Source organism: Triticum urartu, chromosome 3, assembly GCF_003073215.2.
Source record: "Triticum urartu cultivar G1812 chromosome 3, Tu2.1, whole genome shotgun sequence".
Taxonomy (NCBI): domain Eukaryota; kingdom Viridiplantae; phylum Streptophyta; class Magnoliopsida; order Poales; family Poaceae; genus Triticum; species Triticum urartu.
In genome coordinates, this window is record NC_053024.1 from 134,961,393 (window position 1) to 135,032,661 (window position 71,269).

Consider the following 71,269-nt stretch of genomic DNA (forward strand, 5'->3'; position numbering starts at 1 on the left):
ATCTAAGTGGGAGTTCTTAAGTAATATGATTAATTGAACTTAAATTTATCATGAACTTAGTCCTGGTAGTATTAGCATATCTATGTTGTAGATCAATAGCTCGCGTTGTTGCTTCCCTATGTTTGTTTTGATATGTTCCTAGAGAAAAACTATGTTGAAAGATGTTAGTAGCAATGATGCGGATTGGATCCGTGATATGAGGTTTATCCTCATTGCTGCACACAAAAATTATGTCCTTGATGCACCGCTGGGTGACAGACCTATTGCAGGAGCAGATGCAGACGTTATGAACATTTGGCTAGCTCAATATGATGACTACTTGATAGTTTAGTGCACCATGCTTAACGGCTTAGAATCGGGACTTCAAAGACGTTTTGAACGTCATGGACCATATGAGATGTTCCAGGAGTTGAAGTCAATATTTCAAGCAAATACCCGAGTTGAGAGATATGAAGTCTCCAACAAGTTCTATAGCTACAAGATGGAGGAGAATCGCTCAAGCAGTGAGCATGTACTCAGATTGTCTGGGTACTACAATCGCTTGAATCAAGTGGGAGTTAATCTTCCAGATAAGATAGTGATTGACAGAATTCTCTAGTCACCATCACCAAGTTAGTAGAACTTCGTGATGAACTATAGTATGCAAGGGATAACAGAAACGATTCCCAAGCTCTTCGTGATGCTAAAATCGATGAAGGTAGAAATCAAGAAAAACATCAAGTGTTGATGGTAGACAAGACCACTAGTTTCAAGAAAAGGGCAAAAGGAAGAAGGGGGACTTCAAGAAGAATGGCAAGCAAGTTGCTGCTCAAGTGAAGAAACCCAAGTCTGGTCCTAAGCCTGAGACAAAGTGCTTCTACTGCAAAGGGATTGGTCACTGGAAGCGGAACTACCCCAAGTATTTGGTGGATAAGAAAGGATGGCATAGTAAACAAAGGTATAGTTGATATACATGTTATTGATGTGTACTTTACTAGTGTTCATAGCAACCCCTCAGTATTTGGTACTAGTTCAGTTGCTAAGATTAGTAACTCGAAACGGGAGTTGCAGAATAAACAGAGACTAGTTAAGGGTGAAGTGACGATGTGTATTGAAAGTGGTTCCAAGATTGATATGATCATCATCGCACACTCCCTATACTTTCGGGATTAATGTTGAACCTAAATAAGTGTTATTTGGTGTTTGCGTTGAGCATAAATATGATTTGATCATGTTTATTGCAATACGGTTATTCATTTAAGTTAGACAACAATTGTTGTTCTGTTTACATGAATAAAACCTTCTATGGTCGTACACACCAACGAAAATGGTTTGTTGTATCTCGATTGTAATGATACACATATTCATAATATTGAAGCCAAAAGATGCAAAGTTAATAATGATAGTGCAACTTGTTTGTGGCACTTCCGTTTAGGTCATATTGGTGTAAAGCGCATGAAGAAACTCCATGCTGATGGGATTTTGGAATCACTTGATTATGAATCACTTGATGCTTGCGAACCATGTCTCTTGGGCAAGATGACTAAAACGCCGTTCTCCGGAACAATGGAGCAAGCAACAGATTTGTTGGAAATCATACATACTGATGTATGTGGTCCGATGAATATCAAGGCTTGTAGCGGGTATCATTATTTTCTGACCTTCACAGATGATTTGAGAAGATATGGGTATATCTACTTGATGAAACATAAGTCTGAAACATTTGAAAAGTTCAAAGAATTTCAGAGTGAAGTGGAAAATCATCGTGACAAGAAAATAAGGTTTCTACGATCTGATCGTGGAGACAAATATTTGAGTTACAAGTTTGGTCTTCAATTAAAACAATGTGGAATAGTTTCACAAATTCGTGCCACCTGGAACACCACAGCATAATGGTGTGTCCGAACGTCATAGCCGTACTTTATTAGATATAGTGCAAATCTATGATGTTTCTTACCGATTTACCACTATCGTTTTTGAGGTTATGCATTAAAGACAGCTGCATTCACGTTAAAAAGGGGCACCATCTAAGTCCGTTGAGACGACACAATCTGAACTGTGGTTTGGCAAGAAACCAAAGTTGTCGTTTCTTAAAGTTTGGGGTTGTGATGCTTATATGAAAAGGTTTCATCCTGATAAGCACAAACCCAAATCGGATAAATATGTCTTCATAGGATACCCAAAGGAGACTGTTGGGTACACCTTCTATCACAGATCTGAAGGCAAGACATTCATTGCTGAGAATGGATACTTTCTAGAGAAGGAGTTTCTCTCGAAAGAAGTGAGTGGGAGGAAAGTAGAAAACTTGATAAGGTAATTGTACCATCTCCCTTATTGGAAAGTAGTTCATCACAGAAATCTGTTCTTGTGACTACTACACCAATTAGTGAGGAAGCTAATGATGATGATCATGTAACTTCAGATCAAGTTACTACCGAATCTCGTAGGTAAACCAGAGTGAGATCCGCACCAGAGTGGTACGGTAATCCTGTTCTGGAAGTCATGTTACTAGACCATGACGAACTTGCGAACTATGAGGAAGCGATGATGAACCCAGAATCCGCAAAATGGCTTGAGGCCATGAAATCTGAGATGGGATCCATGTATGAGAACAAAGTGTAGACTTTGGTTGACTTGCCCGATGATCGGCAAGCCATAGAAAATAAATGGATCTTCAAGAGGAACACGGACGCTGATAGTAGTGTTACTATATACAAAGCTAGAATTGTCGCAAAAAAAATTCGACAAGTTTAAAGGTGTTGACTACGATGAGAGTTTCTCACTCGTATCTATGCTTAAGTCTGTCCGAATCATGTTAGCAATTGCCGCGAAATCTGGCAAATGGATAAACTGAAGGAAATATGCCCTAGAGGCAATAATAAAGTTATTATTTATTTCCTTATTTCATGATAAATGTTTATTATTCATGCTAGAATTGTATTAACCGGAAACATAATACATGTGTGAATACATAAACAAACAGAGTGTCACTAGTATGCCTCTACTTGACTAGCTCGTTAATCAAAGATGGTTATGTTTCCTAACCATAGACAAAGGAGTTGTTATTTCATTAACGGGATCACATCATTAGTTGAATGATCTGATTGACATGACCCATTCCATTAGCTTAGCACCCGATCGTTTAGTATGTTGCTATTGCTTTCTTCATGACTTATACATGTTCCTATGACTATGAGATTATGCAACTCCCGTTTGCCGGAGGAACACTTTGGGTGCTACCAAACGTCACAACGTAACTGGGTGATTATAAAGGAGCATTACAGGTGTCTCCAAAGGTAGATGTTGGGTTGGCGTATTTCGAGATTAGGATTTGTCACTCCGATTGTCGGAGAGGTATCTCTGGGCCCTCTCGGTAATGCACATCACTTAAGCCTTGCAAGCATTGCAACTAATGAGTTAGTTGCGGGATGATGTATTACGGAACGAGTAAAGAGACTTGCCGGTAACGAGATTGAACTAGGTATTGGATACCGACGATCGAATCTCGGGCAAGTAACATACCGATGACAAAGGGAACGACGTATGTTGTTATGCGGTCTGACCGATAAAGATCTTCGTAGAATATGTAGGAGCCAATATGGGCATCCAGGTCCCGCTATTGGTTATTGACCGGAGACGTGTCTCGGTCATGTCTACATTGTTCTCGAACCGTAGGGTCCGCACGCTTAACGTTACGATGACAGTTATTATGAGTTTATGCATTTTGATGTACCGAAGGTTGTTCGGAGTCCCGGATGTGATCACGGACATGACGAGGAGTCTCTAAATGGTCGAGACATAAAGATTGATATATTGGAAGCCTATGTTTGGATATTGGAAGTGTTCCGGGTGAAATTGGGATTTTACCGGAGTACCGGGAGGTTACCGGAACCCCCCGGGAACCATATGGGCCTTAGTGGGCTTTAGTGGAAAGGTGAAAGGGGCAGCCCAAGGTGGGCTGCGCGCCTCCCCCCTCCCCTAGTCCTATTAGGACAAGGAGAGGTGGCCGGCCCCCCTTGTCTCTCCCCCCACTTGAGGATTCCTATTCCAACTAGGATTGGGGGGGGAGTCCTACTCCCGGTAGGAGTAGGACTCCTCCTGCGCCTCCATTGGGCTGGCCGCACCCCTCCCCCTTGGCTCCTTTATATACGGAGGCAGGGGCACCTCTAGACACACAATTGATCCCCGTGATCGTTCCATAGCCGTGTGCGGTGCCCCCTGCCACCATATTCCACCTCGATCATATTGTAGCGGTGCTTAGGCGAAGCCCTGCGACGGTAGAACATCAAGATCGTCATCACGCCGTCGTGCTGACATAACTCTTCCCCGACGCTTTGCTGGATCGGAGACCGGGGATCGTCATCGAGCTGTACGTGTGCTAAGAACTCGGAGGTGCCGGAGTAACAGTGCTTGGATCGGTCAGATCGGGAAGACGTACGACTACTTCCTCTACGTTGCGTCAATGCTTCCGCAGTCGGTCTGCGTGGGTACGTAGATCACACTCTCCCCCTCTCGTTGCTATGCATCACCATGATCTTGCGTGTGCGTAGGAAAATTTTTGAAATTACTACGTTCCCCAACATAAACAAAACTGCATTCCTTAATGGATTTATTAAAGAAGAGTTGTATATGATGCAACCAGAAGGTTTTGTCAATCCTAAAGGTGCTAACAAAATATGCAAGCCCCAACGATTCATCTATGGACCGGTGCAAGCATCTCAGAGTTGGAATACACGCTTTGATAAGTTCATCAAAGCATATAGTTTTATACAGACTTGCGGTGAAGCCTGTATTTACAAGAAAGTGAGTGGGAGCACTACAGCATTTCTGATAAGTATATGTGAATGACATATTGTTGATCGGAAATAATGTAGAATTATTCTGCAAAGCATAAAGGAGTATTTGAAAGGAGTTTTTCAAAGAAAGACCTCGGTGAAGCTACTTACATATTGAGCATCAAGATCTATAGAGATAGATCAAAACGCTTGATAAGTTTTTTTCAATGAGTACATACCTTGACAAGATTTTGAAGTAGTTCAAAATGGAACAGTCAAACAAAGAGTTCTTGCCTGTGTTACAAGGTGTGAAATTGAGTAAGACTCAAAACACGACCACGACAGAAGATAGAAAGAGAATGAAAGTCATTCCCTATGCCTTGGCCATAGGTTCTATAAAGTATGTCATGCTGTGTACCAGATCTATTGTATACCCTACACTGATTTTGGCAAGGGAGTACAATAGTGATCTAGGAGTAGATCACTGGACAGCGGTCAAAATTATCCTTAGTGGAATAAGGATATGTTTCTCAATTATGGACGTGACAAAAAGGGTTCGTCGTAAAGGGTTACGTCGATGCAAATTTTGACACTGATCTAAATGACTCTAAGTCTCAATCTGGATACATATTGAAAGTGGGAGCAATTAGCTAAGAGTAGCTCCGTGCAGAGCATTGTTGACATAGAAATTTGCAAAATACATACGGATCTGAATATGGCAGACCCGTTGACTAAACTTCTCTCACAAGCAAAAACATGATCACACCTTAGTACTCTTTGGGTGTTAATCACATAAGCGATGTGAACTAGATTACTGAATCTAGTAAACCCTTTGGGTGTTGGTCACATGGCGATGTGAACTATGGGTGTTAATCACATGATGATGTGAACTATCGATGTTAATCACATGGTGATGTGATCTAGATTATTGACTCTAGTGCAAGTGGGAGACTGAAGGAAATATGCCCTAGAGGCAATAATAAAGTTATTATTTATTTCCTTATTTCATGATAAATGTTTATTATCCATGCTATAATTGTATTAACCGGAAACATAATACATGTGTGAATACATAGACAAACAGAGTGTCACTAGCATGCCTCTACTTGACTAGCTCGTTAATCAAAGATGGTTATGTTTCCTAACCATAGACAAAGAGTTGTTATTTGATTAACGGGATCACTCATTAGGTGAATGATCTGATTGACATGACCCATTCCATTAGCTTAGCACCCGATCGTTTAGTATGTTGCTATTGCTTTCTTCATGACTTATACATGTTCCTATGACTATGAGATTATGCAACTCCCGTTTGCCGGAGGAACACTTTGTGTGCTACCAAATGTCACAACGTAACTGGGTGATTATAAAGGTGCTCTACAGGTGTCTCCAAAGGTACATGTTGGGTTGGCGTATTTCGAGATTAGGATTTGTCACTTCGATTGTCGGAGAGGTATCTCTGGGCCCTCTCGGTAATGCACATCACATAAGCCTTGCAAGCATTGCAACTAATGAGTTAGTTGCGAGATGATGTATTACGGAACGAGTAAAGAGACTTTCCGGTAACGAGATTGAACTAGGTATTGAGATACCGACGATCGAATCTCGGGCAAGTAACATACCGATGACAAAGGGAACAACGTATGTTGTTATGCGGTCTGACCGATAAAGATCTTCGTAGAATATGTGGGAGCCAATATGAGCATCCAGGTTCCGCTATTGGTTATTGACCGGAGACGTGTCTCGGTCATGTCTAGATTGTTCTCAAACCCGTAGGGTCCGCACGCTTAAGGTTTCGATGACAGTTATATTATGAGTTTATGAGTTTTGATGTACCGAAGGAGTTCGGAGTCTCGGATGAGATCGGGGACATGACGAGGAGTCTCGAAATGGTCGAGACGTAAAGATCGATATATTGGACGACTATATTCGGACATCGGAAAGGTTCCGAGTGGTTCGGGTATTTTTCGGAGTATCGGGGAGTTACAGGAATACGGGGGAAGAAGTATATGGGCCTTATTGGGCTTTAGGGGAGAGGGAGAGGCAGGCCGCGCCCCCCCCCCCAAGGCCTAGTCCGAATTGGACTAGGGGGAGGGGCTGCGCCCCCTCCTTCCTTCTCTTCCCTCTTCCCCTTCCTTGTCTCCTACTCCTAATACTTGGAAGGACTCCTAGTTGGACTAGGAAAGGGGGAATCCTACTCCCGGTGGGAGTAGAACTCCCCTAGGGCGCGCCATAGAGAGGGCCGGCCCTCCCCTCCTCCACTCCTTTATATACGGGGGCAGGGGGCACCCCATAGACACACAAGTTGATCTTCGTGATCGTTCTCTTAGCCGTGTGCGGTGCCCCCTTCCACCATAATCCTCGATAATATTGTAGCGGTGCTTAGGCAAAGCCCTGCGACGGTAGAACATCAAGATTGTCACCACGCCGTCGTGCTGACGGAACTCTTCCCCGACACTTTGCTGGATCGGAGTCCGGGGATCGTCATCGAGCTGAACGTGTGCTAGAACTCGGAGGTGCCGTAGTTTCGGTGCTTGGATCGGTCGGATCGTGAAGACATATGACTACATCAACCGCGTTGATATAACGCTTCCGCTTTCGGTCTACGAGGGTACGTGGACAACACTCTCCCCTCTCGTTGCTATGCATCACCATGATCTTGCGTGCGCGTAGGAAATTTTTGAAATTACTACGTTCCCCAACAGCCCTCCGCGCCCCTACCGATCGAATCCGATTGGGCGCCGATCATGGAGTTCACCGCCGCAGACATCTTTCAACACTCGCCCTTCGGCGACATTCTGAATTCATGCAGGTCTCTCTCTTTGTCAGGAGAACCCTGGCCGGACTATGACCGGCAGGATTGGGATGTGGACGACGAAGAAATTTGATGCCCACCCACCACCCACTTCGTAGCCACTGTCGATAATTTAAACGACGTGCTCGACTTCGACTCCAAAGACATCGACGGTATGGACGACGATGTAGGAGATGAACATGAACCAACGCCTATAAGGCACTGGACAGCCACCTCATCTCATGATGTATACATGGTGGACACACCCAAAGGAAGCGACAACGAGGAACACAGGGATGCAACGAGGGATCGTTCACTCGAAAAGCAATCAAAGCGGCGACGTAAGCGCCGCTCCAAGCCCCGCCTCGACAGAGACAGCAGCCATATAGACCCAGCCATAGAGCAGGACAAGCCGGCGGACGACGAACATGCCTTCGAGAAAGCGTCCAAACAGGGCAACTTGGATAAACAAACCGAACACCCCGTCCCCGGCGAAAACAACAGTCCGGACGACCTTACACCGGATAAACTCATGGAGCAGAAGAACCTCCACAAAAGGCTCGTCGCCACTGTGCATAGCCTGAAAAAGCAGAAGAGAAAGCTCAAAATTGCGGAAGATGCACTCAGAATCAAATGGAGCAAAGTACGCAACACCGCAGACAAATATGGCGGCAGTCGCCGCACAAAAAGCTATCCAAAGCGAAAGCTACTACCTGAATTTGACGAGGAGGCCTTAGAGCCCCCGCAGTGAAAAAATAGGAAAGCCATCCGGTTGGATGGACGACCGCATGGCCAGCATGGAGCGGCAAGCGGCGCCGCACACAAGCTGGCACGCGATCCACCAAAGGATCCGCATCAAAAAGACGGCCCAGCCAGATCTATATACGGGCCAAGAAAGTAAGCTCTAGTAAGCAATGCAACACAACAAATATCCGAACATCACGGCACACCCAAATACAGGGGTGCCGCACACCCCCTATGTTCCACCGATGAGGTGCTGGACCATGAATTTCCAGCGGGATTCAAGCCCCTAAACATAGAGGCGTACGACGGAACAACAGACCCTGGGGTCTGGATCGAGGATTATATCCTCCACATACACATGGCCAGAGGAGATGACCTCCACGCCATAAAATACTTACCCCTCAAGCTTAAAGGGCCAGCCCGGCATTGGCTCAAAAGCCTTCCCGAAAACACCATTGGAAGTTGGGAAGAGCTTGAGGATGCTTTCCGGGCAAATTTTCAAGGGACCTATGTCCGCCCTCCGGATGCAGACGATCTCAGTCACATAACTCAACAGCCCAAAGAGTCAGCCCAGAAATTCTGGAACAGATTTCTTACTAAAAAGAATCAGATAGTCGACTGTCCGGACGCCGAAGCCCTAGCAGCTTTTAAGCATAACGTTCGAGACAAATGGCTCGCCAGACACCTCGGCCAAGAAAAGCCAAGAACAATGGCCGCATTAACAAGCCTCATGACCCGCTTTTGCATAGGAGAGGACAGCTGGTTGGCCAGATGTAGCACCAGCAACCCAAGTACATCCGAAGTTAGGGATGGAAACGGAAAACCCCGACGCAGCAAGGACCAGCGCCGGAATAAGGGAAGCAGCCCAAAGAGCACGGCGGTCAACACCGGATTCAAAAGCTCACGGCAGAATCAGAGAAAGCCGCCCCTCAAGGATAACAGGGACGAGCTATCCAACTTAAACAAAATCTTGGACAAGATATGTCAAATACACAGTACTCCCGGGAAGCCTGCGAACCATACCCAGAGAGATTGTTGGGTTTTCAAGCAAGCCGGCAAACTCAACGCCGAACACAAGGGGCTCGACACACCAAGTGAGGACGATGACGAAACCCACAAGCAGAGCACCAGGAAACAAAAGGATTTCCCACAAGAAGTCAAAACAGTAAACTTACTTCACGTGACGAACAGAACGGCACCACCAGAGATATGCGCCATACGGCCTATCCCAAAGGAGTCTCGCCAATGGTTGTTAAAACCGATCACCTTCGACCATCAGGATTACTCTAGAAGTATTCGGAACGCAGGCTGGACTACCTTGGTATTAGATCCAATAATCAGCGGACTCCATTTTACATATGTCCTGATGGACGGTGGCAGTGGTCTAAACCTGTTATACCAGGACACAATCCGCAACATGGGGATAGACCCAACAAAAATTCACCATAGCAAAACCTCCTTTCAAGGGGTAACGCCAGGCTCGAATGCCCGTTGCATGGGTTCTCTCTGGCTAGAAGTTATGTTCGGCTCCCCAATAACTTCCGTCGCGAATAGCTAACTTTCCACATCGCCCCATTCTCAAGTAGCTATCAAGCACTACTGGGACGTGAAGCTTTCGCTCGCTTTAACGCAATACCGCATTATGCATCTCTTACGCTTAAGATGCCCGGTCCACGAGGCATCATCTCATTAAAGGGAAAACATTGAGTGTTCCTCCCGCGCGGAAAACAGTGCGGCTGCCTTGACAGCCCCACAATAAAGCGGCTTCACCAGCCAAAGCATCTAAACAGGTCGTCAAGACCACAGACATGGCTAGACGAGTCCGGCTTAAACATACAACTGATAAAGGCTTAATAGCCGTATACCCCTGTACTAGGGGCTCCGCGCATATAAAACAAGAGACAATAAAGCTCAATTTTACCCATTTCGATTTATACTTAGTTTATTTAGTATAACTCATGTTCGGCACGATCTTTCTTTAACTAAGTTCCTCTCTGTTGACACACGAACACATCACGTGTACCCTCGACGCCGGGGGTGATGCACCGCAGCTCACGTCAAAGGAGACCCGACTGACAGCGTGATACGCAAGACAGTCAGCGGGCGATTTTGCAGACCCGAAACCCCGCGCACCCGGGAGGGACCCCGTCAGGGATTGCGGCGGCTATGGGCTGCCCTAGGTCGATCCGCTTGCCCCTAGAGCCTCGGGATTCGTAGCTCTCAAACACGAAGAACGGCGAAGAACGAGATAGAAAAAACGGTGGAGAGATAAAACGTAGATGAAAAAGTAGTATATTGATTTGTTCGATTGTGTGTTGTTCAATCGGCCATCACCCCCAACATATATAAGAGGCGGCTGGACTTCCCGTACAAGCAAAGAATTTATCTAGGCTTTCCTTACAAGAAAATTACATCAATTCACGTCCAAAACCCTAGTCAAATTTGGACTGGTTTATCCGAACTTTCCAAAACTGTTCGGTTTAAACTGGCTGCACCTTGCGGGTCTTTTTTGCGGTGGTAAACGATCTCGGATGAAAACAAGCCCAAAAGAAATCTTAACCGTTTCGACGAGACGAACAACTTTCATGTTGAAGGTTTTTTTATCAGAGATCATCTTGAGGGTCAGATCGGTCTCGCAACATAGGCTATTTCCTCGCGCTACCCGTCGGACATGTGTCTGGTGGGGCGCGCCACATCTCGCTTCGTGACAGGGCCGCACTCCGATTGCTCTAAATTTTGCATACGAACTCGGATTTGAATGATTTTTATATCAAAATCGGTCATTTCGACGAGACAAAGACAACCCATGTAGATCATTTTTTCATTTGAGGTTGTCTTGGGGGCTTAATCGGCTAAAATGTACTTTGAATATAAGATCTTGGTACTTTGAGCATAGTTTCGGCCTTCGAGATGAAATCGGACGGCGATGACCCAAATTTCAAAGATGTTCATATCAATAATACGGAACTCTTTCATGTAGATCACTTCTCCATTTGAGTCCATCTAGATAATCATTTGAGCCCATCTTCAGCTTCTGGTCGGATTGGCCTTGACAGTTTCCACCCCAGCAAGCTTTTTCCCGGCAAGCTTTTTAGCCCCGGCAAGGTCTTCGCCTGGCAAGCTCTTCCCCCGGCAAGGTCTTCGCCCAGCAAGCTTTTCCTCCGGCAAGCTTTCCTCCCCAGCAAGGTCTTTCCCTCGGCAAGATTTCACACCGGCAAGCTTCTCCGCTGGCAAGCTTTCCACGCCGGCAAGCTTCTCCGCCGGCAAGGTTTTACCCCGGCAAGGTTTCATTCAGCGGGCAAAGGCCAAATACTTTCTCACTCAGGGCCGGCCCACGAAGTGTTGCCTCTAACTTTTGCATATGAATCCGGATTCGTGACCATGCCAAAATCTGGTGTCAACACATGCCCCCCTGTTTTTCGGCAAAGCTTGTGTGCCGAAAAATAACTTGTATTGTGTTTCTTCTAAGGACGATGTCAACACTCCATCGGCCATTTTCCTCAGGACGATAATCAGGTATCGGCCATGTTTGTGCTAAGGGCGATAGTCATATATCGGCCACTGCCCACTTAGGCTTCTTGCCACACACTTGGGTGGTATTTCTTCAAGTACTTGCCATTGAGAGCTCAAGGTAACAGTGCCCCTTGTACGGATTCCACCAAATAAGAGTTTCTGGGAACTATTCTTCCCAACTTGGAGACCACTTCTTGAATTTTCTGTCTCTTGAACCAATCGGGAGAATTACTTTCCAGACGAGATCGCCAACTTGAAAATTCTTCAACTTAACCTTCTTATTGTAAGCCCTTGCTACCCTCAACTTGTCCCTCTCTATGGCCTTCAAAGCAGCCAAACGTTTATCGGCAACCTCATCAATATTGTCCATCATCAAGTTATAAAAGTCTACTGCCAATAAAACATTTTGTTTGGCTATTCTCAAAGCATTCAAATTCACTTCCACCGGTAAAACAGCCTCTTGACCGTATACTAGCTCATATGGAGTCACCTTCGTAGCACCATGTCTTGAGATCCTATGTGCCCACAAAGCTTCAGACAACAACTCATGCCATCTCCTTGGATTATCCTCAATCTTCTTCTTGATGAGCTTGATTAAAATTTTATTGCTAGATTCAGCTTGTCCATTGGCTTGGGCATAATATGGAGAGGAATTGAGTAACTTTATGTTATAAGATTCGGCAAATTCTCTAACTTGGGGTGACATGAAAGAGGAGCCTTGATCTGTAGTCAATGTTTGAGGAATGCCGAATCTATGAATAATGTGCTCGGTTATGAATTTAATCACCTCCATATGTGTCATGTTCTTGAGAGGTACTGCTTCAGACCATTTAGTGAAATAATCGGTTGCCACCAATACGAACCGATGCCCCTTTGAGGAAGACGGATGAATTTGTCCAATAAAGTCTAAACCCCATCCTCTGAAAGGCCACGGCTTGATAATGGGATGTAACATAGCAACAGGAGCCAACTGAATATCACCAAATTTTTGACAAGCTTCACACCCTTTGTAATATCTGAAGCAATCATTAATCATAGTCGGCCAATAAAATCCAGCACGTCGTAGCAACCATTTCATCTTGGGAGCCGATTGATGAGTGCCACAAATGCCTTCATGTACCTCTCCCATAGCAACTCTTGCCTGGTCTTCATCCAAGCACTTTAGAAGAACATCATTGACTGTTCAGCGATAAAGACCATCATCTCTCACTGTATACTTGAAAGCCATACGCCGAACAGACTTGTCCACCCTTTCACTCGGATTGCACAAGTAATCAACAATGGGCTTCCTCCAGTCGGTATTGTCACCTGCACTAGATGTTTTGTTAAGGGCCGAATCAGTGGGTTCTGGTTCGGCCTCTCCTGAATTGGCAAGACAAGACATCGGTCTTTGAGAAATATGAAACATGCCATGATCAACATGATAGCCAGATGCTTGTTGTGCCAACTCATTTGCTCTCCAATTGTCATGCCTAGATATATGAGTAATGCTAAAACAATCCAATGTAGAAATTATATCTAGACATTTATCAAGATAAACATTAAGTGATTCGTCCAAACACTAAAATACTTTGGATACTTGTTGCACTACTAGTAACGAATCACTGTAAGCCTCAATATGTGTAACACCTATAGCAAGTAACATCTCTAGGCCGAATAACAATGCTTCATATTCGGCTTGATTGTTTGTGCAAAAATATTCTAGGCGGCACGAGGCTTCAAAAACAGCACCATGAGGAGATATATAAACAATACCAACACCTTAGCCATTGCTACAAACTGAACCATCAAAGTATAATCTCCATGGTACTACCGAAACAAGGTTCATATCAATATCATGCTTGTCATTAATCCGATGTTCAACAATGAAATTAGCAACAATTTAGCCTTTCATGGATTTTAGAGATTCATATGCCAAATCATATTCAATCAAAGCATAAGCCCACTTGCCAATTCTACCACTAAGAATTGGCCTATGCAACATGTATTTAATGACATCGGTCTGACAAGCTACTACGCAAGCACTTGGCACTAAATAATGTCTCAATTTTGTGCAAGCATAATATAAGCATAGACATAATTTTTCAATAAATGTATACCTTGTCTCGGCGTCCAATAAGCGCCTGCTCAAATATGTAATAGCATGCTCTTTTCTTTCGGTTTCTTGAGTCAAAACAACACCAATAACTCCTTCTTCTGCTGCATTGTAAAGCCTGAAGGGTTCCCTATGCTTGGGTGCTTTCATCACCGGAGGAGTGCACAAACAATTCTTGATCATATCAAATGCTTCTTGCTGTTTTGCCCCCCAAGTGAAATCAACATCATTCTTTAATCGAAGGATAGGAGTAAACACATCAACCTTTCTTGACATATTAGCTATGAACCTCCTCAAGTAATTGACCTTTCCAAGGAACTTTTGCATATCTCTCTTGCATGTTGGGGCTTCCACTTTCTGTATGGCCTCTATCTTTTTGGGATCAATCTCTATGCCATCTTCATGTATAATGAAACCCAAAAACTTACCAGCCGACACACCGAATGCACACTTCAAAGGATTCATCTTCAGTCCATATTTTTTCATTCTTTCAAAAGCTAAACGCAAATCAGCCAAGTGGGATTTAAAAAATCCGATTTGACAACAATATCATCAATATAGAATTCAAGTATGACACCGAGTAAATCATGAAAAATCAAATTCATAGCCCTTTGATATGTGGCGCCAGCATTTTTTAATCCGAATGTCATCACTGTCCACTCGAATAAACCAAGAAAACCAGGGCAACGAAAAGCTGTCTTGGACATGTCCTCTTCGGCCATAAAAATTTGATTGTATCCGGCATTACCATCTAGAAAGCTAATAACTTTATGTCCAGAAGCATCATTAATAAGCATATCGGCTATTGGCATGGGATACTCATCTTTGGGTGTAGCCCTATTCAGATCTCTGAAGTCAATGCACACCCTCAACTTGCCGGATCCTTTCTTTTCCACTGGGACAATGTTAGAAATCCACTCGGCATACCTGCAAGGTCTAATAAAATTAGCTTTAAGCAAACGACCGATCTCTTCCTTGATCCGGTCATATGTTTTTGGATTAAACTTTCTGGCCGATTGTTTATATGGTCTAAAACCAGCCTTTATAGGTAAACGATGCTCCACTAGCTCTCGGCTTAAAACTGGCATCTCATGATATTCCCACGCAAAGCAACAAACATATTCTTTCAATAGCTCGATCAACTTAGCTTTATGATCGGCTCTTAAATTTGCATTTACAAATGTCGGCCTAGGAGTTGAACCCTCTCCTATATCTATCTCTTCTAATGGATCAGCCGATGTAAAACCTTGTCCTAATTTATCCATATCATCTAACTCTTCTATGGACTCATACATATCGTTCTCATTGGACCGATATTCTACAAGTCGCTTTTGTAACCACTCTGAGTTAGGATCCATTTAAGCATATCATACCTTGGAGCCGATTGCATTCAGTCGGCTTTAAAGAGACGGGCACGAAACCATTCTTGGTTGCGCTGAGAAAATCAAACTCTGACAAGTCACGTCCCGTCAAGCAAGTAGCATTTGGGTGTTGCCAATCCACTGATGTCTCGACCAAAGCAACACAGGCCGAGTTATCCGCATGAATGACTTCCACTTCATCATCAACCCACTGGATCAAAAACTGGTGCATAGTGGACGGCATGCACTGGTTTGCATGAACCCAATCACGGCCTAGTATGACATTGTAGTTACCTTGCACCTCAGCGACAAAGAATGTGGTAGCCAAAGTTTTACTTCCCACCGTGAGCTCCACATACATCACACCTTTGGCTTCAGTTTTCTCTTTGCCTTCAAATCCATTGAGCACCATGTTGGTCTTTATCAACTCTTCATCATGCAGCCCCAATTTTTTGAAGACCGAATATGGCATAAGATTCACCACAGCACCACCATCAACAAGCATCCGAGTGAGCGGTCATCCATTGATATGACCTCTGAGATACAGCGGTTTCAAATGCGTTACTGGGTCTTTTGGCTTCTCGAATATTGCATTTTTAGGGCCAAAATCCAGCTGAGCCACCTCCCCTTCCTCATTGACAGCACGAAACTCAGCAGGTAAGTAATATACCATATTGATATCCATACCTTCATGAACCGGCGTAGACTCATAGTCCAACATATCATCCTCTTCTTCAAGTGCATCCACCGATTCTGAAATTTGTCCAAGTGAAGGAGAAGTAAGAAGTGTCGCAGACGATGTAATAGTTGTCGCATCGTCCTCCTTTGGTGGCGCAGGTGCTGCTGTGATAGGTGTAGAAGCAACTGCATCTTGTATTTGCTTAGGCCTCCACACTTGTTTTGTAGGCACCATGGGCCGAGTGTCATTGAACAACTTATCCCTTTGCTTCTCGGCTTCTTGTTTTGTCATCTCTTGACTCCTTAACCTTTGTAGTTTCCTCTTTTGTGTTTTTGTCAGCCCTGTAGGACACCACTTTGGCTGAGTGTATTTAGGATCTCTCATCTTTATTGGCTGGTGTTTCCTTCAAGGTCATTAGCCGAGTACTTTGGCGCGATAGCAAGTATCGGCTCTTGTATGGCGAATGTTTCGGAGCCCAAGATGAGTGAGTCGGTATCGGTTTTTTCCTTGCCTTTGCTTGACTCGACCATTGCAGCACTTGGCGATTTAACACGCCATTCTTGCTTGCCGACCCCTTTTTGATTATCTTGTACTGGCTGATTGACACCATTGTTCAAACGGCCTCGTGTGGGATAAGAAAGTCTCTCATGAACGGGCCTCCTTTGTTCTGCCCAACCCGGATGAAAAGCATAAGGGGGCATTGGGGGCTGCCACCATCCTCCATTGAAGTCTCCCATGTAATATGATACATAGGGGAGAGGCGGTACCCATGGTCCTGGCGCCCACGACCCATATGGCCTTGCATGATGCTGAAATTATTCTCGAGGAGGTGACCTTGAGCGCTTCAAATTTGGTGACCGGTTAGAGCTAGAACCGGCTGCATGATTGGCATACTTGGCTAGCAACATATCAAAAGTTGGCTTGATTTTCTTACGCTGCACTTTAGCTTCATTCGTCTTCCACTTGCCAACTTCTGGACTTTTGGGCTTGACAAATTTAACACGGGTATTTTCTTGCACTTGCGGTTGCCCCCCAAGTGTAGGATTCTTGATGGTGATTTTGATTGTCTCCTTGCCACAGGGTTGCTTGTCAAGCACAACCTGTCTCCCCAAGACCTTGTCGCCCTCCTTGTCTTTCCTGGGCTCACCAACAATGACATTAGCTTTATTAGCAGATTCGGCAACCTCCGGCCGAATGAGTAGCTTCTTTCCCTCCAAATCCATGGTATTCATTGGAAAAGGTTGTTTATCAACTTGCATCTCAGAAAAGTTCAATCGTCCGTCATTAATGGCCGATTGTATCTGCCGTCGAAAAACATTGCAATCATTAGTAGCATGAGAAAAAGAATTATGATACTTGCAATAAGAGCACCGTTTCAGCTCTTCAAACGGCGGTAATGTATGAGATATTCTAATAATCTTAGCCTGCAGCAAAGCGTCAAATATTCTATCACACTTAGCAATGTTAAAAGTAAACTTCATCTCCTCATCACGATTCTTATGAATCGGTTTCAGATCATTGCAAGTAAAGGGTTTGGCCTTAGATGGCCAAACAAATTCAGTAGAAAAAACATCACCCTCATCGTCCGAGTGATCACTATCATATTCCACCATATTCATCTTTGGACGATCGGCTTTGTATCTATGCACTTCTTTGAGGTCTTTGCTTCGGCTTTCCTGAGCCAAAGCCCTTTGTAAGACTTGGTTGATATTTAAGAGCTCATAGCCTTCTAGCTTTTCTATAATGGGAGTTCTCAAACCACTCAGCACTAGGTCCGCCAAGTCCCTCTCGGTTATCACCAAACTAAAACACCGGTTTTTTGTTTCTCTGAATCTCTTGACGTAATCGGAGACCGATTCATCATGCTTCTGTTTAACCGATGTTAGATGTGACAACTTGAGTTCATTGTCACCGCTATAAAAGTGATCATGAAACTTTTGCTCTAGCTGCGACCAAACCCGAATGGAACCATGGGGTAAAGAAGAAAACCATGAAAATGCGGTACCAGTTAATGATAAAGGAAATAAACGCACTTTCAATTCATTCAATGAGCCTGCCTCACCTAACTGTGCTAAATATTGACTAACATGCTCCCATGTGGTTTTTGTGCCTTCTCCATTAAACTTAACAGAATCTGGAATTTTATATCCTGGAGGGCACTGGATGGCATCAAAGTACTCGGGATACGGCTTTTGGTAAATCCGATTCCGAGGTAACTCAACTCCAAAATTCTCTCAAAGCATCTTAGCCATCTCTTCTCTAAGATTAGCTAGACCATCATCCATAGTGGACGATGAAGCTTGTGGCAGTGGCATAAGATGAGTAGGGTTACTAGCTGCAGGTAGGAATTGTGGCATGTATGTCGACCCATAATTTGGTAGTGGTCGAGTGGTTGTAGCTGTAGGTAGGGTTTGGTTCGGGGTTGCCACCGAACCTGGCATGCTCATAATAGGGTTGATGGGTGCAGTCACAATCTGATTTGTTTGGGTAGGATAATAAGCCATCGGCACGGGAGGCGTCGATGCAATAGGTAAAGCCAGATTAGGGTTTTGCACACTAGCAGCTACACCATCATTACCACTAGACGATTGAGATGTATTCTTCTGAGCATTAGTATTTTCTATGAAAGTTTGGTAGACTAGATTGTTACCATCAGCAATACGACTTTCAATCTCAGCCCACTGCTTAGGAGAAAAGGCAGTACTTACGGAAGGTTTAACCTGCTCGGCTTGAAGAGGAGGGAACTTGATTTCTTCAATCGGAGTGATGTTGCCTTGGCGATCCTTCTTGAACTTTGCAAGGAACTCCTGCAAGTCCTTCTCCTCGCGCGCCTTCTTGTACTCCTCATAAACTTGGTGATGATCGGCCGATATCTCATCCAGACTGGGCTTAATGATGTTATCGGCGTCTACCTCAGATGGCTTGGGAATATCAGACATGGTGGACGATGACGCTTGATCTTCGTTCCCCAGCGGAGTCGCCAAAAAGTGTGTTGACACACGAACACGTCACGTGTACCCTCGACGCCGGGGGTGATGCACCGTAGCTCACGTCGAAGGAGACCCGACCAACAGCGCGATATGCAAGACAGTCGGCGGGCGCTTTTGCAGACCCGAAACCCCGCGCACCCGGGAGGGACCCCGTCAGGGATTGCGGCGGCTATGGGATGCCCTAGGTCGATTCGCTCGCCCCTAGAGCCTCGGGATTCGCAGCTCTCAAACACGAAGAACAGCGAAGAACGAGATAGAAAAAACGGTGGAGAGATAAAACGTAGATGAAAAAGTAGTATATTGATTTGTTCGATTGTGTGTTGTTCAATCGGCCGTCACCCCCAACATATATAAGAGGCGGCTGGACTTCCCGTACAAGCAAAGAATTTATCTAGGTTTTCCTTACAAGAAAATTACATCAATTCACGTCCAAAACCCTAGTCAAATTCGGACTGGTTTATCCGAACTTTCCAAAACTGTTCGGTTTAAACTGGCTGCACCTTGCGGGTCTTTTTTGCGGTGGTAAACGATCTCGGATAAAAACAAGCCCAAAAGAAATCTTGACCGTTTCGACGAGACGAACAACTTTCATGTTGAAGGTTTTTTGATCAGAGATCATCTTGAGGGTCAGATCAGTCTCGCAACACAGGCTATTTCCTCGCGCTACCCGTCAGACATGTGTCTGGTGGGGCGCGCCACATCTCGCCTCGTGAGAGGGCTGCACTCCGATTGCTCTAACTTTTGCATACGAACTCGGATTTGAACGATTTTTAACGGCGCAGAGGCAGTTTTTTCCTGCGACATAATCCATGACTCACCTCGAGTGCGCATGTACGAAGAAAGAGAAGCCAAGCTCGATCGGCAGGACAGCTTAGACGCATTGGAGGAGGAGCGTGACGTGATAATCAGGCGGCAGATGTTCTGGTGTGGCCCTAATCCAAGACGTCAGCATCCTTCACAACGGTGGATATGTATCAACAAGAGACAGTAAAAAAGGTGTACACAGGGTCTTAATCTAAAAAGAATCCTTTGAGCGGGTCCCTGCTGCACGTATGCGCCTGTGTCTCCGTTGTGCCGTATCCTGGACGGTTGTAGCACGATGATCGTCTGTAAAAGAGAGGAAGTTAAGTGAGAACATTGTCGTGCAAAAAGGTGGTTTTTAAAGAAACCATGTATAATTGAAGATGATAAGAAATTGCCACTTGTCTGCGCGCGTTGAGCCCCTTGTATTGACAAATAGGGGTGTGGTCACTTATTCGGTGTAAATAGCGGCGCCGGACTCGATCGCTGGTCCGGATGCCTTTAATGTTCGGTTGCCAAGGCAGCCTCACTCTCTTCGGCGCGCAGAGATCGCTTGATATTTCCGTACACTGTAATGACGCCACGTGGGCCGGGCATCTTGAGTGTAAGGGAGGCGTAGTGTGGTATTGCATTAAAGCGAGCGAAAGCTTCGCGTCTGAGGAGTGCTTGATAGCCACTTTGAAATGGAGCGATGTGGAAAGTTAAATGCTCGTGACGGAAGTTATTGGGGGAGCCGAATATAACTTGTAGTAAGAGGGAGCCCGTACAACGAGCCCCTGGGCCTGGCGTTACTCCTTTAAAGGTAGTATTGCTGTGGCGAATTTGTGTTGGGTCTAACCCCATCCCGCGGATTGTATCCTGATATATTAGGTTTAGGCTACTGCCGTCGTCCATCAAGACTCATGTGAAGTGATATCCGCCAATTACTGGGTCTAATACCAGGGCAGCCCATCCTGCGTGCCGGATACTTGCTGAGTAATCGCGATGGTCGAAAGTGATCGGTTGAGACGACCAGTGGCAGGACTCCGCGGTGACAGGCACTTGGGTATATTTTCCTAGGAGTGTCGCGTTGTGTTTTCCCTTGATCATGTGTAACACGTTTACTGTTTTGACTTCAGGTGGAAATTTCGTTTGTTCCCCCGTGTCTTGCTTGGGGGGCTCGTCCTCATCTTCACTTGGTGTATCCTTCCCCTTGTTTACGGCGTTGGGCTTGCCAAACTGCTTGAAGACCCAACATTCTCTATGGGTATGATTAGCAGGTTTACCAGGGGTACTATGAATCTGACATATTTGGTCCAGAATTTTGTTGAGGCTGAATGGTTCATCCCTGGTGCCTTTAGGGGGCGGCTTTTGACCTGGCAGAGAGCTTTTGAATCCGGCATTTACTGTCGTGCCCTTCGTGTTATCTTCTTTAATCCGGCGTTTGTTATTGCTGTTGCGCCGTGATTTCCCGTTTCCATCTCTAACTTCAGATGTACTGGGGTCGCTGGTGCTGCATCTGGCTAGCCAGCTATCCTCACCCGTGCAAAAGCGGGTCATGAGGTTTGTTAATGCGGCCATCGTTCTCGACTTATCTTGGCCGAGGTGTCTAGCGAGCCATTCATCACGGACGCTATGCTTGAAAGCTGCCAAGGCTTCGGTGTCCGGACAGTCGACAATCTGATTCTTTTTAGTAAGAAACCTGTTCCAAAGCTTTCGGGCTGACTCTCCGGGCTGTTGAGTTATATGACTCAAATCGTCCGCATCCGGAGGTCGGACATAAGTCCCTCCCGAAAGGCGTCTTCGAGCTCTTCCCAACTTCCAATGGAGCTTTCGGGGAGGCCTTTGAGCCAGTGACGAGCTGGCCCTTTGAGCTTGAGGGGTAGGTACTTGATGGCGTGGAGATCATCTCCTCGAGCCATATGGATATGAAGGATGTAGTCCTCAATCCAGACCCCAGGGTCTGTTGTTCCGTCGTATGCCTCTATGTTTACGGGCTTGAATCCCTCTGGAAATTCATGGTCCAGCACCTCATTGGTGAAACATAGGGGGTGTGTGGATGTACCAGTTGTTTGAGTGTTTGTTGTGTTGCATTGTATGCTGGGGCGCGCTTGCGTGGTCCATAGATGGATCTTGTTGCGCCGTCCTTTGGGTGCGAGCCCTCGCATGGGTCGCGTATTGTATTGTGAGCGGCATTGTATGCCGCTCTGTGTTGGTAGAGGGGTTGTCTATCCGACCAGGTGGCTGCTTTGATATTTGGTTGTGGGGGGTCTGAGGCCTCCTCATCGAATTCGGGTAGCAGCTTCCGCTTTGGGTAGCTCTTGGAGGGGTGATTGTCGCCATACCTCGCTGCTGTGTTGAGTATTTTGCTCCATCTAATGTGGAGTGTGCCTTGCGCAGCCTTGAGCCTTTGCTTTTGCTTTTTCAGACTCCTCGCGGTGGCAACAAGCCTTTTACGGGCAGTCTGCTGCTCCGGGTGTCTGTCCGGCGTTATGTCATCCGGACCATTATCCTTGATAGGATTTGTTTGTTCGGTTTGATTATCCGGATTACCGTTGTCCGGCAGCGATTTGCCCTGCTCTAGCGCTGGGTCTGTGTGATCGCTATTTCTGTCGAGGCGGGATTTGGGACGGCGCCTGCGTCGCCGCTTTGACTGCTTTTCGAGGGAACAAGCCTTCGGTGCGTCCTTCCGCTCCTCGTCGTCATCTTTTGGCGCGTCCACCATGTATACGTCATATGACGAGGTGGCGTTCCAGGACCCAATAGGCGCTGGTTCTTCCTCGTCTCCTTCATCGGCGTCCATACCGTCGATGTCTTCTATGCAGGGAGACCCAATAGACCTTGTCCGCTTTGTACAAGGGAGAAGAGGAGGATTTTCTCCGCGTTGACCCAAAGGGTGGATTTTCCATGTACAATCCTCCAAGCTGGGTGAGTGATCACATCTTGCCCATCCGTTTTATATACCCATTGTTTAAATATTTAATCTTAGTGATTTCTACGCAGGAACTGCACCAGGCTGTTAAAGAAATAAACAGCCCTCCTCCACAACCCGAGGACCCAGGACGGTCCCTCGACCCGGACTCACAAGAGGATCCGGAGCTTTCGATGGATCTGATTGATGGAGTGTTCCATCAATTGAGCAAGGACAACGTCCTGGTGGCCATTACGGCCGATTGTCCAGGGCTAATTCTGGCCTCCCAGAAACGGGAGGCCGAACCTGCGGCGACAAGCCAACGAGGGGCCGCAGGGCCCCGTGGGCATAAAAAAGGTGTAGTCCGGACCGGGGCGTCAGCGCAAAGGTATGGCGCACCCCCTTATCCCAGGTGTCGTACCTTCAGGGCATATTACCACTTGTGCTCTCTTCGGGATAAAGAGACCTCGCCGAACTATATTCGGAGAGACCGCCAATCGCGCCTCCACCAGCCAGGCTCCAAAGCCTGGCTCGGAAGCGGGGCCGAACACAAGGTGCGCACTGGACACTCCTCCGACGGAGGATGTGGACAGGTTGTCTGCCACCAACTCTGAGGTGGAGAGTGCCATGAAGCACAGGCATCGCCGAACAGTTCTTCGCGACATGTTTCTCTCCCAAGAGGCGTTAGATGCCTTTAAGTCAGGAGATGCACACCTCCGTGCCGCTCAAAATGGTCTAACCAGAGCCGCGGAGCAATATGTAAAAGACATACGGGTAAGAAAATTTTGGTAATTATATATACCAGTAGCCCCCGAGACTTGAAACAGTTAAGATAACTGATTTAAGGATCATTTGTTATGAAGGTTCTTGCAGAAAAGAATTCCCTACTGTCCAAGGAGCTGGAAGAGTGCAAAGCCTAACTTGAGGCCGCACTAGCCGCGGCAGGGGAGCCTAAGGAGGCCCCCTCTGGTAATATACACTTCAAAAGATAAGTATTTTGCGAAGCACGGCTTTGGTGCGAATCTGACAAATGAAATTGCAGATGGCGCCGGATTAGATCCGGAAAGGCAACACCTCCTACGCCAGCTAAAGGCTGGTGAGAGGGTGCTGTTAAAGGTGATGGGGGAGAAGAAGGATCTCCGAGATGCCAATACCAAGCTGGGCGTCGAGCTGAAAGATGTTCGTGCCCAGCTGTCAGACTCCGTGAAGGAGAATCAGCGGCTTCGGCGCGGCATATTTAGTAAGTGCTTGAACGAACCTTTTGAAAGAAAGTTCGGCGGGGAAGTCGACTAACAGAGCAATGTCTGTAGGTGTGCTGACAGGTCGTCCTGCAGAGGAGATGCCCGGTTCTACGGGTGACCTTCTTCCCGAGCTCTCGCAACTGCTCGATCGAGTTCGGCAGGCGATGCGAGGCGTCGCCCAGGCCCTGTGGCCATCCGTCTCCATGCCCGAAGGTCTTGGAGAGATTGCAGAGAAGCTAAAAGGAGCATAGCGGCGTTTCCGATTGTGGAAGATATCAGCCTGTTGTCAAGGCGCTAGGGAGGCCTGGGCCATGGTGAAGACGCGGTACGCAAAGGCTGACCCCAACCGCATGGCCGAGGTCGGTCCTATAGGGCCCGATGGGAAGGAGATCCCTGTAAGCTTGGTATACGGCCAAGTAGAGTTGGCCGCAAAGTATTCCCAGCAGGACTGTAAATTAGACAGCCTGTTAGATGGTATTGAAGAGGAATACGAGTCAAAATGACTATGTAGTAGGAGAACCACACGGTGGGTAAACAATTACTGTTGGGCAATTGATAGAAAATCGAATAGTTATGAAGATATCCAAGAAATGGTCAATATATAGGCATCACGTCCAAGATTAGTAGACCGACTCCTGCCTGCATCTACTACTATTACTCCACACATCGACCGCTATGCAATAAGAACGATGACATGATGTAGACGAGATCTATTCATGTAGGAATAGCCCCCACCTAGCTATCCTTAATAGCAATGATACATGCGTGTCTTGCTGCCCCTTCTGTCACTAGGAAAGAAACACCGCACGATTGAACCCATCACAAAGCACCTCTTCCCATGGCAAGAAAAAATCGATCTAGTTGGCCTAACTAAATCAAAGATTTGAAGAAGAAATACAAGGTTATAAATAATCATGCATATAAGAGGTAAAAACTCAAATAGCTTCCATGGATATATAATGCTGATCATAAACTCAAAGTTCATCGAATCCCAACAAACACACCGCAAAAAGAGTTATATCAAATAGATCTCCAAGAGACCATTGTATTGAGAATCAAAAGAGAGAGAGGACGCCATCTAGCTACTGACTACGGACCCGTAGTTCTATGATGAACTACTCACGCATCATCGAAGAAGCACCAACGAGGATGATGAACCCCTCTGTGATGATGTCTAGATTGGATCTCGTGGTTCTAGAACTTTCGGTGGCTGGTTTGTGTTTCATCGACTCCCTTGGTGTTTTTGAAATATTTGGGGATTTATAGGGCGAAGAGGCGGTGCGGGAGGCCACCGAGGTGGGCACAACCCACCAGGGCGCGCCTGGGCTCCTGGGCGCGCCTTGATGGGTTGTGCTCCCCTCGGAGCACCCCGGGTACTTTGGCCCATCTTGGTCTTCTGGCCCACAAAAATTCTCCAAAAAGTTTAGCTGCGTTTGGACTTCATTTGGTATTGATTTTCTGCATAAAAAACAAGAAAAAACAACAACTGGCATTGGGCACTATGTCAATAAATTAGTCCCTAAAAATGATATAAAGTTGCTACAAAATGATTGTAAAACATTCAAGAATGATAATATAACAGCATGGAACAATAAAAAATTATAGATACGTTGGAGACGTACCACACGGCCGTGCCTCTCGCGAAAGCAAAACCATTCCTCTCGCGAAAGCAAAACTGTGGCTCTTGCGAAAAAAAAGAGAAAACACATATTTTTCTATTTCCGGGAGGCACGGTCGTACCTCTCGCGGAAATAAAACCGTGTCTCTCGTGAAAATAAAAATAAAAAAGAAAACGTGTTATTTCGCATAAAAAATCATTTTTTTATTCCAAAAAAGGAAGACCTGTAAAAAACTGAAAAGTTGAAAACCCCATCTAAAATCCAAAAACACATGCGGAAAAGTAAAAAAATCAAATTGAGAGGAAGCATCCAGAGTACGACACGTGACGGCAGCTGAGAGCGTGGCGCACTCTCAGCCCATCTCGAAGTGACCCTTGGGAAGGCTGGGAATGAACGCTCTTTAGTTAGTTGCTCTCGCGCCTAAGGCGCTGACTAGGAGCTCCCAACAACATGGGTGCCTTCAGTAAGTCTCGAGTTAGGCCGGCCCAGGCGCATCAGAACAACAACCTCGTTTTCTAAAAAAGAAAATCATGTTTTAGTTTTTGTTTTTTGTTTTTTTCGCTTTTGCTTATACTTCCAAATATTGTGAGGAAAATGATTGGGATCACCCGACGGAACACGACGCATGCAATCGCCATCTTCGTAGATGTTGTATCAGATTTTAATGAGATGGCTAGAAGTAACGTATTACCTGACTAGTTTTGCAACTGAGTGGTTGTTGCGATTTCTTCCACCGCAAAAACTGGTGTGTTGCGGGATTTGAATCTAGATCCCCTCGAAAACAACCACCACCCATGCTCCTCCAAAGCAACCTCGATACGCCACCGCTGACGCTGGCGAGCACCCGCGTCGCGCCACCGCGAAGCAGCCCCGCTGTGCCACTACTGACATCGGCGAGCACGTGCTCCCCCATCGCGGTTGTCGGCCGCCTCCACCACCATCCACTCTCTCTCCTCCTCCCTCTTCTCACCTTCATCCAGACCAGGCGCTGCCAGCCGCGCCACCGCCGAGCACTCCCGCTGCACCCGCACTGACGCCGGCGAGCACGCGCTCCGCCATCGCGGTCATCGGTCGCCTTCACCACCACTAACCCTCTCTCCTCCTCCTCCTCCCTCTTCTCTCCTTCATCCAGTCGCGCCATGGCAAGCACCCCCGATGCGCCGCCGCTGACACCGGCTAGCACGTGCTCCGCCGTCGCGGTTGTCGGCCGCCTTCCACCACCACCCACCCTCTCTCCTCCTCCCTCTTATCGATCGACAAAGCCCGCTCCTGCTGCTACCGGGTGATGAAGACGATCTCCGCTCGACACTGACGATGCAAGGCACCGTCCACTTCCGCAACATCATTGTCGTTGCGAAAAACAAATGTGCAACAAGACCGTTTTTGCAAAAAAATCGCACCAAGACCTTTGTTGCAAAAAAATCCACAACAATACCTTTGTTGCAAAAAAATCTGCAACACGACCTCTGTTGCAAAAAAATCCGCAACACCACCTCTGTTGCAAAAAAATTCCGCAATACAATCTCTGTTACAAATGTTTCTGCAACAAGGTCTTTGTTGTAAACTAGAGAAAAGAAGTTCACCTTGCTAGATCTGTGTTAGATCCGACTGCTCGCGAGGCGGCGGATCTTTTTCCGCCGGCCTACGCGTAGCAGCCCCCATATTCTAACTAAATATATTACAAAAAAATCGACATAATATTTTTGAAAATGTTTACAAGCATTCAAAAAATGTTAAATATGTATAGAGAAAATGTTTATTACGTATACAAAAAATGTGTATGATGTATTTTAAAATGGTAATCAAGAATTTGTAAAAAATATTCAAAAAGTGTTTGCAAAATGTTAATCAAGCATTTGGAAAATGATAAAATGTGTATAGAAAAATATTGACCATGTATTTACAATATGATGGAAAAATATTGAACTAGTACTTGAAAAATGTTTATCAAACATTTGAAAAAAAATAAATGTGTATAGAAAAACTGTTCATCATGTATAAAAAAGATGAAAAAATGTGATCACGTATATTAAAATGTTAACTGAACAGTTAGAAAAATGTTGAACAAGTATTTTTTTTAAATGTTAATCAAGCAGTTGAAATGTTAAATGTGTTTTAAAAAATGTTGACGATATGTTCAAAGAATGTTAAATATTGCATTTAAAAAATGTTAATTAAACATTTAAAAAATATTAAACATTCTTAGAAAAAATGTTGACCATGTGTTAGAAAATTCTAATCAATTATTTTAAAATGTTTAAAAGTGTTTATAGCAAAAGTGTTGACCATGTATTCAAGAAACATTAATCTTGTGTTCAAGAAATGTTAATCAGCATTTGAAAAATGTTTAAAATGTGTATAGAAAAAATATTGACCATGTATTAAAAAATATTAAATTTTTATTGGAAAAGTGTTAAACGTTAAAAAATGTGGTTGACGTATACAAAAAAGTGTATAACAAAAACCAAAAGGAACAAAGAAACCCAAAAAATGAAAAGCGGGAAAGAAACAAAATAACCCAAAGAAAAAAGGAAATGCAAAATCCGATAATATCAATGAAAGAAACAAAGAAAAACAAAAAGGGATAAAACAGAAAAAGAGAGAAGATGTAACAAAACCAAACAAAAAACAAAAGAAAATGAGGAAAGCGAATAAAAATGAAGAAAGAAGAAAGAAAATAAAAATTCTGTATAAACAGGGAAAACGAAACGAAGAAAACCTGATGAAAAAAGAGAAGAAAACAGAAAACCAGTCTAAAAACCAAGCTTTTTTCATTGTAGTAGGTTGGGCCCAGGTTATTCAACATGAACTCGATCTTTGGCTCAGTGGCATCGGTGCGACGAAGTAACCTAGATATCGCTAGTGGGCTGGCCCAATTACTCGAGACGCTTCAGTGAGAGATCCATATATCTCGCTGAACGAAATCACTAATTAAGGAGTATTCGTTGCAAAGAACACTTCACTTTCTCAGGTCACGTCAAGTGGCGCACATGCAGCACGCCACTTGTCGCAATCTGAGAGTTTTTTTTTTGTAGATCCGTTTATTCAAAACGTTTTAGCTCTTAAACCGTGCTTCCAAATCTTGAACCGTTTTCACCATTGGATTCCTCGCGTTGAGATCTTCAAAACTAGATCCCATGTTGATAGATTTTGACGAACTTTTTTTCACGAAAAAAAAACGGACGAAAAAAACCTGGCGAAAAAACCGAACTGGGAGTATGGTTTTTTTTCCTTTCCGAAAGAGGCACGCCCGTGTCTCTCACGCCGTGTCTCTCGTGGAAGCAAAACCGTGACTCTCGTGGAAGGAAAAAAAACAAAAAACGCGTTTTTTTCGTTTTCGAGAGGCACCACCGTGACTCTCGCGAAACCACAACCGTGCCTCTCGCGGAAGCAAAACCGTGACTCTCATGAAAGAAAAAACAAATAGAAAACGCGTATTTTTTTCCCTTTCCGAGAAGGCACGGCCGTGACTTTCGCGTAAGCACAATCATGCCTCTCACGGAAGCAAAACCGTGACTCTCACGAAAGAAAAAAAACAGAAAACACGTTTTGTTTTTCCCTTTCCGAGAGGCACGGCCGTGACTCTCGCAAAAGCACAACCGTGTCTCTCGCGGAAGAAAAACCGTGATTCTAGCAAAAGAAAAAAAAAACAGAAAACGCGTTTTTTTTCGTTTCCGAAAGGCACGGCCGTGACTCTCGATAAAGCACAACCGTTCCTCTCGCGGAAGAAAAACCGTGACTTTTGCGAAAGAAAAAAAAGAAAACGCGCTTTTCGCGCAAAAAAATTTGAAATTTTTTTTATCGAAAAGCTAAGAAAGACCGGAGGAAAACCAAAACGTCGAAAAAACCCGGGAAAACCGTTTAAAAGGCCGAAAACGCGTGTGGAAAAATTAAAAAAACAAAATCCGAAGGGAGCGTCCAGAGCGTGACACGTGGCGAATGGCTGAGAGCACGCCAAGTGGCGCTGATCGTTGCGAGGCTTCCGGAGGGGCGCTCGTTAACTAGTTGCTCCCCTCGCTGAATGCGAGATATAGCTCCCGCGCGAATATCCTGATATGAAAGGTACTTTTTCTGTTTTAAAATAGATGACCCAACTTTGTACTAACTTTAGCATAAAGTTAGTACAAAGTTGACCATGTGACACATGTGATAAGTAATTTAAATTATTAAAAAAAGTTAATATAAAGTTAAGTTATCTATTTTGAAACGGATGAAGTATGCTATATCTTGATGGGCCAAATTTAGGCGCAGGCATGGCAGAAGGAAATCACCCCACAGCGATTTGAGTTTCTAAAAAAAACCAGCTATTTGAAGATAAGGCAGCAGCAAAAGCAACATCCTCTTGGACGCATACCTTCTGTCGCGGAAGCTCCCACGCTGGATCGCGCATGGACGCCGGCGAGCTGGAGGTCTTCGACGCCGGCCGTTGCACCGACGGATATCAGCTGGGCCTCGCCGTGGGCCAGCGTTTCCGCGACACGATCAGGAGCAGGATGCAAGTGGACCTCTTCCTGCAGGAGCAGCTGCTGCCGTTCGCGTCCACGGCGGCGGGCAAGCCGCTCCTCGCCGCGCTCCAGGCCGCCAACAGGGAGAGGTACCCCCGGTACTGGGATGAGCTGGTGGGCATGGCGGACGGCAGCGGCGTCCCGCTCCTGCACGTAAAATTCTCCTTCTCATTAACTTCCATCCCGGCCGTCTGCAACGTGGGATTGTTCAGCATTACTGAATGTGTGTGCTGAGCAGGTGATTCTGGTCAACTTGAGGAAGGAGATTCGTCCGTTCATCCCAAAGAAGGACCACGAACGGAGAGAGGAGGAGGACGACGACTGCTCCGACATCCTGATGGTGAGCGAGTCGACGGCGTTCGCGGCGCACAACGAAGACGCCAACGTCGCGCTGCTCGGCCACACGTACGTACTCCTACTAGTCGCCTTGCTCGTTCTCCGTGTCCGATCGATCGTCGCACAGCTGATCCTTCCTGCATTCCTGCCCTCTCCGCCTCAGCTACGTGGTGAAGGCGACGTCGCCGGACGGCGCATCCTCCTTCACCGCCTACACCTACGCCGGCGAGCTCCCCACCTGCGCCTTCGGGTTCAACAGCAACGGAGTGGTACGTGTACTGTACGTCCCCATCAGATCAGCCAGACGTACGCGACTGGACTGTCACGAACGCACGATCCCTGCTGAATTTCGACATGTTCAGGCCTTCACGCTCGACTCGGTTCCGCCGGCGATGGGCGAGGTCGCCGCGGGGGCCATCGCCGTGAACTTCGTGTCGCGGGACCTGCTGGAGGCGAGAGACCTCGACGACGCGATGCACAGGGTGTGCTCGCCGGGCGTGTCGGTCGGGCACTGCTACAACCTGATGGACGTCGGAGCCCGGCGGATCGTCACCATCGAGACCGCCTCCCGGAACCGGTTCGCCGTCCAGGAGGCCTGCGCGGCTCCCTCCTTCCACGCGAACATGTACCGCCATCTCCAAGTGGAGCAGGTAGACATGATCAGTACAGCTCAACAAGCTCTTCACCTCAGTGAGCGATGAGTAAGCTTCCACGTGTCGCGTGGATGGATATTTACGCAGGTGCAGGACGAGAACTCCATGAGCAGGGAGAGGAGAGCGGCGCAGTGCGCGATGGACTCCAAGGAGGAGGCGCTCGCGGTGCTCGGAGACACGGCCGACGACAAGTACCCGATCTTCATGGCAGGTTTATCTTAGCGCATGCCATTTTTCATGTATGTTGGGCACCGAAAAAACTAGGGAGTTTGCTACAAAAACATGACCTGTTGTTTCACCGGTGACTACTTTTCAGGCCCAACGCTGTATACTCTATGCACCGTCTTGGCTGATCTCGACGAGGAGACGATGACCATTTACATGGGGAATCCTAAGAACAGAGATGCCGTTCGAGTAGCTCTTCCTATGCTGTGAACTTCTAATAACTAGATTAGCTTAGTCCTCGCCGCTGAGAAATTGGCCAGTGTCCCTAATTGCTACCGTAGTATTATGATTGTAATTCAAAAGATTGGTTCAGACTTTTGGATGTTGTCACATAATAGTATATAATTGAGCATGATCATTTTTGCCAAACTGAGATCTGCAACAGGCTGCTTCTGTTCATATGACGATTATTCACTGTATGACTCCTCGCAACAATTATCACCTTTGCACTGTAGGAAGGCCAAATGCTGTAGTACAATGCTGTGCTAGACTGAAACAGTTCAGCACAGTGCCATAGACTTTCTGTAATGACTACACGGTGCTTTGACTGTTGAACAAATCAGTGGTGCTTTCCCTGAACAATGTTTTGGTAAAAGGTAAGGGTAAGAAAAAAGGCTACATGCCATCTACAGCTCTTTGTCCCAGGTCCAATACCAAATGACATCTACAGGTAAAAAAAAGTGCTCTTTGGACTTGAGGTTTCCACATGCTCTGAGTCTCAGTACCAATCATGCTGATAAAGGGATGCCGTGGAAAAGGAGGCAGAAATTCTCGTCAGCAACAACAAATCATCCAATGCATGTTATGGTGTTCCCATATCAACAGTAAATTTCCTGTGGATAATCAAGACTTTCAGCATATCAGTGTACCACTGTTATTACACATGAGAAATTTCTAAACTGCTGTACAAAAACAATGTTTTCTTAGAGGATGGTATTTTATCTGTAGCGGCATTTTGCAAGTAAATGATGTATCTGACGCACACCTGTTATGTACCATGTCGGCGAATCTTGGGTCCCCTCTCAAGTCATGAAGTCGCGATTTCAACTAGTGTCACAGCGGCAAATGCTAAAAAAAGGCTCCCTCCGATGTATGCTATAATCTGCACGAGAATGGAGACAGAATTGTTGGACATAAACTGTGCAAGAAGTTACCTTAAATTTCTCAGGTTTTCTACAAATTTGACAGTTACACATGAAGTATTTGTCTCAACAGCTGAAAAGAAGTCCCTAAAGTCGACATTATTCACCATGATAAAATGGAGGTGACAAGATATTCTGTTATTTTTCTGTAACAGCCTGTGTTTAAGTATGAGTAGATTTCACTTACAGCGCCTTTTCCTGATGGCCTACGCTTTTCCATTAGTTCATTAGTTGATGAAATTGAACGGTTTGTTTAGGTAGAAGAATCAGTTGATATTATATTAGCAAATTATATGTTAAGGGGTTGATCGAGTGACAAACAAATGTAATCGACACCACAAATCTGTAGCAATTTAAACATGGGGGTGAAACCACTAGGTCAAATTCATTACACAGATAACTGAGCATCACTCAGTTGGCTAGAGGCGAACGTGCTCACCCAGCCCACCCGGGTTCGAGGCTTGGCCTCCCCGGTAGTTTCTTCTAAATAACAACAACAATGCCGCTTGCTAGGGATGTTAGTCGGAAAAAAAAACTAATCACATGATAAATCAGGTTCCCTTGGTAGTACTGATTTACCTTTTCAGATAGGAATGTCCCCAGCAAAGAACCACCAAGAACTGCAATCTGCGAGAGAAGAAATAGGTTAATGCCAATCTCCCTAAGAACCAGAGGCAAAATGAGCAATAGAATAACTGGCATGTACGTAGTTGCTGCTCATAGTGTTTATGTTCAATAAACAGGGTAGATTTTAACTAAAAGAAGTTCCTTAGAAGAACTTAAATAAACATTGCATCCCGATAATACACTGAAGGTGTTAAGTTAACAAGCACATGCAAAAACTGATCAACAAGAGAAGGCAGTTGCAAAACACAAGGCTGGCACAACAACAGAACAAGTAGGACTCAGATAAATGACCAAAGCCCTAAAGATTCCAGCATTCCATCAATTGCAATGTTATAGTGCTTTAGTATGCTGACTACAAATAACTTATCACGAGAATGTTTATGCAAATTAGGACCATTTTTGTCAAGTAATGTTGTTTCTTACCAATGTTGCAACACCATGACCAGCAAGCGATCCTGCAATGACACCCGGAGGGGATGAAGCCGCAGCAAGTGCTGTGAAAGAACAAGGAAACAAGAGTCAATGTTGGCTGTGAAAATAGAATCTCACACTTGTATGGAATGGCAAGAACTATACCAATTGTTGAGAAAAATGATTTATCACCCCATTCAGCAACAAAAACCAAAACAAATGTGCTAGCAAGAGTACTGGCGACAGACACTAATCCTGCGCCATTTCCAGAAAACTTCGAAACTGCTATCTCAGCCTGCCATTGTTCAGTATAATAGTGTTATAAAGCAGTTTCACTATCAGACAGAAAGAGGGCCAAGCACAAGAATATCATCAAGTGCACCAAGCAACTGCAAAGGCTATCGGTTAGATATGTAACTATAACTATTGCAGTATATTCCTTAATGTCAGTGATCTTGTATGTGTGGCCTTTTTGCATACTTCTTTTGAAGACTATGCCCTTTATCATGTAATAGATAATATTGATGTACTTCTTAAAAGGTTTACAATATAAGCACACGATAGAAGGCCAAGAAGATTGGATTATTATGCATATTATTATCTTAAGTATATTATGCATAAAGCAAGACATCAAATATAAAGTTGGAAGAGCAGTATATTCATCAGTTAAGTCTTAGTTGATTAAAAGGTATGAATGTGTTTTTCTCTAAGATCCATGTCATGAATATTGTGACCTGAAATTTAAGGATATGGTAGACTAAACCTAAGAATTTAAATTTTGAAGTTCTACCTCCTCTTGCTCCTCATTCATCTTTTCTCCATCACCTGAAGCCGCATCAAGTAATGTAGTAACTCCATAGTATACCTAAATCCAATTAAGCTTGTCAGGCATGACAATGTTTTTAAACCTCAAAAAGTAATGCAATAGTAATAACCCTGCACACACTTAAACTTGTTTACAGAACAACTGATTTCTAAGTACATATTTGAGTATGTCATAGGTCATGATTTCAACACATTGTATATTTGTAAATGTAACAATAATATGAGGTTTTTTTGCTTACCAAGAGACACACAGCAAGAATGTCATCAATTGGGAAATCTGTACCGCCAAAACTGCATATGCAAGAGGCACATCAGATAAAAACAGCAGTTAGAAGGTTCTTCACTAAGAGCAGCAAACAGAAGGTCGTCAACTAAGGGTGGCAGATAGAAAGTCCTCTTTAAAACTTCAACAACAAGTACAATCACCTGAATGGAAGGACGCCATCAACGTAGTGAAATGCTCGACCAAGAACTACAGATATAACTGTCATTACCCTGTTTATACCCAAGAAGAACAACCTTGTTTATAAGTCTGATATGTTGAAGTAAAAAAGCGGAACTTCATAATTTACTGACTATGGAAAAACTTATATTCCTGTATAACTTAAAATCTATAGCTAGAAGCAGATAAGCAAGTAACAGTATAGGAGAAGCATCGTAGCGTATAGAGAAAAGCATGAAAAATATATTTGTAGTACTTACGCAAGTGCTCCAAATGTGCCAAGAAAAATGACTCCTCCAGAATTTCTAGCTGCTAAAAGTGCCTATTGAAACACATGAAACTGCAGCACTTATCAATGACTCATTTTTGTATACACATTGGTATCAAATTACTTGTATAGCACAGAGTGAGAAGTAAATAGGAAGCCACATAACTTGTGAATCACTTCCTCCGTCCCATAATATAAGAGCGCTTTTGACACTACATTAGTGTCAAAAGCGCTCTTATATTATGGGACGGAGGGAGTAGAATGCACTACTAGTGGTAGGGGTGTTCAATGTTCATAGTTGGTTTTACGGTTTGATCCAACCGGATTTTGAACTGGATGTATGCATGCAAAATTTAGTTCCGTCTGCCGGTTTCAACGTGTAGTTTGCGGAATAGAAAATGCAGGCAAGCATTGTGTACGAAGTCTTGAAGCCTCTAAAGATTCTAACCATGGCAAAATAATCTAACTGTGTGTGCATGGATATACTCACCGCAATGAAAAACGTCCTGTCTCCTAGCTCAGAAAAGAAAATCAGCAGAAAAGCCTGAAATTGGAATTTTGGAGCATCAGAAATGTACGCGACATGCACTTGCTTGACGGAAAGAAATAAAAGGAACTGACGAAGCATCAAATTTGAAAGGGCAGAGGCAGTTCTCCTAACTGAAGCAAAACCTGTACTGATGTCCCCGAGATCCCCCAGCAGGTCCGCCGGCGGCTGCAGGCCCATGAACTGCGTGCCGGCCAGCGCCTGCTGCGACCCCTGGATCATGAGCACCCCCGCCGCCGCCGCGAACGCGAGCCCCCATTTCGGATCGGACGGCGCGAGCCCGCCACTGTCCGTACCTGCCGGCTCCGGTGCCTCTCTCTCGTCACAAACCACAGGAGCTCCAAGCAGCGGCGGCGCCTCGCCCGGGTCGCGCTTAGCTGGGCACCTCAGCACCTGCATCGGAGGCGATTTCACGTCAGGTGTTCCGGTACGGCGGGGAGCTATCTATCTCTTTCCTCCGTTTAGGGATGAGGTTCAGGTGCACTGTACCGGTCGCCCGGGAAGGCTGGCGAGACGCGGCGGCGGGCGGAGAGATGGAAGAGGCGTCCTTGTTCGGTAGGGTATGGAGGAGGAGGAGGTGAAGACGGTGGAAGAGCAGGAGGTGACGGAGGCCATGGCGCCGCGGCGGTGGCTGCGACCTGCGGGGGCGGGGGCGGGGGCGGGGGCGGGGTCGGGGCGGGACGGACTGAGCGGTTGCCAGCCGCTTGCTCTCGGCCGTTGGGAGTGGATAGAGTTCGAACGGGTTGTTGGTAGGTAGGCTCACATGCAGCCTGGCCCACTGTTTTGGGCCAGCCCATGTTCAAAGGTTCGCTTGGCAACAAGCGGCGGCGGCGGCGGCACGTCCGGAGCAGCAGCGTCTTCGGCGATCGTCAGTTTTGCCACGAGCTCGCCGGAGTCGACGAGAGCGTGAGCATCCGCCGCCGCAGACGGTCCTATCGTTGCTTTAGTCCGTCGATCGATCCCGTGCTCGCGCTAGCTCCCTGTGACCGAGGGAACTCGTGCTCTCCCGCCCGCCGCCATGGCCGGAATGCAGTGCACACCAGGTGCTCGACTCTATGCTCGTGTCGATTCTCCTAATTGTAGTTTGCTTAGTTTGGTTTGTACTGGCGTGCGTTTTCTTCCGTGCACCACGGCGAAAAGGTTTGCTTGACTGAATGACTGGTCAAGGAAGGATGTAGCTACCGTTATCTGTCTTTGCTTGGATTGGACGACCCTGGCTGTGTCCTCCGGGCTTATTGGTGCCGCTGGGTAGATAGGATGATGGAGGTTGCTTTTGCACGCCGATGCTATGCACTGTTCTTTAGTGTTCTGGATTTGATAGTACGCACTATGTAGGATGAACAGCGAGCAGAGCTAATTCCTAACATTATTTATGCAGTCTGATAGCGTGTCGAATTTGCTTCGACTGTGTTTAGCTGAAAGGCAAATGCACTTGGTGAGTTGGTGATGATAAGCTCAATCAGCAAGAGGAAATTAAGTTTTAACAGAGAAGAAGTGTGAAAAGCTCATTCCATACAATTTGGTTGATCGGCAGCGTAATTCTGACCACTGTCAGATGTATGTATGTTAAAGCCCCACTTCATTTCACTACTAATGACTACAGAGAAATAAATGATGCTGACTATTCATATAATATTAATCAAGTACTGGAGTGTCATTTAATGAGAATAGATTACGAGTGTATTCTCTATTACATTTGCTAGATCCACTGACGAGCAATAGTAACTAAACACACCTTTCCCCTTTCTAGCATATGAAAGAGTAAAAACACTTTTGGGTCAATAGGTACTGTGGTAGATGAGTAAACACTTTGTTCTATAACCTGTAGGTTTGCTAATCATTAATTTGTTTGTGGCATTCAATGGTTAGGTTCCAGTCTGCTGCTTGAACCTGGCCATCTGGGAGAGCTTCTCAACAGCTTCAACCAAATGATCAAGCCTAGCAACGAATTCAATCAGTAGCGATGCGAAAGTCGCAAGCGACAGCGCTGTGGTACTTTCAAGTGCACGCATCCTCGGAATCATATCAGAAACGTCATTTTCATCATCTTCAAAATCATCCACCTCCCGAGAAGGCCATGAATGCAGCCTCCTCTGCTGCCTTTTCATCATCTCATGGTAGGATTCAGGTTGCAGTGGCCCAGCTACTTGTGTTGCTATGTTTTCAGCCATCTTACTTTCTGGGTCATCATTTTGTTTGCTGTTGAGGTTGAAAGTGACAGCCCAGGAGGTTTTCAACTGTGGCTTGGCAGAGTTGGCTTCATCATTTACAGTAAAGAGGTAGGACTGCAGGTCAATTGATTGTTGCAGACGCTCAGTTGAGACATGCACATGCTTGAGTAGGCTTGTTTGAAGGCTCGACTTCATGTTGTTTACATCCTTTGCCAAACTGTGCAGCAACTCTGCAGCTTGGTTTGTGGCATCTAAGATCTCAGAGCGGAAAGCACATCTTAGGTTGTATGGTGCCTGCAGAATGCAATGACTATATTTATATGCAAATTATGGTAAAGTGGTTCCTGATTATCTTATTAAATACTCCCTCCATTCCAAAATAAGTGTCGTGGTTTTAGTTCAACTTTGTACTAAGACCACGACACTTATTTTGGAACGGAGGTAGTATATAATTTTCTAGGAAGTATACAAACATGAAAATTAAATCAACCCAGTACAGTAGTACATCGTGAGGAAAGGTGCACCTTTCAACTAATTCTTTTCTGCGTTGTTTTAGATAAGATGATCCATGTTTGTTGTGATCATACTCTTGACCTGTGGTGTCAATTACTTGGTTAACTTGCAATCTTACAGCATCTCTTGAATGAATATGCACTTCTAAATAGGCATAATTTGCATATACCTATACCATTCACAGAATGAGTATGCTATAGTTCTCATAAGTAAAGTTGACAGTCAGGTACTTTCAATGCTACTCTTACCAGCCAAGGTATATTTGGCATTTGATTAATATGGTCAACTGATTATGTTGCTCCTCAGGTTTTTCTCTTGCATAAGCAAGAAACCAGTAGAAAGTTCCTTCCTGGTAGTGAACTATGAAGAATCTTAAGCTAGTGTTTAAGCAGAGTGACAAATTTGATCCATATGACCTATGACAATGGTGTGCCGAACATTTACTACAGACGGTGTCCTTCAAAAGACAAATTTTCTCACAACATCCCTCAGATTTTAACTACCCTCCTTTCTGGTCCCTTGGTGAAGTATAATTATTCCTTCTTATGTAGTATATTATGTTGTATTGTATCATGGAATAAGAATATGGTGTTTTCCACTACCAGGACAAGGAACTAACTAGGACAAAGAACCAGTAGCCTGCACGTAAAGGACCCAATGAAGGTATCAAATTCTATTCTCAAATCAAGGAGCACAATATTGGCATTTATTTCCTAGGACAGTTCAGATAGTTCACATATGCATCAAAGTATCATGTTTCTCTTATGTATAACTCTTCTATAATATTCTATGTATTATTATGTGTGCATCAACCAGTTTGTTAAAAATACTACTCCCTCCGATCCAAATTAATTGACGTTGGTTTAGTACAAAGTTAGTACAAGTTTGTACTAGACCAGCATCAATTAATATGGATCGGAGGGAGTACATATTTTTGGAAATAGCTGCTGCAGTTATGGGTCTGTAGCTAGGCAGAAGAAGGATCAGAGTATGTACAGCACATATACTTCTGAAGCCAGGAGTATCACTATGATACCTGAATCTCTGAGTGCAGGCAGCCATGTAAAGCCATCACCTCATAGGCACAGTACTGAAGAACATTGCCAACTTTCACATATTCTGCCCATGGGTAGAAGAAGTGTTTGAATCTCCCATGTGGTGGCTCCCACTTAGCAGAGTTCGCCTGGACAATATTCACCATATCACCAGTGAAGTGTTATCTGGTATGATCCTGAGTAATAATAATTCAATTATACAAAACTAAGGTTTGCTACTTACCAGCGAGTCAAGTTTTGCTGATGAATTTAACATAGCTCGGCACTTCCTGAATGCTGGTTCATCAGGGAAGTCATCCATGACTGTCGTTGAGAAATCAGGATGTTCGGAAACGTCGCCACTTAGATACTTTTTGACGCACTCTGTAGCAACAGAAAGTAGAAGGATTGTGTTATATAACCTCATTTGTGATTTGACTTCAAAAAACTTAGCTTGAGGACTAGAGCAAGACCTTCTAACGAGTCTGCCAGAGAACTGAAATTGGCAACTAACTCCATGTGTAGTTGTTCCCCTGCCCAGATTGGGTAAATGGTGACATTCACAAGAACAGCTATGAGGGCTCCAATTGCAATTGAGTAGAGTCTATCCATTGCAGTCCTGATGGGGTTTCCCATACGGTATCCCGATGCAATGATCAAGCAGTAGGTGAATAGGATAACTCGGAAACCATACTCGTATGGAATTAGTGATGGCCATAACTTCATAAAGGATGTTGCAGCTCCTGCATATCACATTATTGCACAGTAAAAATGTTGAAAACTGAAACCAAGTACTGTAAATAGAAGTTCTAACTTGGAAAAAAAAGGTTAATATCTGTTCAATACTGCTTAGCTCTAAGACGTACCAACAAGAAAGATGCTGAAACCAATGATGTATGGTTCTGCAGTGTGGCCACAAGACACAGCCACTTGAATAATGACTATCGCAAATACTCCAGCAAGTACACTTCCAAGAGCTCGATTGAATCCACGATTGAATGTTGCACCTACAGATAGCTTAAACTATTAGGATTTCCATTCATAATATTTTTGCATATTTGACATCAATGCTCATGTAAACTAACATAGTATATCCAAATAGTGTTCATAATGTTTCAAGCAGCTGTTTTAACTAGCTACTCATGACACTGATGTTACTTACCGATAGTGTACTCGAACATAATAGCAACAGTGAGGATGGACCATATGATGTTAGTCCCAAAGATGTCATAGGGCGCACGAAAGAGTATGAGAAGTGACACAAGGAGGCAAGCAAGGCCAACTTTGAGTGCAAAGGTAACCCTGTTTGTGTCCTGCCTAGCGAAGTCCCAGACATCACATAGCCTTTTACTTGGGGACTGGCCTTTCTCACTGATCTGCTTCTTTACACTTTCTTGCTCCACGCTTTTTGATGGCTGGCAAATATCTATCCTTATACTACCCTTCTTGCCATTCATTCTCCAACTGAGGATGTCCTTTACACAGTAGCTCTAGGGACTGCACGGAGAACCTCAGATAATGCCAATGTGGCTGCTGTATTTGTGCTTGAGTTGAGCTGTTGAAGTGTAGAGTCTTATGGATGGACAGAGGGTATATATAGCCCATTGGGAGGTTAAAGTGCAAGTAGATAAAGAGGTGGTGTAGCCACCATAGTGTCACATTAGGAGAATATAGCTTCTGAAATAACTGATGGAAATATTAATGCAGGTGATTTTCGAGATGCTCTCACTCAATAATGTAGGTATTGATAGAGAATTGGAATCTATCATCTGAAATAATGCCATCTTTCCAGTACTGATTTGTAGTTTATGGTCTATTGTTTGCCAGGTTTGCAGCTTCACGTTGTCTGAGAGTGAACATGTTTGGAGCAGATCCTTAATAGAGGCATGTCGTCTTTATTTTGGATGGATACTACCACGAAATATCATCAATAGAATGGTTTTAGACTCTCCACCACATGCATATATTCTAAATGCATACATGAAGCAATCTCCTGCTTAGATCCATGAGACCAAAATCTCGACTCTCAAGAATGAACTTTTGGTGTGATCAGAAAAATCTTTACTGGTTCATGGACAACAGGGAAAACCCAGAAGTTGAAGGATTTCTGCTAGTTTTGCTTACTAGTATGGTTCTTGCTGTTTGATAAATACTGCATACTCATCAGCTTATATAGCAAATTTCTTTGCGACCAAAGAGATGAAGTTTTCACCAAGAAAAAACATGTTTGAACATATATGATAAATTAGAATGTTCCTTCCAAAGTTCAAACTTGTCATCTGTCTCCAGCATTCTTGCTAGCTTGCAAGATACAGGGCAGCAAAGACTGCATGTTACAAGGATAGGGCTAGGTATTTTCAAAGTTTTAAATAGCGAGCTATGGCAAATAGCGGCAGCCTGAAAATAAATTAAATTGGCGCTATAGCGCCACAAAATTGTACAGGATGCCGTTTAGCATGATGCCCCTCCGCTATAGCACTCTATTTAAAACTTCTTTATTTTGTTGATTGTACTCTGCTACTCTAAGAAAACATTGCTTGGTAGAGACCAAAGTTATTAGGCCAATAAATAGGTCTTATGTCGGTAATCAGATGATCTTTCCTGATCCGTGTGCCATTTGCTAAAATTTTGCCTATTTTTTAACAGCCACTGTAATCTTTAATCTGCAACAGAAAGTGTATATGTCATGTCCCATGCTTGACTAGGCTATGATGATGATCAAATTTATGTTCTATGATTTAATCACTCTTGTATAATGCAAAGATCTGTGTGCGCACGCACGGATGCTCAGGTATGGTTTGATTCTTTTTGTACCTGTCTTTTGGCAGGATTACGAAACCTGAGCATTTCAGCACCAGAAAACAAGAAGAGACAGATTCTGCAAAGCTTGTGATCTCATGCTGCATGGCATCAGATTCCTCATGGCCTGTCCGCGTATGGAACGATGTCGGGTTTAGAGTTTGCATGGAGTGATGCCATCAGTGAGCCTAACGTGAACGGATTAATGATGGATCGCGGAATCTTCACTGGCCAACTGTCTATAGACACGTTAGATAATGGTGTGACATCCTATTCCTTCCAAAAGCATCACCAGGAATAATTTGCGATTAATTTCTTTAAATTTAGCACTGCTTTACTTTTAACCATATGCCATGATTTCTGTACGTTGAAAAAGTATCATATTTACCATGAATTGTAGATGCCCTTATACTTTTCTGCAACCAAAAGAATGATACTTGAAATTAGGGAATGCTGCACGAATAAACAAAATGTAAATGGATTGCTGTTTATTGTAGTATATACTTTAACAGTATCATTGATTTTACTTCTACAAATGGTTATAATCACTTCTGGTTTCCTATTTGCGGGGTACTAGATTGAGCTGGTTTTGGCATTTAATTTTTACCTACTACTCACAGTAGAGGCTAACTTGTATTGAAATGTTTTACCTGCATTATTGTTACAAAATATTTGCAATTTATTGGTTTTTATTTCTGTTATGGAAGCTGTATATTTAAATGACGCAGTTTTGTACAGCTCAATTTCATATTTGCTTCTGTTACGAATGCAGGCTAAATATGTGTTCAAACAATTATTGACCAAGATTCATATCCTTTCTGTCAATCCCAAAAATAGGTTTATCAAAGAACTTGATTAATCACCAAAGCCAATATTGCTACAATAATAGAGGAGCAGCAAAACTTGCCAACTATTCCTGTGACCAATATTACTGCCTTGCCGCTTACTCCACTGCCTCTAGTCACCATTACCACATGGTTGTCACCTCCTAACACTTGTTGCACAATATGGCCGCATGCATCTTTGTGATGCATAGGCCGGAGGCAATCCTCCTTTTCTAAAAAAAACATCTGTTGCACAAATTTATGCTGGTTTAGTAACAGAGCCCTCAGAAGGACATAAATGACACTAGTGATTTCTTACGACCTCCAAGACAGTACTCTTACTTACTACTTCTATAACTATATATTAGTTCATACTCCCTCTGTTCCTATATATTTGTCTTTTTAGAGATTTCAAATGGACTATCACATACGGATGTATATAGACATATTTTAGAGTGTAGATTCACTCATTTTGCTCCGTATGTAGTTGTTGAAATCTCTAGAAAGACAAATATTCAGGAACGGAGGGAGTATAAGGTAAAACTATAGTGCCGAAATAATTTTCAGTCATTGTTCAATGTTGACACTTTAGACATTTTCTAGTCGAAATTGTGTGTATTTGACCAGAGGATTCTAAGTGTTAATACAGAAGGACAAAGGTTGTACATGGTGTTCCATCTTTGCAGACATTTATGCAGTTTCCAGTTTTACTTTGGTCGGCAGATGGCCTTTACGGATTTGGAAGGAAGTCGGGAGGTGTATAATGCACTAATTGTGTTGTTCGATATCGAATCAAAGGCACGGACAATATCTAAGCGAATAACATGAGGTCTTTACTGAGGAACTTTAGCTAGGGTAGGTGTCATTCAGAGCTCACACTGTTCCTGTATGCCTGTTGATGAAAAACATCACCGTGCAAGATTGTTCCATTCCTGGTCCTGCCTGTGTCTTCCCCTGACAGTCTGCATCATTGTTGCTTCTGCATATACAGGTAGCACCTAGCTGATGCTTGTGTGGTCCACGAGCATGATAGCATTGACGGAGACTTGGCCTGATTTATTCCACAACTAGCGCCGGAACTTGCCGCCGCGCCCGTGGAATTGCCCGTTTGGATTTTTTGTTTACTTGCAGGGCAACTTGTGGGGTTGATGGCTACTGGAACTGAAGGTTACCCAGGAATTGCCTGCCCTGCGTCTTACTGCAAATTATTGGAAGATCATATTCTTATCGAGAATGAAAGCATTATTCCTCCAGCGTCGACGGTAGGAATGCAAGAGGGGGTATGAGAGACGTGAAGGTTTTGTGAGGACCCGATTTATTTTGTCCAGTGGCATGCAAGAGGGAGTGGACACGGCCCAAGTTTCATATCAAATGTGTGTTTCCTGTTCTGGTTGAATTATTCGGTGTGACTATTTTCGCTTATCCGGTTAGGCTTGAGCATTTTGGGCCAGTAACATGTTGCTTTCAGTTTTGAAGCTGGGTAAGCTCATATAAAATGCATAATCTTCCCTATTTTCTAATCAAGCCGAATTTTTTAGACCGCTTTGCTTGGTGCTAGACATCTCAAATCATTTGTCCCGAACTTATTATATACTTCTAAAGTTAGTACAAAGTTGAGACACTTATTTTGGGATGGAGGGAGTACTACGGACCTACTGCCGTGGGCCTCATGATGAAGCAAATGAAAAATATTAGGTTCATTTATTATTATCACTATTGGTGTCAAAAAGTATGCATGGTTTTGAAGATACCGATGCAAAACACTGTTTGTGCTTATAAAAGTATTTGTTAATGATCAAATCGACTGATGGCCATGAATATCTACTGTCCTCATCCTGATTCTGCCCTATCCATCCAGTTCTTACAGGATCGGTGGTTACTTGTGCTAAACTTGGAAGTTTGAGGGCTTGATGTCTTATTTCATGGTTGAAGGTAGAATCTGAACTTGTGTCCCGCGTAATAATGTGACTGTCCGAAAGAATGTGGATGTGTTACAAGTCCGTACCATAGAACATCATGTTTTGTTATCTTAAAATTATGTGCAGTAGTCCTGATACATGGATTTTGAACATGGTGTCACCGCTTAGCGCAACGGTTAACATTTAACAAACTCCTAAACTCGGTTCAAAAGGAAAAACTCCTAAACTTAGCGTACATCTTTGCTGTTGCTCGTCATGCTTTTGCTGATTAACCTTCTGCTGTGTGCGCGTGATAGTGTAGAAGGTCTTAGACATGGCTGGTGCAGCTATTGGCGTCGTGCTAGATGAATTTAGCACATTATTTTGTGAGATCTTAGACAAGGGAACGCTGCACCTTTGTTCTTTCGAGTTGATTTACTCAACCATTATGTTCTGAGTATTTATAACATGACAAAATGGACACAAAGAATGCTGGACTTCATTTGGTTCACAATATATAACTTTAGTCTGGATTTATAGACATAATAATGCTGGACTTCATATGGTTCACAACATATATAATTTTAGCCTGGATTTATAGATATAATACTGCAATAAAACTAGTAGTCAGACTTGCTGTTTTGGAGACCGTTGCAATGTCCAGATCGGCGACTTCAGGGAACCGGAGCAGGCACGCCCCCAAATCAGCTTGCTCACAAACATATGCAGCACTGCAGTCCATACAGCTCAACCAAGAACAAATTTATTCTGTATAAATTTGTCTATGTACATATATACAACAGTTATGATTCAGTACTACTCATCAGTGATTGGTAACTACAATACAACAAAAAGGTAGATTTTGTAAGTATCGTGCTAAGACCCACCCTATCCTCCTCTGAGATTTGCTAGGCGTCTGATCCATGCCAACCTCGAATAAAGCGACGCCGTGCTCAAAGATTGAGATGAAGCCTCGAAATATGTCGGTTTTGGAGTGGACGGACAGCTAAGTGATCTGACTAGCTCTTGTACAGACAGGACCTTGTACTTTGTTGGTGGGGTCGTAGCAATGTTATGTACCTTATGCTCATAGATCTTCCCATTCCTGTCGAGTTTGTAAACGGAGGCACCGTCAAAGCGGGCATGGCCATCCCATGGGACTCTAGGAATGCCGTGGGCAATCCAGCGAATCATAATAAGATTCTCGGCAGGCTGCCATATACTAACTATATCAACCCATAATGCTTTGAAGAAGATCCGTCCAGTAAAGCGCAATCCCCAGAATAGACTTCTGTAATTGTCAATGCCCTCAAATTTATTGAAAGGGTTTCTGAAGACGATATCATCTCTGGCAAATAGCAACAAACAGAATTAGGAAAAGACCAATGATAAGACTCAACAGTACAAATCTGTACAAGAAAATGCAACCTTCGTGCAATGTACTCTGCATAACATAATAAGTTAATTAGAATGGAAGACAGATGCAGGCTCAAGTTACTCAACTCATGGGAGCAACTGCAAAGCATTAGAAATACATGCTAAAGTTCGAACAGAGCCAAGATCGAGCAATTAAACATGCAGGTTTAATAGTAACCTCGTAATTCAGATACAAAATATTGTATTTTTCTGTTTCTCTTAGGGTCTAATTTGGTTCTAGGCCTAGCAATGCCACACTTTGCCACAAGTTTTTGCCAAACTTGCCTAAGGTTAGTTCAATAAAGTTGGAGCCACAAATTGGCAAGCCTAAGGGAATCTTGCCACACTAAGTTTGGGGCCCTAGTCTGGCAAAAAGCATTTTTCCCAAGATGTGGCTGGAACCAAACGCCCAACTAAGTTGGTCAAACTTGCTTAACGTTGTGCGTGGCAACCTTAGGCAAACTTAGTCTCAAACCAAACAGCCACTAAGCTCAGTGAATATTCGAAGACATCTTAAAGACGCAAGAAAACTACTGTATGATTTGGATGTAATTTAAATGGTTAGGGCATGGGCAATGTGCTGAGATTTTGTTGAGATGAAGTCTGCCACCCATAGAGAGTCTAGCAGAGCAAAATTTGCTACAATGTCTTAGACCCGGCTGTAGGACCCACTAGCTAGCAGAAAGACAATCAGCTCTACCTTTTTCTGAACACTAGCATATTTATCTTGTGAGAGTTTGCAAACTGACATTGCGCCCATTCAATTCTTTTATTTGCTTAGACTCGGTCCTCAAACTAGAACCGGTTCCTCAAATAATTTAGCTAGCCTCACCCCTTCTAATCTTAACACCCGAGTCCCACATGCAAAAGATACTCTTAGCAACGGCTCTTTTGCACTATTGCAGGGGATAACCTCATGATCGCAATAATAAAATATAAACTCTAATGGACAACTGACATACTGATAGGGTTAATGCAAGAAACACTTATGTAAGCAACTGATGTTGGGTCATGTTTATAAATGTTTGGTCCCACTCCCAGTCTGCATCGTAGATTAGACAACACGCTAAATGGATAAGATAAGCTTAAGCAAATGTCATATTGCTTGCATTAATTGATAATTATTAAACAAGATGGCCACAGTATGCTAACAAGACAGAGACATCATTACACCCCAACCGAACCAGAAAACACATACTAACCAGAATTAGATTGTATTTTTAAGGAGAACAAGCAGGAGAACTGACTGTCTTTGTGTTACGAGGATAAAAGCTCCCAACAACAGAAGATAGGGAAAATGGATGCAGGAACCCTCTATAAAATGCAGAGCAAAACAAAGAAAATTGCCAAAAGGGCAACTACAGCGCTAAGCTATCACCATAGATCGATGATGATCGACACAAACAAGAACCTACTTTAAAACTTGATCAGCCCGGTCATCTCTTCCTCCCTCACCATGCACCACTGGTTCTTTTACAAGCTAGGATGTGTTTCTATTACACTAATTAACTTACTAGTTCCCGATAAAGAAACAAAACAAGACTCTGCAACAGAAGAAAAAAGAAACAGATAGCATGTAGAGGCTAACCGTGTGCATAAGAAAGAAGAAAAGATGGATGCCATCACATTGCAAATCTAGTACAAGAGCCTCCCACCACTGGGTCAAGCCTGTCACACATATACTCTGCTCTCCAGTCCACATTTCAGTTCATTGTACCACTGTCCACTCAGAATCAACACTAGAGGACCGATGCTACTGCCTTAAACATGAATCTCTGAATCTCTTGAGGAATGCATTGGGTAGCTCTACAAGTAAGAGATCCTACTCACATCCACAAGACAAACCATATCCTAATTAACTTTATATAGAGATAAAACCTAAGCTTCATTAGATGGTTTCTGAAATGTGGTTCTTCTGATGCTTGATAGCCCAATAGTAGCTGCGCTGCCCAGGTCATCCATCCCAACTCGAAAAACATCCAACACTAGATAGGTGTGAAGAGTACCGAAAGACTAAGCTAGACTATACTTTCAAGCTAGAAGAGATGCGGTATTGTGAGACAATCTAGCCATCAACATCGCTCAATGGCAATCAAATAAGTACTGCATCGGCGCAACTACTTAACCCAGAGACATATCTGCAGCGAAATATGCATTTAGCACGTTCCAATTAGAAGCTGATGCCAGTGTGTCACAGACCAATCCCTTATGAAGTAGCCACAAATAGACAGCGATGCTAATCAATCAATTAGAAGCACTAACCAATTTTACCCCAAATTCACCAGGGTTCCACCTAACAGTTGATCCTTTGTTTTTGTATTTTTTTTAAATAAAAGTTTCTGAAAGGATCTCAAGGTGAAGACAGAGAGAGGCAATGAAACATGGGCACGGACCTGTAGATATCGAAGCTGGGCTCCTTGTAGAAGACGTCGGGTATCTCCTCCCTGAGCGTGCGGATGGCGTAGCCCAGGTTGAGGTAGTACCTGCGCCGCTCCTCCTCGTCGTCGTCCCGGCGCGTGGTCGCCGCCGGCGACTCCGAGGCCGGCGTCATCGGCACGGAGAAGAGCGGCGGCGGGGCCGGCACCGGCAGCCTCCCGTCCCGCACGGGGTCCGTGACCCTGATCACCCGCCCCCGCCCCGTCCCCGTCCCGGCCTCCTCCTGCTTCACGCGGCCCCCGGCCCTGGCCGCCGCCACGACCCTCGCCCCCCTCCTCCGCACGACGCCGTGCGCGGGCGGCCGGGCCGCCGCGAGGTCCGGGAGGTGCAGGAGGTTGGCCATGCGAGCCTGGATTCGGAGCTCCTCTGCTTAGGTTTTGGTGGGATGAGGAGAGAGAGAGGAGTGTGTGAACTGCGTGAGAGAGGGGCGGAGCGGAGCGGAGGAGAGAAGGGTCATTTCATTTGACTTGGGTATTTGTTGGGTCCGTTTCCAGTTCGGTTTTGGATATTCCGCGGCGGCGAGCGTGGCGTCGGATGGCGCGCTCGTTTCGCCCGCTGCGTGTCTCTATTCTGAGGACGACGCGTAGCCGAATATCTCCCGAGTCTCTTTCTTTTTTTCTTCTTGCAAAAATATCTGCCGAGTCGGGGACGGCTTGTGCATCTGCTTGCTGCCGGTGTCTCTGTCTGCGGGCATTTCTGATGATAAACAACAGGCTACAGGTCCGGTTTTGTCTCTCTCAGAATATTATCCTCCAACTGAAAACAACATGTTTTATGAATACTCGCTTCGCGATCTCTGATCATAAACAACTTTGACCATTTTGTGCGTCTACGTGAATGTGCAAATGTTATGAAACAAGCTATGGTTAATTTGCAGTATCCTCTCGCGAGGCGATTAGGATGAAGTCTTCCTTACTTTGAAATTAGGTTATTATAAAGGTGGAATTCAGATTTACCGGAAAGCATGTGGTAAATCATAGACTCGTCAAGATGGGTGTCGGCGTTCTGGGAACGGGGGTTCCCAAACTTGCCTGCCTGCGACCCGCAGCGTGGCTCCACCAGCGGCCCCATACGGCCCTTTTTTTCAACAGACACTCAAGACCCTCGCGAGAGGCCAAGCCTCGCGAGGTGGACGACGCAAGACCTTCTCATGAGCGGCCTCACCAGACTGTCTCGCGAGGACAGAGAGATCAAGACAAGAGACACCTCGCGAGGTTTCTGTGACGCAAGCCATGATGACTGGAACCAGGCGGGCGTCAGCGCGCGCAACGTCCTCGTTTCCTCTTTGGTGCTAAAGGGGCAAGCGCAGACGAGGAGTCCCGAGGCATCAGGCAAAGGTTTTCATATCGGTGTCTCTGTCTGCGGGCATTTCTGATGATGAACAGCAGGCTACAGGTCCGGTTTTGTCTCTCTCAGAATATTATCCTCCAACTGAAAACAACATGTTTTGCGAATACTCGCTTCGCGATCTCTGATCATAAACAACTTTGACCATTCTGTGTGTCTACGTGAATATGCAAATGTTATGAAACAAGCTATGGTTAATTTGCAGTACCCTCTCGCGAGGCGATTAGGATGAAGCCGTCCTTCCTTTGAAATTAGGTTATTATAAAGGTGGAATTCGGATTTACCGGAAAGCATGTGGTAAATCGTTGACTGGTCAAGATGGGATTTGCCCCTCCGGTGATGGGGGTGGTGTTTCTTAGGCCCTCTAAGTGTTTAGTTTTTTTGGAAACACATGGGCATGTTTATGATTAAGGTGTTAATCATTTTGTGGAGTGCTATACATGACAAAGAGAAGGGGGTTGACCTGGAAACAAGGATGATAACCTCGCCTTGAGCTTGACATATATAAGGGATAATTAATTTGGTGCCTTTAGTTGTGTCCCCCTCGGCAGGTTTGCCCCTAGTTTCTGAAAACCCTCGTTCTTGCCCAACTCACTTTGGTTTCTTTGTACTTTTGCCCCCCGTCACGGTTCCGTCCAGTCAGCGTCGTTTGACCGCTACCAGCGCTAGATTTAGGACACGGCTTGCCCCCCGTGCTCACTCGCTTGTTCCCCACCTCACTCTTTCGTTCCCCATTCCTCCCGTCACTCTCTCTCCCTGTCCAAACCCTAGTTCGTCGATGCCTCAACACCAGATCCAGAAACCCTAGGGGCACCACCACCAGAACGTCGTCTGCAGCACCAGCACATCCATCTCCAGGCGATGGGGGAGAATGGAGAAACCCTATGCGGCGGCGGCTGCCGCCACAAGAAGGGAATCGCATCGGCGCGGGAGGGCGATGGTTGCGCGCACGGCCACGGCGGCAGTGGTGTCGTCGACGGCGACAAAAGCTCGCCATCGGTTAAGGGGAGCGTTGAAGGCGGTTGTGGTAGCAGTCAGGGCGACAAGGGCAAGGGCACCGCATCTGCACGGGAGATCCCGACGGGGTAAGTCTCAGATCTGCTTTTCCTTAGTATCGTAGGCTTGATTCAGAGAAGATTTAGTCATGGTAGATGTTGTGTTCATTATTGTAGGATGGATCCAGATGTTGCATTCTTTCTGTCTGTTAGAATGGAGACCACAGTCATAGTCTCTGCTGGTACCAGAGGAAAAGAAAGCAGCTTCACATTTCCATTAGTTGCGGACAGCAGTAGTAGTTCATTTAATAATTTTAGGGCTAATATTTGTGCAAAGTATCCATGGGGATTGTTTGATCCTGTTGAAATAACATATTGGGACAATTCACAGGAGAGTTGGAACCCTTTACAGTGTGATAATGAGTTAGGTTTGATGTTTGCAAGAAATGCAAAGACAAGGTCATGCAATTTGGAAATTACAGTAATTCAGATAAAGAGAGGAGAAAGGTGTGAGAAAACACCTGCATCTAGGACAACTGCTGGTGGGACCAGAGGTAGAAGAAGTGGTAGACCATGTGCATCTAGGCCAGGAGCTAGCAGTACTCCTAGTGCTCCTGGCACTAGTGCAGCAAGTGCTAGTACCACCCCAACTGCTCCAACTTTCACTGAGAAACAAGAAGATCAACCTGATCCAGTTGTGGAGGAAGCACTGCTTGATGCACCTATTTTGTCTGATGAGGAGGATGAGAAGCTTTATCCAGGTTATGTACAACAAAATAATGAGGAACATGCAGCAAATGAAGACTACATACCTACAGGATTTTCAGATACTGATGAAGATGAAAGGCAAGAGGATCATGACATGTGAGCTTTTGCGGATGTAGATGAGGACAGACCTGTCATGATGTATGATAGAGATAACCCAAGCATTGAGGAAGGTGTGGTCTTTCCTGGGGCAGTTGATTGCAGAAATGCAGTTGGAACATTCTCAATCAAGTCTGAAACTGAGTACATCACACTGAAGAGTGACCAGAGTAGGTTCACTGTTAAATGTGCCTATGACAGGTGTAAGTGGAGGCTGCATGCATCTGTGATGAGGAGGATCACTTTGTTTCAGGTACTAGCTATTTAGTTTACTACTATTTGTTTTAAAATTGTGACTTTTTGTTTTACTAATGTTGTACTGACAGGCGTCCTTGTTTTATTTTCAGATCAAAGTGAACCCCCACCCTCACACATGTCCTAGTGTGAGCAGATCTCAGATATTGAGAGCTGCAAAAAGAAGGTGGATTGCAGATGCTTCTATGGCTTGGATCAGAAAAAATCCAGGGATTGGCACAAAGGAAATTCATGGTAGGTTGTTAGAGAAGTATGGTCTTGAGGTGCCTTACAGCAGATGCTACTATGGTAAGGAAATGGCACTTGACAAGATATATGGTAAGTATAGTGACAGTTTTCAATTACTTTTTGCTTTCAAAGCAGAAGTAGAGAGGGCATCACCAGGCAGTGTTGTTGACATTGACCATCACACAGTGGAGTACAAGTTAAAAGGAAAGAAATTCTACAAAGAGTGTTTTAGAAGGGTTTTTGTCTGTTTCAAAGCTTGTCAAAAGGGGTTTCTAGAGGGGTGCAGGCCATACTTGGCTGTAGATGCAACTGCATTGCATGGTAGGTTTAGGGGCCAACTTGTAGCAGCATGTGCCCTAGATGCACACAATTGGTTATTTCCTGTTGCATATGGTGTTCTTGAAGTGGAGTCCACTGAGAGTTGGACATGGTTTTTTAATAATTTGAAGAAAGTTATAGGACATCCTGAAGGATTAGCTATCCATACTGATGCTTGCAAAGGACTGGAGAGTGTTGTTGATGATGTTTATCCTGGAGTTGAGCACAGAGAGTGCATGAGACATTTGTCTCAAAATTTTGGTAAGAAATTCAAAGGGAAATTTTATGATGACAATCTGTGGCCTTGCTCACTAACTTACAGCATCAAAAAGCACAATTATCATCTGAACCAGTTGAAAAGCAAGCTCAAAGTGAAGGAGTATCTTGAGGAGCACCACACCAAAATCTGGGCTAGAGCAGATTTCACTGAGTTGAGCAAGGTTGATCTAGCTGAATCATTCAACTCTAGAATCAATAAATACAAGGGCCTACACCTAGTTGACCTGCTTGACAAGAGTAGGCAGTACATTATGGAGAAGTTTGACCTAAGAAAAAGAATTTGCATTGACCATTTCATTGGGCACAACATCATACTAGCAGTAATGAAGGCATTAATGGAGAAAACTAAAGGTTTGGAGATGAGCATTGTTAGGAGAAGCCCAACAGAGACTGAGGTACTTGCAACTGACAGAGAGAAGAGGGAATGGAGGTATCATGTGGACCTAGAGAACTGGACTTGCAGTTGCAGGCAATGGCAGGTCACTGGTAAGCCATGCATCCATGCACTTTTCTTCATCACTTCTCTAAGGGGTGATGCTAGTGCAATTGATAAGTATGTCCATAAGTACTACTCTGTTGAGATGTTCAGAGCCACTTATGCTGAAAACCTACCAGCTTTGGAAGGCAAGTAGCAGTGGGACATTGTAGATCCTGAATTCAAGTTATGTGCTCCTGTTCAGAAGCAAGCACCAGGCAGGCCAAGAAAACAGAGGATTGGAGCAAGCAGTGAAGGAAATGGCCTTGGGACAAGGAAGAAGAAGTGCAAAATGTGTGGTAGATGTGGACACCAAGCCAAGGGATGCACACGATCTGTTGATCCAGCTTTTGGAGAAGAAGAGCATTGGGGTGCACAAAATGCAGATGATCATCCAACAGCAGATGAGCCAGCAATAGCACAAGTGCAAGATGAGGATCAGCCAATACCTGATGTAGTCCAGCATGAAATGCGACCACCAAGGGAACCATCTCATGAAGCATCTACACAAGCAAGTGTAGTAAGGTATGTGCAATTCTCACATCCATTTCTGTTCATGCATACATTACAATTTGTAACATGTTTGCAATTGTTTAGCCCTAGGAAAAACTATAAAAAAGCAGCACATAGAGGAGCTTCTCCAAGGTGTGTGAAGAGAAGAGAGGTGGAGATGTACAACCAACAACTACATTCTCAGCTACTGGAAGCAGTGTTGACAGCAAGGTTGTTCCTCCTGCATCAAAAGAACCAGCACAAAACCAAGCTCCACCAACTGGCCCCAACCCAGCCAGAAACACTAGAAGCAAGGCAAGGGAAGCTCCAAACCCAGCCAGAAACACCAGGAGCAAAAAGCTGAAGTTCTAGATGCTGTTATCAACTAGATGGTGTTTTTACACCTTTTATGTATTGTTATGTGTATTGTGTGATGTTGCTAAACTTCTGAGATGCACCTGTTATGTCTACTGTGTGCTATGGTGTTGTTATGCACAATATGGTCTAATCTTAAGGTTGTCGAACTTGTGATATTCATATGTGATGCACAATGTTATATGATCTCAAGTTGTTGTTGAACTTGTGCCATTCATCTGTCATTTCACAAGTTTACGATCAAATTGAGCTGACAAGATCAAATTTAGCTGGCAAGATCAAATTCATTCACCAAACCACATTTGACAAGTTTAAGACCACATTTGACAACAACAACATCTTGGAATACCAAACTACTATAGCTGACATCGAACAACTGCATAATTTCTTCGAGAACTACCATAGTAGTGCAACTATCATACTAATTCCCACAAGCAACAGTGCCCACAACAGTAACATCGCATCTCTCTCTCTAAGCTTCTTCTTCAAAGCCTTGTTCTTCCTTGCCAGCTCAATGTTTTCCTTCTTCAAATGGTGGCACTTGATCCAACTGCCTTCACCTCAACGTGCAAGTCTTCAAAAGCTAGTCCAACACGCAATGGAGGAGCTGGGTCAACCCAAACCACCCAGTCACACTCATCTGATAACTAATTGTAAATCAAGATTCATAATTAGAAAAGTAAAAATTAGAGAGCAAAAAAAATCTGGATCAATTTGACATGAACTTACATCCAATGGGCAACCTAAAAAATGACGACCACTGCTTGCACCACCCCATGATACACAGCGGGCAGGAACAAGGCCATGACCAGGGCATCGATGCTTCGACAGAAACTCCAAGCCGAAGTAAGACTCGTCGGGAAGATAAAACTCTGATGAATGCTGCACAATCCCGACCCCATCGACCTAAAAAAAGTCAAATTTCCCCCAAAATGTCACAAACCCTAGCTTTGAACCCCAAAATGTCGGGTAGGGTGGAGAAGCACGACCCCACCACATTGCTTACCTCTCCGGTCGCCGGCGAGAAGCTGGATGAGCCCGAGCTCGCCATGCGCACCGGCTCATTCTTCTCCTGCGTCCCGCCCCCCTCCAATCTGGTCGCGCCTTCCTTTCCTCTATTTTTCGTGAGAGCTGGGTGAGGACGAAGGGGTACTGAAGTTAGCATTCACAGGGGCAAAAATGTCCAAAATCTAGCGCCGGTAGCGGTCAAACGGCGCTGACTGGACGGAGCCGTGCCGGAAGGGCAAAAGCATAAGAAAACCAAAGTGAGTTGGGCAAGAACGAGGGTTTTCAAAAACTAGGGGCAAACCTGCCGAGGGTGACACAACTAGGGGTATAAAATCAATTTGGCAAAGAGATCACATACAACATGCCCCCTCCTCAGCCGTATGGGTCTAAGGCCCATTAGTGGGAAAGTGGGTTGGTCGCATCAAACCCTAGAGAGGGGATGATCACACGAAACCCTAAAGGGGGTTGCCCATACAATTGAGGTGGGGGCATGGCTGGCCGCATCATCCAATCTGGTAGCGTCCTTTTGCATCCACCTCTCCAACGTCCTTTTGTTTCCCGATGTTGTGCAGGGGCTGTTAGAACTGCCCTACATTGTTGGATTTTCATTTCCGTACGTATGGATACCTTGGAGGCACGACCAGTACGTCATGCTTGGATTAGAAGCACCATCTTGGACGACGTTGACTATACCTGCTTCCAGTACATCGACCCGATCATCAAGTGATACAGTCGTGACCCCCACCTTGCAGGACACAAATCCTCTGACGTAGCTAACCCTGCCTTTCACTGCCTTTCGGTCGCTGACAGGTGGGCCCCGCACTTGGTAGGACCCATGTGTAAGTGTCTCAATGGCAGGATGGGCTACGTCAGGGGATCCTCGTCCCACCTTGCATACTATTCTTGGGTGGTGCGGTAGATTTTTCAGTTACTCTGATGAGCCTCTGACGATTGACCAAGCCAGTTAACATTGAATCTAATATTTCCATCTTGTGTATCTTAGTCTCCCTATTGTGTATCTTGGTCTCCCTGTTGCAGCAAATAGGGAGCTTACGATCGTGGACTTTGACCCACTAGTGGATAAGGTCGCAACTAGGGTGGAACCTTGGCAGGGGAGATATTCGGCGTTAGGAGGTAGGCTCATCCTGCTCAATGCATGTCTATGTTTTTTTCTTTGAAATACATGTACTTTTTCAATATCTTCTCTAACATGTGGAGATAGTTACTACTCCCTTCGTTCATAACTACAAGCCTTTTTAGAGATTTTAAACGGAATATATACGGAGCAAAATAAGTGAATCTACACTTTAAAATACGTCTATATACATCCATACGTAGTCCATATTGAAATATCTAAAAAGGCTTAACTTTAGAAATGGAGGGACTAGTTTATATTGTTCTGAAATACATGTAAGTTTTGCAAACATATGAACTTCAAAAAATACATTAATATTTTGTTTGTTTCATGTTAGTCCTCTAAAAACATGAGATGAACAGTTATGTAGCGCCTTCAAAAAACATTACCTAACATGATCCCAAAATTATATTTGTGGAACATACTACATTATGTTTCAAATTTTTAATTTTTGCCTTAGTGTATTTTCCATGCTTTGCAGACTTTACATATATTTTTTAGAATTAAAAAACAATAAACACAATGTTTCTGGTTGACTCTTGTCATAGATATCTTTGAAATTTCTTCTTCATTACTTGGATAAGAAATACAAATATACATAAGACCCTAAATATGATATTTTTGGACCATTTTTGTGCATCGCTTCATGTACTTGTAGTTCAAATTTGAATTATATCTATTAAATGCCTAGAAATAGAATTAATAACTTAAATATAGCAAATGAACCCTACAGAGTGCCAACTTTGAACACGAATGATTCTATATGTTGAGTGTAGGAAAAAAATCAAGGTCAAATGAAGGAAATGCCAATTCTCCTTAAAAAATTGACTCATTCCCTCTCGAAACCACAATCCTTCCTCTGAGATGGTTCATTTTCTAAGCAGTGTACATGACAACTTTTCTTAAACACTCTCAAAATTTTACCATACCACGCCAAGTTCATGCTTTTCAAACCCCATTTACATTTTAGAATTAAAAAGCAAACAAACTCCATGTTTATTGCTGACTCTTGCCATAGAGATCTTTGAAATTTCTTTTCATTTCTTATATGAGTCATACAAATATACTCAAGACCCAAAATATGTTTTTGACCATTTTTGTGCATTGTATCATGTAGTCGCAATTCAAATTTGAATTGTATCTATTCAATGACTAGAAATGCGCTTAATGACTTAAACATAGCAAATGAGCTTTGAAAAGTGCCAAATTTTAACAAGGAGGATTCTTAAATGTATGTTAAGTGTAGACTTTCTTTAAGGTAAAACGATGAAGGGAATGTCAATTTGCCTTCAAACATATCACATTCACTCTTGAAACCACGATTCTTCCTCGGAGATGGTTTGGTTTATAAGTAGTGTACATGACAAATTCCGCGAAACCTTCTAAATTTTTTACTGCAATATAGTGAGGGCATATCATGACACCATGCCAAGTTTCATGTTTTTCAGACTTCATTTATATTTTCTCGAATTTAAAATCAATGAAATCCATGTTTGTGGTTGACTCTTGCCATAGAGATCTTTGAAATTTATTTTAATTTCTTGTAGAATTCATAAAAATATACTCAAGACCCTAGATATGATTTTCTTAAAATCATTTTGTGTACTGTTTCATGTAATCTATAGAGTTACTAAGCTCCCTCGAATTGAAGCGTTCTAATGCTTCGAGGGTTGTGGGGATCATTAGGGCCCCATACGTAAGTGTGTTGTTTAGTTTTATTTCTTCTTCCCTTTTTATTGTTTATTTTTTCATGTTTTTATGAGCACTTACTAAAATTTGTGTACTTCAAAAAATATAAACATATTTTAAAATTCTTGAGAGTCGTTAATATTGATTAAATTTATGGATATTTTTAAAATTCATGATTATTTGAAGTTTGTGAACATTTTTCAAATTTGAAACCTTTTTATTTGTGAATTTTTTTTAAATGATGGATATATTTTAAATTCATGAATGCTTCTAAAAGTTATGGTTTTCAAAATTCATAATATATTTAAAGTTCCTTAAACATCATTTAGTTTAACTAACCTTCTCAAATAAAACAAGATAGGTGATTTTTCTCAGCTTGTAGTAGGGTGAGCGAAAAAATACTAAACGAGCGAGAGGAGTAGGGAGCCAAGCTGAGTGAGTAAGAGCGTCGTGTGTGCTGACCTATGTGAGCGCCACAGTAGCAATTACATTAGTTTAGCATGAAATAAGAACGCCTAAGAGGCTCAAACAATCACCACGGGACTAATACCAAGGCCAAAATGTGCAAAGAATTTACAGCATCAAATAACTCCTCTTTTCTCTTGAAAAAAAAACTCCAACAGGAACCCAACACGACACGAGAAAAAAACACCAGCAGTAAAAAATTAAAACACAACGACAATACAGATAAAATCAAAGCAAAACAACTGATCATAATAATCTATAGCTATAAAGGATAATTTCATGAGTGAAGAACGGCGCGACAAAGCGCGCGTTAGCCTCTAGTCGTAGTTCAAATTTGAATTGTATCCATTAAATGCCTATAAATGCACTTAATGACTTAGATATAGCATACGAGCTTTGAAAAGTGCCAAATTTTAACATGAAGGATTATACGGTGTATGTTGAGTGTGTAAAAAATTATAAGGTCAAACAATGAAGAAAATGTTAATTCGCCTTCATACCTATCGCATTCACTCTCGAAACCATGATTCTTCTTGGGAGATGGTTCAGTTTTTAAGCAGTTGACATGAAAACTTTCTTGAACCATCTCAATTTTTAAGTACAATACTGAGGTGTTATCATGACACTATTTCAAGTTTCATGTTTTTTAGACTTCATTTACATTTTGTAGAATTGCAAAAATGAATGAATTCCATGTTTGTGGTTGACTCTCGAGATAGAGATATTTGTTTTTTTTTATTTCTTACATAAGTCGTACAAATATACTCAAGAGCCTAAATATGTTTTTCAAACCATTTTTGTGCACTGTTTCATGTACCCGCGGTACAATTTTTTTAGAAAAAGAGGATGACCCGCGGCCTCTGCATCTGGGCGATGCATACGACCACTTTATTAATTATTTTCACAAGACCTTATAAAGCCATACAACAGCAAGACTAAATCCACCATCTAAGCAACAACTGTCGCTACACCTATCCAATTGATGAAGGGGCGCAGATAGTCTGGACCTAATACCAAACAGACATCGCAGCCAAATTTAAACATCTAAGACCTGAGGTCCCAATCAGGACGCCTGCCGGGTATGGGGCACCTACCAGTCTGGCGCACTCCTCAATCAGGATGCCTGCTGGGTATGAGGCCGCCGCGGCCACCTGCCACCAATCCATCTTCAGAGCTGTACTGTTGCATGTACCATGCCAGGTTTCTCTGCCATCGACGCCACCACGACGCCCGACAGCGTCGTCCTCCTGCGCGAGTCCATCCTCCCACAGCGAACTCCGAATCTGCATTGCGCCACACTGTTAAGATCCGTCGCCATCAGTGTGTAGGATGAATCACCGCTCCATCAAAGAATCCACCATCTGGCCCCGAGATCACGTGTGTACCTCCAAGAATGACGCCCCCAAGGGAGGAACGACACCAGAGCGCCGCCGTCATCCGATCATCCGATCCAGGATTTCCTCTGGAGGTAGCAGAGAGTGGCCTTGAACTTCTTCACGGTGATGCCTTTAAGAAGGGAACGACGCAGATAGCGCCGCCACCGTCGGCCTTAGCAAACGCCGAAGGCAAGTTTTCACCCAGATCAGTTCGAAGGGATCCAACTCTCGTGCACGGGCCGCCGTCACCACCAGCACCACAGGCAGAACCCTGGAGCACCGGCAGATCAACGAGCCGCCGGCACCACCGCATCCAGATCGCCGGCCACGCCGGGCCGCCGCCATCCCCCGCGCCGTCCGGGTCAGAGACAGAGCCGCCGCTTGCACACGCCGGAGCGCCGCCGAGAGCCCAGCGCCCGCCACCGCTTGCCGAGGGCCGCCGTCGCGCGCCCCGAGCGGACTCCCACACACACCAGGGAAAACCGCGAGCGTGAGCCCTGTCGTCGCCCCCAAGCCCGCGCCAGCGCGCCCCGCCTCCAGCGCGCCGCCAAAAACCGCAGCGATCCGCCCGCGCCAGATCCAGCGAGTTGTGGGAGAAGAGATCCCGCCGCCGCCAACGCCGACCGGGCTTTACCCGGCGGCGGCGAGAAGGAGAGGTCGGGGGAGGGACGAGGACGCGGCGACGCTAGGGTTCCCCCCGGTCGCCGCGCAGGGGCGACACGGGAGGAGTCGGGAGTCGGGCCAAACTCTTAGACGCGAGTCGGGAGTCAAATCGAATTATATCCATGAAACGCCTAGAAATGCACTTAAAAACTTTAAATATAGCAAATGAACCCTGAACACGAATGATGCTATGATATATGTTGATGTTTTATAGTTATACATGGGTATGCTTTAGTAAATGTTTTTTTCTTCCATTTGGGGGCCTATTTTTCATTTCGTCGCAGGGCCTCTGCAAATTTACAATCGCTTTACTCGCGAAAACCTCCAGAACGGCCGGTGGGGAGCGCTTAATTATTAATTCAGGTAGCACGAGATGTGCTATGTGCATGAATGCTATAGTACAGAGGCCTAGCCAACAGCTCCGCCTAGCTCCCCTGCCCCGCCTAGCCTACGCTCCGCACCTCCGCCGGTGGTCACTCCGGCCCCGGCGGCCACCAAAACTTCTGCGCCGGGGGTCACTCCGACCACGGCAGCCATTTCCCGCCGGTGATCGCTTTGATCCCGTCGGCCACATCTGCAAATGGTTCTCTCAGATCTCAACTTCTCCCTTGGAAAAGCTTTCGAGGAATACATCAAGAAGCAATGCAATGCTGGTGTCAACGCCCAAGTATTGCCAGGATCAACAAAGTTCTTCCTCGTGGTGGAATTCAAGCGTTCGTTGATCAAGCTTAATCCAGAATCGGTGGGCCTCATCATTCAAGCCTGCTTCGATGGTTCTGCCAATCTTTTTAAGGTATCTCATCTGCGCAATTGGTCATATAATTTCTGTGTCCCTTCTCCGGAAGTGGGTTTCGAAATCATTCGAGGCGGCAACTTGTCCACCGATCTTTACTCTATGAATTTTCTTCTTTGGGGAGAGGGGGATGATGATCTCAAACATCTTTACCGGCGTTATCATGATGCGGCCTCTAAGGAGTGGACCGTGGTGTCCAATACTAAATCTCGTCGATCATATGTTCAAGTTGTTCAATAGCCCCAATTCTTTTCTTCGCAAACCACGCCTAATTCTCATGATCAAGTCATGCAGCAATCAAGGGGCCCATTAAATTCAGTTTTAACTTCGCCCAATAACACTGCGCTGGGTAGGGCGGGATCAATGCGTTTTGAATCTTTGGGCCTTTTGGCCAATAATGCAGCGGGCCTTTTCTGTGTTCGTTGCCTCATGACGGGTCACTCCAGGCCCAAATGCCAGAACAGAATCCGCTGTAAGGCCTGCAAGAGATGGGGGCATATTGCAGTCAACTGTAGATTCCGGCCCGAAATCGCCGTTCCGCCTTCCTCTTCTGACACGATGAATCCACCTATTCTGGTGAATAATCTGGAAGCCGGTAATAGTGGTATGCGGGACCCAGTGGTCAGCGACTCTATCGTTCCGTCTTCCCGTAATGCCAGCCCTGCTGAAAATTTACTGCCCTCTGCTCGGGACTCTGCTGACGCTCATTTCCCAATTCTTTCTCTCCGCCCTCCTCAGTCTCATCAATCACTCTGTCCAACCAGGGTTTCCTCATCGCTCCGTCCCACCAGTTCTGCTCCGGCGAGGTCTTCGGCAATGGCGAATTTTCCATTCGATCCGACGCCTTTCCTACTCCCTGGCACTCAAGCGATCGAGGTGGAAGGGAGGCCAGCTCGTGCTCGGGTCATCCATGGCGACATGCAGCTGTCCAACGAGAATCTAGCCATCGCCACTCTGGCACTACTAGGGAAAACCCTAGTAGTAGCGCGGGTTTTGGGGCTATTAGCAGCGCGGGCAGCCGCGCTACCAATAAGGCGCTACAGCTAACTGTTAGTAGTAGCGCGGTCCGTACACGCACTACTACTCTGGACTGTATCAGCAGCGCGTTTTCGGAATGCGCTACTATTAATTAGCTGTAGCGATTTCCTTGCCCCGCGCTACTGCTATATATTTCATCATCCCCCCCGGCTTTCTACCCCGTTTCAGCTTCAATAAACAACAATTTTCCAGATACTAGGTACTACTAGATATCAATTTCGTAAAGCATTATAGGTACTAGGTAGTACTATTTGAACTAAAACCACGACGAGTAATTTGGAAACGAGGGAGTACTAGATAATAATTTCATATATACTCAACATGCATCCTCAAGCAGTACAAGGTGATATCGACGACGATCATCATATGTAGTTCTAGATAATATCGACGACGATCATCATATGTAGTTCTACATGATATCGATGACGATCATCATATGTAGTTCTAGATGATATAGCCACACACACACACATGTAGTTCTAGATGATATCGACGATCATCATCATCCTCAAGCCTGGGTGGTTGGTGTTCCTGATAGTAATTAGGATGGCCTGTCCAACACGAAGATTCTTGCCAACGAGGAATCTCTTCCACCCAACTGAGTTTAAGTGTGTGCGACCATCTGTGTCCATGTGGTAAGTACAGGTGGCGACGGAGCCCGTTGCGGTAAGGCGTACTCCAGCTGAGCCTTCTTCATCAGGCTCGATACCACAACTCACAGATAGGTTCTTTGGCAATTTCTGAATAAGAAAAACATATCAATTAATAAATTGTCTCGCACATACTCTTGGAAATATATTTCTATTAAGTCTAGATTTCTATATCAAAAGACACAATACTACGCATTTCTACTAACTAATCATGAATTCTACTAATAAGTATATATGGATTATCTACACTATTAATAGTTCATTGGATTCTACACTAATAAGAGCATGTGATCAGACTCTACACTAAAGCATATCATCGACTAGATTCCACAAAAGCATATCATTGGACTCTACACTAAGCATATCATCGGATTCACTAAGCATATCATCGAATAATTTGCATTTGTAAGTATAACAATAAAACATATATATATCATCAAATTACTACAGGAAGATCGACCATCATTGGACTCTACACATACCATTTCATGCCGATCGACCATGGTACTTGTCAGGCGGGTCACGAATGGCACCCCGAAAAAGTCACCACGTGGCAGAATTATGTCCCATAGGTTGCACACCTCCTTCTCGCTCAACCTCATTCTTTGAGTTATGATGGCTTCATGAAGTGGGTTCTCATCATCTTCATCGAGTGGGTCCTCATTATCTTCATCATCTTCGTCATCTTCCACCAGGTTGAGATAAATGACAGCCAGCTTGGGTCTTTCTGCTCTGAAGGAGAAGCTGATCAACTCACCACCAGTAAGACGCATGTGGGCAAGGAAACGGGCCCATCCATCTCCTCCAATCTGCGACATATTGCATCCTTTCTCGACCTCCACAGTGTACGCCCCCCAGGAGCCTCAAATGTCACAGTGTCTCCTGTCAGCTTGTTGAAATTCAACCTCACATTGCATGGGACGATCTGTGTAAAAAAAGCAAAATGACACAATGCAGTAATGCCAACACTAAAAATAAAATAGTTGTTACATTTCATCTAATTTCTTACTGCCGCATGACGAAAACTCGGTTGGAGGTAGATGTCGAACAGCTTGCCAGTTGCAAGGCTGCTGGTGCACCTTGACTTGCACAGTCGACATAGTGGTGGTGGTGGCGCCATTTTCCTAAAGCAATATGAGCAAAGGATTAATGATACGTCTCCGTCGTATCTACTTTTCCAAACACTTTTGCCCTTGTTTTGGACTCTAACTTATATGATTTGAATGGAACTAACCTGGACTGACGCTGTTTTCAGCAGAATTACCTTGGTGTTGTTTTATGTGCAGAAAGCAAATATTCTCGGAAAGTCCTGAAACTCCACGGAATACCTTAGAAAAAATAATAAAAAATCCTCGCCAAATATGAAGACCAGGTGGCCCACACCCTTTCCATGAGGGTGGGGGGTGCCCCCCCCCTAGGGCGCGCCCCCTACCTCATGGGCCCCCTGTTGACCCTCCGACGCCAACTCCAACTCTATATATTTGCTTTCGGAGAGGAAAAACCAGGGAGAAGAAATCATCGCGTTTTACGATACGGAGCCGCCGCCAAGCCCTAAAACCTCTCGAGAGGGCTGATCTGGAGTCCGTTCGGGGCTCCGGAGAGGGGGATTCGTCGCCGTCGTCATCATCAACCATCCTCCATCACCAATTTCATGATGCTCACCGCCGTGCGTGAGTAATTGCATCATAGGCTTGCTGGACGGTGATGGGTTGGATGAGATTTATCATGTAATCGAGTTAGTTTTGTTAGGGTTTGATCCCTAGTATCCATTATGTTCTGAGATTGATGTTGCTATGACTTTGCTATGCTTAATGCTTGTCACTAGGGCCCGAGTGCCATGATTTCAGATCTGAACCTATTATGTTTTCATGAATATATGTGAGTTCTTGATCCTATCTTGCAAGTCTATAGTCACCTACTATGTGTTATGATCCGGCAACCCTGAAGTGACAATAATCGGGACCACTCCCGGTGATGACCATAGTTTGAGGAGTTCATGTATTCACTATGTGCTAATGCTTTTGTTCCGGTTCTCTATTAAAAGGAGGCCTTAATATCCCTTAGTTTCCAATAGGACCCCGCTGCCACGGGAGGGTAGGACAAAAGATGTCATGCAAGTTCTTTTCCATAAGCACGTATGACTATATACGGAATACATGCCTACATTACAGTGATGAATTGGAGCTAGTTCTGTGTCACCCTATGTTATGACTGTTACATGATGAACCGCATCTGGCATAATTATCCATCACTGATCCGGTGCCTACGAGTTTTCCATATACTGGTTTACGCTTATTTACTTTCCTGTTGTTACTGTTACAATCACTACAAAATACCAAAAATATTACTTTTGCTGTCTTTACTTTTGTTGCCGTTACCACCACTATCATATTACTGTGCTACTAAACACTTTGCTGCAGATACTAAGTTTCCAGGTGTGGTTGAATTGACAACTCAGCTGCTAATACTTGAGAATTCTTTGGCTCCCCTTTTGTCGAATCAATAAATTTGGGTTAAATACTCTACCCTCGAAAACTGTTGCGATCCCCTATACTTGTGGGTTATCAAGACCTTTTTCTGGCGCTGTTGCCGGGGAGCATAGCTCTATTCTTTGAGTCACTTGGGATTTATATCTGCTGGACACTATGAAGAACTTGAGAGATCCAAAAACCAAGATCTATCCCTCAACTAAGAGGGGAGGTAAGGAACTGCCATCTAGCTCTGCACTTGATTCACCTTCTGTTATGAGTAAGTTAGCGACACCTACACCTGCTTCTGCTATTCGTTTTGATATGTCGCATGTTATTGATGATGCCACTTCTACTATGCATGATACTTATGATGAAACTGCTTCTATGCCTGATACTGCTGTGCCCCTTAGTGAATTTCTTGAAGAACAAATTGCTAGGGCTAGAGAAAGAGAAATTGATGAAACTAAATACGATGATGATAGTGATGATGAAAATATGCCTGTTATTCCTGAAGGTTATCTTTTTGATAAAGATTCTTCTTTAGCTATTTTAGCCTGCAAAGATAGATATGAGCTTAAAAGGTTATTAATTAAATGGAACAAAGAATCACTTAGAGATAAAATGAAACCCGATCCTGCTTTTGCTACTTCACCTATATGTGTTCCTGATAAAGATTATGAATTCTCTGTTGATCATGATATAATTACTTTGGTTGAATCTGATCCGTTTTATGGCTATGACTCTGAAACTGTTGTGGCACATCTTACTAAGTTAAATGACATAGCTGCCCTGTTCACTAATATTGAGAGATCACGTTACCTCTATATACTCAAAATATTTCCGTTCTCATTAAAGGGTGATGCTAAGATATGGTTTAATTCTCTTGATCCTGGTTGTGTGCGTAGTCCCCAGGATATGATTTATTACTTCTCTGCTAAATATTTCCCTGCTCATAAGAAACAAGCTGCTTTGAGGGAAAATTAAAGAAGAGAGTCTCCCACAAGCTTGGGGGAGGCTTCTCAAGTTACTTAATGCTTTGCCTGATCATCCTCTTAAGAAACCTGAAATACTTGATATCTTTTATAATGGACTAACCGATGCTTCCAGAGATTACCTGGATAGTTGTGCTGGTTCTCTTTTCAGGGAAAGAACACCGGATGAAGCTGAAATTCTATTGAATAATATGTTGACAAATGAAAATAATTGGGCACCTCTTGAGCCAGCTCCTGCTCCAATTAATGATCATATCCCTAAACCAACTCCGAAGAAGAGAGGTGTTCTATTTCTCAGTCCCGAAGATATGCAAGAGGCAAAGAAATCTATGAAAGAAAAAGGTATAAAGCCGAAGACGTTAAGAATTTACCTCCTATTGAAGAAATACATGGTCTTAATATACCGCCTGTTGAAGAAACATATGATCTTAATTATTTATTTACTGAAGAACCTCCCGATATCCCAACACAGGTAGTAAAGGTAAATTCTCTCTATAGATTTGATGAAGGTGATATCCCTCACTATAAGTCTGCTAGGCAATGCTTTGATGAGTTTGATAATTTTATTGTCAAACAAGAAAATTTCAATGCTTATTTTGGTAGACAATTGAAATATGATTCCGATATAATTAAATACTTGGGTGATTATATGGCTAATATTAGAAGTGAACTTAAACTCTTTAGCAAACATGCTTCTATGGTTACCACTCAAGTAGAACAAGTACTTAAAGCTCAAAAAGAATTGTTCCATGAAATGAATAATAAGAAAAATGATTATGTTGTTAGAGTGGCTACTAGTAGAATGACTCAGGAACCTTTGTATCCTGAAGGTCACCCTAAGAGAATCGAGCAAGATTCTCAGAGAAATAATATTGATGTTCCTAGTTCTTCTAAAAAGAAGAAGAAGAAAAATGATAGAACTGTGCAAACTTCTAGTGAACCTATTGCTGAACCACCTAATAATCCAAATGATATTTCTATGTCTGATGCTGAAACACAATCTGGTAATGAACATGAACCTAGTAAAAATATTAATGATGATGTTCATGATGATGCTCAACCTAGTAATGATAATGATGTAGAAATTGAACATGCTGTTGATCTTGATAACCCATAATCAAAGAATCAACGTTATGATAAAAGAGACTTTGTTGCTAGGAAACATGGTAAAGAAAGGGAACCTTGGGTTCAGAAACCCATGCATTTTCCTCCTAAACCATCCAAGAAAAAGGATGATGAGGATTTTGAGCGCTTTGCTGAAATGATTAGGCCTATCTTTTTACGTATGCGATTGACTGATGTGCTCAAAACAAATCCTTATGCTAAATATATGAAAGATATCGTTACTAATAAAAGAAAGATACCGGAAGCTGAAATTTCCACCATGCTTGCTAATTATACTTTTAAGGGTGGAATACCAAAGAAACTTGGAGATCCCGGAGTACCCACTATAACTTGCTCCATTAAAAGAAATTATATTAAAACTGCTTTATGTGATCTTGGAGCCGGTGTTAGTGTTATGCCTCTCTCTTTATATCATAGACTTGACTTGAATAAGCTGACACCTACTGAAATATCTTTGCAAATGGCTGATAAATCAACTGCTATACCTGTCGGTATTTGTGAGGATGTGCCTGTTGTGGTTGCAAACGTTACTATGTTAACGGACTTTGTTATTCTTGATATTCCCGAGGATGATAGTATGTCTATTATTCTTGGAAGACCTTTTCTTAATACCGCAGGGGCTGTTATTGATTGCAACAAAGGCAATGTCACTTTTCATGTTAATGGTAATGAGCATACGGTACACTTTCCGAGGAAACAACCTCAAGTTCATAGTATCAACTCCATTGGAAAAATTCCATCGATTATAATTGGAGGTTTTGAATTTCCTCTTCCTACGGTCAAAAAGAAATATGATATACTTATTATAGGGGATGTGCATATCCCCGTTGAGGTAACTTAGTGTTACTCGAAATTTCTCCGGTTTCATGATTATCGAAATGAGTTTGTTAACAAGACTTGATCAACCTTGTTAGTGGATTCTTTTTGATGAGCATGAGATGGATGAAACTAGAAGCACAACCTTCTGTACCCTCTTTATATTTTCTGTTAATTAGTAGAAATAAAGTAAAAATAGTATTTCTCTGTCTGTTTCCTGTCTTATCTGTGCAATATAAAAATATGCCGAAAATAAAAGTCTTCAGAATGCCATGCCAATTTAATATGATTTTTTCGGGAATATTTGAGGATTTACTGTGCAAAAATTACCACGGGAGGAGCTGCCACCTGGCCACGAGGGTGGTGGGCGCCCCCCCCCTCCAGGGCGCGCCCCCTGCCTCGTGGGCCCACGATGGCCCTCCTCCACTTATATCAGCACCCATCTTCTTCCTCTGCCTCACACAAACCCGAAAAACCAACTCAAGCACGAGTTCCAGCCACTTTTGCTGTGATTTTCGATCTCCTTGCTCAAAGCACCTCTCGCAAAACTGCTTGGGGAGATTGTTCCTTGGTATGTGACTCCTCCATTGGTCCAATTAGTTTTTGTTCTAGTGCTCTATTCTTTACAAATTTGTGCTGCATAGGTGACCATGTTCTTGAGCTTGCATGTCAAATTTATATGGTTCCAAGTAGTTCTAGTGCTTGATATAGGCTCTAGGCACTTGTAGGAGTAGTTACTATCAATATTATTGAAGTTGGTTCACTTTTGTTTGAAGTTACTAAAAATTTCAGAATTTTTCAGAGAAAAACAATATGTTTAGGAAGATGTTCCAAGGTGGTTCCTCTAAGAAGCAAGGACCCAGGATTGCTATGCGCGATGCTGACAAGGATCCACCAAGAGACGCTCCGGTACGGCCTTGCGAGTGGCCGTCGGAAAATTTTATGGACCGTGCGGGAATTAAAGAAGAATTCAAAGCATATTTGCGCAATGCCGGTCTTGAGGAATTTGAGGCCAACAAATGCCCCCAGTATCATGATCTCACAAGTTCATTTGTGAGGAGGTTTGAGTATTCATCTTCGCGTAATTCTCCTTCAGTCATGTTTGATCTTTATGATAAATCTTATAGAATGGACTTAGAGGATTTCACTCTTGCGTGCAAACTTCCATTATGGGGCAGTATTAGGGATCCCCCTAAATCTGAATTTAGAAACTTTCTTGCTAGTATAACTGTGGGGGAATCCAGAGACATAACGCGGGCTACCATAGGGAGCATTCACTTTCCTGCTATACATTATTTTGCTCTTTTCATTGGTAGATGCATAAATGCTAAGGATGAAGCATGTCACATGTGTGTCCCTGATCTTAGCATTCTTAGGAGTGCTGTGTTAGGAGACCGATCTTATCATATGGGAGCCATTGTAGCTCGTAGGTTGCATCATAATAGACATAATGGAGATTTCTTTGGAGGAATTTATGCAACCCGCTTAACTCATTTTCTTGAAATAGACATTCGTGAGGGTGATATGGAGTTGCCTCCTGCATATTTAGATTATAACTCTATGGCTTCGCACCAGTTTGTCGAGAGGCCTGAATCACCTCTCTTATATCGCTTAATTTTTGATAAACGACGTGTTTTCCGTATTACTCTCCCTGCTCCTGCCTTCTTTGATTCACAGACAAAAGCAAGATATGTTATTACCAGACAGGAGGCAGAAGAGTACGAGAGGAGAGCGGAGGCAGGTCGACTCTGAAGGAAATATGCCCTAGAGGCAATAATAAAGTTATTATTTATTTCCTTATATCATGATAAATGTTTATTATTCATGCTAGAATTGTATTAACCGGAAACATAATACATGTGTGAATACATAGACAAACAGAGTGTCACTAGTATGCCTCTACTTGACTAGCTCGTTAATCGAAGATGGTTATGTTTCCTAACCATAAACAAAAGAGTTGTTATTTGATTAACGAGATCACATCATTAGGAGAATGATGTGATTGACATGACCCATTCCATTAGCTTAGCACCCGATCATTTAGTATGTTGCTATTGCTTTCTTCATGACTTATACATGTTCCTATGACTATGAGATTATGCAACTCCCGTTTGCCGGAGGAACACTTTATGTGCTACCAAACGTCACAACGTAACTGGGTGATTATAAAGGCGCTCTACAGGTGTATCCAAAGGTACATGTTGGGTTGGCGTATTTTGAGATTAGGATTTGTCACTCCGATTGTCGGAGAGGTATCTCTGGGCCCTCTCGGTAATGCACATCACATAAGCCTTGCAAGCATTGCAACTAATGAGTTAGTTGTGAGATGATGTATTACGGAACAAGTAAAGAGACTTGCCGGTAACGAGATTGAACTAGGTATTGAGATACCAATGATTGAATCTCGGGCAAGTAACATACCGATGACAAAGGGAACAACGTATGTTGTTATGCGGTCTGACCGATAAAAGATCTTCGTAGAATATGTAGGAGCCAATATGAGCATCCATGTTCCGCTATTGGTTATTGACCGGAGACGTGTCTCGGTCATGTCTACATTGTTCTCGAACCCGTAGGGTCCGCACGCTTAAGGTTTCGATGACAGTTATATTATGAGTTTATGAGTTTTGATGTACCGAAGTTTGTTCGGAGTCCCAGATGTGATCACGGACATGACGAGGAGTCTCGAAATGGTCGAGACATAAAGATTGATATATTGGAAGCCTATATTTGGATATCGGAAGTGTTCCGGGTGAAATCGGGATTTTACCGGAGTACCGGGAGGTTACCGGAACCCCCCGGGAGGTATATGAGCCTTAGTGGGCTTTAGTGGAAGAGAGGAGAGGTGGCCAGGGCTGGGCCGCGCG

General features: G+C 44.1%; 4 protein-coding genes and 1 long non-coding RNA gene across 5 annotated transcripts; 2 read left to right on the forward strand and 3 right to left on the reverse strand.

The window, feature by feature from the left end:
• The first annotated feature begins 29,787 nt into the window (after positions 1 to 29,787).
• On the forward strand, positions 29,788 to 31,516 carry LOC125543295. Its single transcript, XM_048706601.1, has 6 exons — positions 29,788 to 30,139; positions 30,225 to 30,391; positions 30,486 to 30,591; positions 30,685 to 30,972; positions 31,063 to 31,186; positions 31,292 to 31,516. Exons 1-6 carry the CDS (start codon positions 29,870 to 29,872, stop codon positions 31,408 to 31,410), a joined length of 1,074 nt encoding a protein of 357 aa, XP_048562558.1. The 5' UTR covers positions 29,788 to 29,869; the 3' UTR covers positions 31,411 to 31,516.
• Positions 31,517 to 31,668: 152 nt separating this feature from the next.
• LOC125543296 (GDT1-like protein 1, chloroplastic) lies at positions 31,669 to 36,154 on the reverse strand. Its single transcript, XM_048706602.1, has 12 exons — positions 35,952 to 36,154; positions 35,577 to 35,855; positions 35,406 to 35,459; positions 34,908 to 34,969; positions 34,632 to 34,700; positions 34,445 to 34,496; positions 34,171 to 34,245; positions 33,546 to 33,675; positions 33,393 to 33,463; positions 32,922 to 32,969; positions 32,186 to 32,302; positions 31,669 to 32,033 (listed from the first exon to the last, which is right to left on the reverse strand). Exons 1-11 carry the CDS (start codon positions 36,075 to 36,077, stop codon positions 32,228 to 32,230), a joined length of 1,041 nt encoding a protein of 346 aa, XP_048562559.1. The 5' UTR covers positions 36,078 to 36,154; the 3' UTR covers positions 31,669 to 32,033; positions 32,186 to 32,227.
• Positions 36,155 to 36,540: 386 nt separating this feature from the next.
• LOC125543293 (aluminum-activated malate transporter 9-like) lies at positions 36,541 to 40,637 on the reverse strand. Its single transcript, XM_048706600.1, has 6 exons — positions 40,343 to 40,637; positions 40,047 to 40,187; positions 39,654 to 39,923; positions 39,425 to 39,564; positions 39,183 to 39,329; positions 36,541 to 37,927 (listed from the first exon to the last, which is right to left on the reverse strand). The coding sequence occupies exons 1-6, from the start codon at positions 40,635 to 40,637 to the stop codon at positions 37,328 to 37,330; spliced, it is 1,593 nt and encodes a 530-aa protein (XP_048562557.1). The 3' UTR covers positions 36,541 to 37,327.
• Positions 40,638 to 40,792: 155 nt separating this feature from the next.
• LOC125543297 lies at positions 40,793 to 44,400 on the forward strand. Its single transcript, XR_007298368.1, has 3 exons — positions 40,793 to 40,917; positions 41,008 to 43,658; positions 43,795 to 44,400. It is a non-coding gene; the product is annotated as an uncharacterized LOC125543297 (long non-coding RNA).
• Positions 44,401 to 45,442: 1,042 nt separating this feature from the next.
• Positions 45,443 to 49,022, reverse strand: LOC125543298. The gene is made up of 2 exons (XM_048706603.1): positions 48,511 to 49,022; positions 45,443 to 46,049 (listed from the first exon to the last, which is right to left on the reverse strand). The coding sequence occupies exons 1-2, from the start codon at positions 48,894 to 48,896 to the stop codon at positions 45,590 to 45,592; spliced, it is 846 nt and encodes a 281-aa protein (XP_048562560.1). The 5' UTR covers positions 48,897 to 49,022; the 3' UTR covers positions 45,443 to 45,589.
• Positions 49,023 to 71,269: the final 22,247 nt, after the last annotated feature.

What these genes read in the sequence shown, in the direction of transcription:
- LOC125543296 (XM_048706602.1), bottom strand. Translation starts at nt 36,077, where the DNA reads ATGGCCTCCGTCACCTCCTGCTCTTCCACCGTCTTCACCTCCTCCTCC. An exon ending in TCAGTACAGGTTTTGCTTCA is followed by an intron (nt 35,460 to 35,576) that starts GTTAGGAGAACT and finishes TTCCAATTTCAG; the next exon opens with GCTTTTCTGCTGATTTTCTT. An exon ending in GATGGCGTCCTTCCATTCAG is followed by an intron (nt 34,497 to 34,631) that starts GTGATTGTACTT and finishes TTGCATATGCAG; the next exon opens with TTTTGGCGGTACAGATTTCC.
- LOC125543298 (XM_048706603.1), bottom strand. Translation starts at nt 48,896, where the DNA reads ATGGCCAACCTCCTGCACCTCCCGGACCTCGCGGCGGCCCGGCCGCCC. An exon ending in CCCAGCTTCGATATCTACAG is followed by an intron (nt 46,050 to 48,510) that starts GTCCGTGCCCAT and finishes GCTATTTGCCAG; the next exon opens with AGATGATATCGTCTTCAGAA.
- LOC125543293 (XM_048706600.1), bottom strand. Translation starts at nt 40,637, where the DNA reads ATGAATGGCAAGAAGGGTAGTATAAGGATAGATATTTGCCAGCCATCA. An exon ending in TTTCAGCATCTTTCTTGTTG is followed by an intron (nt 39,924 to 40,046) that starts GTACGTCTTAGA and finishes TGTGATATGCAG; the next exon opens with GAGCTGCAACATCCTTTATG. An exon ending in TCTGGCAGACTCGTTAGAAG is followed by an intron (nt 39,565 to 39,653) that starts GTCTTGCTCTAG and finishes CTGTTGCTACAG; the next exon opens with AGTGCGTCAAAAAGTATCTA.
- LOC125543295 (XM_048706601.1), top strand. Translation starts at nt 29,870, where the DNA reads ATGGACGCCGGCGAGCTGGAGGTCTTCGACGCCGGCCGTTGCACCGAC. An exon ending in GCGGCGTCCCGCTCCTGCAC is followed by an intron (nt 30,140 to 30,224) that starts GTAAAATTCTCC and finishes TGTGCTGAGCAG; the next exon opens with GTGATTCTGGTCAACTTGAG. An exon ending in GTCGCGCTGCTCGGCCACAC is followed by an intron (nt 30,392 to 30,485) that starts GTACGTACTCCT and finishes TCTCCGCCTCAG; the next exon opens with CTACGTGGTGAAGGCGACGT.